The sequence below is a fragment of the Schistosoma mansoni genome, chromosome W (assembly GCF_000237925.1).
Source record: "Schistosoma mansoni strain Puerto Rico chromosome W, complete genome".
NCBI classification, from domain to species: Eukaryota; Metazoa; Platyhelminthes; class Trematoda; order Strigeidida; family Schistosomatidae; genus Schistosoma; species Schistosoma mansoni.
In genome coordinates this window covers 14,158,436-14,230,524 of record NC_031502.1, presented here as the reverse complement: position 1 = coordinate 14,230,524, position 72,089 = coordinate 14,158,436, and the positions used below count along the sequence as shown (strand labels likewise).

The 72,089-nt window shown below is 37.0% G+C and overlaps 4 protein-coding genes across 5 annotated transcripts; 3 read left to right on the top strand and 1 right to left on the bottom strand.

Moving 5' to 3' along the window:
- Positions 1-18,563: 18,563 nt before the first annotated feature.
- Positions 18,564-24,489, top strand: Smp_164430 (proteasome-associated protein ecm29-related; the record flags this gene model as incomplete). Its single annotated transcript, XM_018788649.1, has 7 exons — positions 18,564-18,597; positions 18,639-18,769; positions 18,803-19,041; positions 19,077-19,214; positions 19,250-19,376; positions 21,886-22,025; positions 24,399-24,489. 7 exons carry the CDS (start codon positions 18,564-18,566, stop codon positions 24,487-24,489), a joined length of 900 nt encoding a protein of 299 aa, XP_018654171.1.
- A 216-nt stretch (positions 24,490-24,705) lies between these two features.
- Positions 24,706-44,446, top strand: Smp_198490 (putative barh homeobox protein; the record flags this gene model as incomplete). Its single annotated transcript, XM_018788648.1, has 9 exons — positions 24,706-24,779; positions 25,597-25,722; positions 34,959-35,079; positions 36,322-36,375; positions 37,437-37,773; positions 38,586-38,677; positions 40,644-41,028; positions 41,398-41,885; positions 44,405-44,446. 9 exons carry the CDS (start codon positions 24,706-24,708, stop codon positions 44,444-44,446), a joined length of 1,719 nt encoding a protein of 572 aa, XP_018654170.1.
- A 671-nt stretch (positions 44,447-45,117) lies between these two features.
- Smp_006350.1 (hypothetical protein) lies at positions 45,118-63,466 on the top strand (the record flags this gene model as incomplete). Of its 2 annotated transcripts, XM_018788646.1 has the most annotated exons (15): positions 45,118-45,199; positions 45,326-45,440; positions 46,198-46,687; positions 51,659-52,060; positions 53,056-53,553; positions 53,793-54,078; positions 54,297-54,760; positions 56,540-56,758; positions 57,053-57,931; positions 59,297-59,392; positions 60,235-60,519; positions 61,133-61,229; positions 61,872-61,977; positions 62,064-62,245; positions 62,913-63,466. In XM_018788646.1, the coding sequence occupies 15 exons, from the start codon at positions 45,118-45,120 to the stop codon at positions 63,020-63,022; spliced, it is 4,311 nt and encodes a 1,436-aa protein (XP_018654168.1). In that variant the 3' UTR covers positions 63,023-63,466. The 2 variants fall into 2 exon arrangements, with proteins under 2 accessions (XP_018654168.1, XP_018654169.1); XM_018788647.1 differs by lacking the exons at positions 61,133-61,229; positions 61,872-61,977; positions 62,064-62,245; positions 62,913-63,466 and having other exon boundaries at positions 60,235-60,805.
- Positions 63,122-71,474, bottom strand: Smp_006340 (hypothetical protein). The gene is made up of 5 exons (XM_018788645.1): positions 71,436-71,474; positions 69,274-69,526; positions 68,963-69,237; positions 64,577-64,734; positions 63,122-63,320 (listed from the first exon to the last, which is right to left on the bottom strand). The coding sequence occupies exons 2-5, from the start codon at positions 69,351-69,353 to the stop codon at positions 63,285-63,287; spliced, it is 549 nt and encodes a 182-aa protein (XP_018654167.1). The 5' UTR covers positions 69,354-69,526; positions 71,436-71,474; the 3' UTR covers positions 63,122-63,284.
- Between the last annotated feature and the right edge of the window lie 615 nt (positions 71,475-72,089).

The following is a 72,089-nucleotide window of genomic DNA, read 5'->3' as shown; positions in this document are numbered from 1 at the left end:
CCGTCTGTCATATAAAACACTGTGTCCAAGCAGTTAGTTCATGTTATGCTGGGCCGCTTGAGCTTGTTCGACGAGAAGGCACGAAATTGGTGAAAAACTTTTCTGATATTATACGAAAATCGATGTTTAAATCTTCTCCATGGAACTCAAAGTACCGTAACATATGCAGTCCAATATCCTGAATATTAAATGGGCTTTATTGTGTTTATGTCGCCCTTTCTGCGACTAAACACTCAGTCGAACACGAAAAAGCTCCAAAACTGAGGTTTCGAAGACAAAGAGATCACTTTTATTTTCCTTCCGTTTATAACTGATCGTCTGAGGACATTCCAAGAAAGTCCAAAAACCGAGATTAAATTATTTACTTCTGAAGTTTCGTTTCTCGTACCGAGTAGTGAATTACTGGAATTCGCTACCAGGACAGATAATATCAGCGCCTTCTGTCGACATATTCGAAACGAGATCGGAACTCAACAGTGCTACAAAATCTAATGACCAATATAGATCGATAGACCTCTTATCATTATTACTGAAGATGGAAGGCTTAAAGGTTGGCATCCGGCTCATTGGCGAATACTTTGACGAAAAAAAACTAAACCTGACAGGAATGTTTGCTTCATGGGCCAAAACAGGCCAGTGAACATTTCATGCCTATTAATGGAAGCTGATCAATAATTTATCGAATAAATTTAGCGATCTTGTCTCCAGGAGTCAACATTCTTCCAAGTCGTTATGTCCAGTCTCAGGTTGGTTTACCTCTAAGATGAAGCTTCGCTGTATGCTGAAAGGAGGTGAAAATCAGCAATAAAACTTGTGTGACAGTAAGGCGATCTGATAACCAAAATTAAGAGCTGTCAGTGTGAGATTCCTAATCCATTACAAGATTATTTACCTAAATGAACTTAACAACCTGTAACGCCCCTTAATTGTGTAGCCGCTAGAATATCTTGGTTCCAATATTCAATCTCAACATCAAGTTGAAGTTCCGAATGTTGTAGCTGATCATCGAATAAACACAAGACGTCTTCACTTAACTACTAAAGAATAAAGCTGGTTGGCAATCGGACGCTTCCATCTTGTCAACACAGTGATTTAGAACAACATATATAAGCGAACAATATTGTTTAAGATTAGATCGTCATCAGGCTTTACTCTAATATACAGTAATATTTATATGCATATACGAAATTATTAAATCAATCAAGGCAGTTTATGAGTCAATGATAACAGTGGAATAGATTACATAATTAAAAATAATAATAAGTGAAAAGTACAAATTGGTGGTGTAATGACAGGTGTGCTAGTTGTGATAAGAATAATAAAAGGCTTGAATCAATGTTACATGATAGGAAAATAGGTCAATGATTAGAAAAATATAGACACTGAAACAACATTCGTAGAAATTATAAGATTACGTAATAAGAAGTGTTCAGATAATTGGACTGTGAGGCGAATATTAGAAAACATAATAAGTAAATAATTGGTAGGGGGGTGAAGAAAAATAAACGAAGAAAGAGTATGGTAGATAAAATTATTTATTAAGGTCAAGGGAGAGATAAGGGTGTTACAAATTTCTTATGAACACAAAGACTTAGGTTGTTGGATCGGATTTCTATAGCTTCTGCTGTGTGTAAGGGACGAGATCGAACCCCATAAGGAAAACTAGTAGGAATACGATAAATAACTTTAAATGACTGATTTCTGTCAACTTTATGATCACTATCGATTAAGTGGGAAAGAATCGAGCTCCGTATCGACTTGACCATACCTAACTCTTTAGTTCAGTTGTCTGGTAGTGCGCCCAATATAGCTTTCTCCACAGGAGCAGCTGAATTCATAGATACACATAGAAGTGGCATAACCAGGCAACTTATCCTTTAGTTGGGGAATCACCATAGATCGGGTCGAGTACGAAAGACAGAGGTCGGCTGCATTAAACGTTCTCTTAACCGCTTTAGTCAGTCTATCCCGTAGTACATCATCAGCTAAATCGCCGTCGAATTGCAGTTCCAGGAAGAGTGGTTTCTTTGAAGCTGTTGATATCTTCATTTTCTTATTTGTTACTTGCAAGTGTTTCTTCAGGAAACCTTGTGGATAACCCCTTTCAATCAACATATTATGTATGACCTCTAACTCATTGGTAATTGAATCGACTGAGCCAATCTTCCTAGCTCTATTTGCCAGACATTTGACTAAGTTTCTTTTATAGTAGAAATCAGTCATTTAAAGTTATTTATCGTATTCCTACTAGTTTTCCTTATGGGGTTCGATCTCGTCCCTTACACACAGCAGAAGCTATAGAAATCCGATCCAACAACCTAAGTCTTTGTGTTCATAAGAAATTTGTAACACCCTTATCTCTCCCTTGACCTTAATAAATAATTTTATCTACCATACTCTTTCTTCGTTTATTTTTCTTCACCCCCCTACCAATTATTTACTTATTATGTTTTCTAATATTCGCCTCACAGTCCAATTATCTGAACACTTCTTATTACGTAATCTTATAATTTCTACGAATGTTGTTTCAGTGTCTATATTTTTCTAATCATTGACCTATTTTCCTATCATGTAACATTGATTCAAGCCTTTTATTATTCTTATCACAACTAGCACACCTGTCATTACACCACCAATTTGTACTTTTCACTTATTATTATTTTTAATTATGTAATCTATTCCACTGTTATCATTGACTCATAAACTGCCTTGATTGATTTAATAATTTCGTATATGCATATAAATATTACTGTATATTAGAGTAAAGCCTGATGACGATCTAATCTTAAACAATATTGTTCGCTTATATATGTTGTTCTAAAACACCTCAGTGGACAAGTGTAAATATCCTCGTTTTCCAGTCAGATTGTAGTTAGCTCTTGACCAAAGAACGACTGAACAGAGTAGCCACAAGAAAAAGCAAAGAAGGTATCTACATTCAGTCAGGACTCTGTGTCGGACACCGCCGGAGCGAATAGATCTGTGTTTGTCCCAGCACCCCAGAATCTCCTTAATTTTGAAAGATCCAAACTTTGAAAAACATGAGTCAACATGAGGAAGTTACCTTGGTAAGAGTCATAACAGCTCGACAATAATTGGACTATTTCCCTAGTTAGTAGCTTAGTAACGCTATTATGGTAACTGTGTACTGTTGGAGAGTACGAGTCCAGGATATACAACGTTTTGCATGACTTCTTCATAAATTTAGAAAAAATGTATGATTGATTACCTTCCATAGACCTCATTAGACGAAATCGATACGTTTTTGCATCACGTTTGAAGCCCATATATGACGAGTCTAGTCAAGAATTCTGAATATATTCATAATAAACCCCTCTCCAACTATGAACAGTCAACTTGGCAATCTCATGTGTACTAACTGCTGACTTCGCTGAAATATATTGTTCTTTATAATTAGTTTTGTTCTCACTGCCGTCTGATACTAGAGTTCTGTACCCAAAAATTCTAGACCTCATATTCATCTGACTCTTCGTACCAAAGATATCTTTATCTATTATTCTCGAAACAACTCTGTGTATAGAGAATGTCATCAGTGAAACTTTCGAACTGGGTTATAGTTTCACTGAACTGATATCATTCATCGTTATATTTATAGTAAAATATAGAATTTTCAGTAAAACGTATTTTAATAAAGCATTTCCGTCGCACACACCGGGCCTTCGTCTTTGGGAGGAGTAAGGAATGGGGTTTAAGGGTTTGTGCAGTGGCCAACATTATGACCGTTGCTAGTGCATAGGCTAGGTTGTAGTTTATTTATGATTCGACGTTGGACAGTAGTCCCGTTATGGATGAGTCTAATCTTTTTAATTGTCGTAATATGTCTAAGTAATGATTGGCTATTAGGGAGGTGACTGGCTTCCGTGGTAGTACGAAATTTAAAGAGAATGGGATAGAAAGCTTTAGTTTGTGTTTTACGTAGTCTTCGCGTTACGCACCAAGATTACGACAATCCACACTTTTGTAGTAGAGTAGTTTCCACGAACTTTAATTTCGCACTATCAGATATAATATACAGTTTTCTTTTTCTAGGATTCTGACAGAGCTGGATTACATATTACATATTCATTTTGGGTATACGATCAAACCATGCTCTGTCATTTTTAAAACCATATATAATTATATTCGACGAAGAATTGCGCTTCATATTTGCATTCTATTCTTTATATCGTGTTTAAATGCTATAACCCACGTACTTTATATATTTACAGGATCTATTCAGACCTCTACCTAATATCAAGAAATATATATAATCATGTATGATAAAGCACTGTACTTACTATTTTATATACTATTGTAGCTGCTTGTGCATCAGGACACTCAAGCGCCCATTAGTATCGCCGTAGACGCATCCGACTCAGCAATCGGAGGAGTCTTACAACAATGGGTTAACAACTCATGGCAACCTTTAGGATTTTTCTCGAGACGGTTGCTAGACGCGGAATCTAGGTACAGCACATTCGGTAGGGAACTCCTAGCTATGTATTGTGCTGTACGGCATTTCCAACATTCCATCGAAGGAAGAGAATTCACGCTTTTTACCGATCACAAACCTCTTACCTTCTCTTTAAGTTCATCTCAAGACAAGTACTCACCGCGAGAGTCTCGACAACTCGACTACATTTCGCAGTTTACTTCAGACATACGACACATTTCTGGAGCAAACAATGTAGTCGCAGACGCCTTGTCTCGAATAAGTTCCTTGAACAGTTTCCAAGGAATCGACCTTCTTAAACTCGCTCAGCTTCAAAAAGAAGACATTGATCTTCAGCACGAGTTATCCTCGATAACTCTTAAACTAAGTATTAAGCAGATGGGAACAGGTAAGGAAACCTTACTTTGCGAAACATCTACAGGTAGGGATCGTCCAATCGTGCCAAAACATTATCGACGCAACGTCTTCAATACGTTGCACAATCTTTCTCACCCAGGTGCTCGTGCAACAGTCAAACTTATAGCCGAACGGTTTTGCTGGCCTGGTATGAATAAAGACGTGAGAGAGTGGGCACGCTCCTGTGTAAGCTGTCAGAAATCTAAGGTCATAAGACACAACAAATGTCCCTTAGGCTCTTTCAAAACCCCTGACGCCCGTTTCGACCACGTTCATCTAGATTTGGTAGGACCCTTACCCGACTCGAACGGATACTCATATCTCTTAACATGCGTAGACCGTTTCACTCGATGGCCAGAAGCAGTACCGATTAAGGACATTACTGCTGAAACAGTGGCCCGCGCTTTCGTCGAACGATGGGTAGCAAATTTCGGCTGCCCTTCCACAATCACTACAGACCGCGGACGCCAGTTCGAATCTGGACTTTTCCGTTGTCTGAACTCACTATTAGGAATCACTCGCTTCCGAACGACCGCCTACCAACCACAAGCAAACGGGTTGGTAGAACGTTTTCATCGACAACTAAAAGCTTCGCTATCAGCTACAAACGTTTCACAGTGGACAGACGCTCTTCCACTCGTCTTGCTAGGTATCCGCAATGCAGTGAAAGCTGACATTGGATACACTGCATCTCAACTCGTTTACGGGACGACACTCCGACTTCCAGGAGAATTCGTAGATCCTTTGGCTTCTTCAGTGAACATGGATCTAGACTCTTACACGAGTAGGCTTACAAACGCAATGCGTTCAGTTAAACCTGCTCACTTTTGACCTCAATCAACTGATGTTTTCGTTCAACCTGACTTACGACGTAGTATACACGTCTTCGTTCGTCGAGACTTACATCGATGACCTCTCGAATCAGCATACGAAGGACCCTTCAAAGTTCTTCAACGCGAACTCAAGTACCATGTAGTCGATAAGAACGGCACGAACGATAGCATCAGTATCGATCGCTTAAAAGCAGCGTACTTAGAAGGAAACCCTAGCTACGTCGAATTTCCTTCGGTACAATCGTACGACACGGCTCCTACACTCGTAGTACCCTACACGACAGCCGACACACAACTTGATACTTCGTCAACGTCGATAGATAAACCTAAAACAACGCGTTCTGGAAGAAGAGTAAGATTTCCAGAACATCTTAACGAATATTGCACGTAGGACACTAACTTAATCTCGAATTCCCTTCTCACTATTTTTTTACATAAAATGTAATTTTTTTATTTATTTAAAAAGAAACAAAAAACAAAACATTTTTATTTTTCGAGCGTATTTATTTTTTTATACATAAAAAACCCAAAAAAATTTTTTTCACGATCGCTTTTACGCTATTGCAAGTGTATTGGTTTATTTATTTTTTTCTGCTCATCTTGTGTCCTTACGCAAGTACGAGTGTATTTTCGACATGCACTCACACGTTCCATTTTTTCTCTTTTCCAGGACGGCTGGAAAAGAACGACCAAGTTTCACAAGGAACCGAAATTTTCGTTGTACTTTATTGCTATGTTGTACAGTATGGTCCCTTAGTGTAAGGAAAGACGACCAGACGCTGCTAGACGAAGCGAGCTATCAGAAGAGTGTTTACCAACGACAAACTCGTTGGGTTTAAACTTCTGGCTGGTCACGTCTTAGGGGCATCACTACCTCACTGGGGGGAGAGTGATCTGTAGCTGCAAATAATCCCCCAAAATCAATAGCTCATTAAGTGTTCGACATTGGATGCTGACCGCATTGTTTAAGTGGAATTTTTTTAACTGAAGGCTTTCGATCATGCATCCGTACCAGATCACGTTTCGACTCGGCGTGTGACACAGCTCCTACGTTTCAATAGCTAGCTAAGAACGAACGCCTCTCGATATACTGGTAACGCATCAAATATATCTTTCCTACCTCTTCTCGTCTGACTTCTGATTTCTATCGGGCGTAAGAAGGTTTAGAATATAGAAGGTACTACTGGCCGCTAGTTGTAAAACTAGAATACCAGTCGTATCCTCACTATCATTTAAATTGCATTTGAATACTATAACCCATTTAATTCTCGCAATCACATGTCCAATTCAGTGAGTTTGTCATAGTTTTTTGACAGTATTTTTTATCCAAAAGGCTGTTTCGTATATTTGGTCATAAAGCAACACGATAATCTCAGACGGTAATAATCTTTTAAACTTCTTATCTCTGCACCTCCCAACTTTTATTGGTGCAGGCTCTCAGTTTATATATGTACCACATACTGTACCCACTTTAATTGATTGATATTAGTTGTCGACATTTCTAAACTAGTTTATTATATAAGACTATCTTTCCGTGTAATATATATGTTAAAATTTACACAACGTGCTCCTTTATGTTCTATTTTGCCTTGACACATGTACTGCCATACATACTACATCTCCACTACTATCGTCCTGCCATTCTCATCTCTCGTTTTTGACACTTTCACTAGTCCTCACGATACATTCACTCTTGTGTTAAACATAGGTTTTGATTTCTAGACTTGTGCCCTCGTCATTGGTTTTTTCGCCCACTTCTATTACCAACGTTTTGTTCAGTCCAACAACACAATCTACCACTACCACTGACACGATTTCGGACAGTTTCAAGGAGACGAGCTACTCCGTCCAACCGGAAGCAGACAACCTTATACCAGTTGCCTCCATTCCAGACTTGCTGAAAACTCTGTTGGTAAACAATGATGATAATCACTACTGCAACCACATGGCTGATATAAAAGTCACAAATTAAAATGAAAATTCTAAATCTGCTTAAGTATCTCATCAACCCCAACCTCACAGAGACTCCAGATTAAATGAATGACACAAATATCTTCATAGATCGTGTTGCACTAAAGGTATTTGAAAGAATAAGACGATCTAGCATTACAATTGTGTTTAATATACCGGAAATATATGTCCTTGAAAATACTATACCTAGTCTGCTTAGAGCCAGCAATATGACACACTTACCATGTGTATGCACAAGATTTTAAAAAGTCTCCCTGATATGCACTCACAGATCTTGTTAAATTCAACTCATTTGTAGACGCCAGTGAGTTTTTAACTTTCTCGAATTTATTGAAACAAAAACAGATTTTCAAGGATATTGAGATTCTACCAGATAGATCACCATGCCAGAGAGAAGCAGGAAGAGATAGCTACAGACCACCAGCGTCAATCTTTCAGGCGCATCATAATCCTAAAGGTCGTAAAATCAAGCTCGATTCTGAAAGGACATCTAACTTTGCAAATATTTCACCACTGAAAAACTATCTTGAATCTCCTGAAGTTCAAAACCCAGAATAAATTAATCCCGATATAGGTGGTATCCATCCTCTTAAGAATGTCGACTTAGATTCAATTCTAAGTAGTTGTGCTGATGACGAATAGGATAACACAATCCAAATCTCTGTTGGTACAACAACCAGTTGAAGTAACTGTGCAGCGGATAATGGGCAAACTTGTCATAACAATTATATAACTGACCACACACTTAAGGCCGATATTGTTATATCCCCTGGTGAATTATGAATGGTAACTCTGAGGACTAGTTATGGACCAATATAATATGTACATTTCCTATTGTATAATTGTTGTATCATTCGCCTTATTTTGACCTTTGACCTATTATTATACGATGCTTGAGTTATCATCAGTCTATCGATTACTTTCCCTCTATTAACAGCCACATTTGGCCAATTATTGTACAAATGTTATTTTCCATTTTTTGGTACGATGGGGTCTGTTTGGTTTGTATATAAACCCAGTATGTTTGTGAATAATGATTCATATTGCCGAGGCTGTTATTGGTGTTCTGGACTTAACTGGCTGGGCTAGGCATATAGCAGGACTGACAAGTAATCAAGACCGCTCGTACGACTTTATGTATCATTGGGCGATCAATAAATTCACGTTCATATATTTTAAGAGAGCAGATACACACGCAACTACACGTATAACAGATATATTCGAACGTTGCAAACCATCGCAAGTATGTTTAACAACACACGATTCTCCGCAAATTACTTAGGAGCCAAAATTAGCCACAATCCTTGGGAATACACGTCTAGAACATGTGACCCATACGTCAGGTATAAATAGTAATCTGAATTGTAGATGGCCACTTGGTCGCACACATAGACCTGATAACCTTCTTGGTCTGGCTCCCAAATGTACACTATGCCTTTATCAGATGTTATATCCAATAGCAATGAGAAGACGTTTTGTAATTCCGCCAGCCTTTGTTAACTGCCCGCTCTCTGTCCAATAAAACTACTCATCTTAAAGCCCTTTTATTCCTTGTAAATCCAACCATTGTACCTATTACAGAGACGTGATGCAATTCATCTATATCCGATCACTCCTTGCAAGCAGATAACTACGTTTCCCTTAGAACAGATAGATTGTATGCATTAGGAGGCGGTACAATTATCTATGTCCATTCGGACATTCAGGTGTGCAAATTTGAGAATGAATCTCTTGATGACATAGACGACTCCACTTGAGTTACTGTAAACTGCGCATCTCAAAATTATCTATTGGTGAGATGCATATACAGACCACCTCATGCGGATACTAAGTTTGACAAATTACTAAAAAACATCTTTTCAAGTGCTTCGCACCGGCTGCATACGTTTATATTCATCCCAGGTGGTTTTGATCTGCCAAACATTACACAGGGTTGAACTCCGGTACCAGGTGGATATAACAAGTTAGTTAAAACACTAAAACTTTGTGCACGGGTCCAACAGGTCTGAAAACCGACTAGGAGGATTATTGTACTTTATTTATTGTTTGCAATCAACATAGACTGTGTCTCAGTGCATATCTGTCATAAGTTTTTTAGGAGTGGTCATCTAGTTGAACTGAGTATTATTCATTCTTTAAACGCCACAAAATTGAACTCTTAAGTTGCAATGATATGCCAGAGCAGACACTTTTATCAACAAACCTGGAAACGAAGTGAAACTCCTATTCGTTGTTTACCATAGGAAATTTATTTCATCACAAATAGCGTTGATATTGCGCTCTCTGATCTATACCAAGATCTTATATATTGCCTTGACAACACTGCTCTAATTATTAGCCATGTGGCTTATAACGCTAATAAGGGCCAAAATACTATTTAAACTTGTAAAAGAAAGCTGAGGAAATTAAAACACCACTTCCACGAGCATAATGACTTGTATGAACTTCAGAGTATATTTAACTTAATCGGTAGATATGCCTCATCTAAATGCAAGTATTTTATGAATCTAGAAAATAAAGTCCTAGGTAGAAAAATCCCAGAATTATCAATACTTTGGCGTTTCAAGCCCCGTGTGATGTCCAATTCTCTTGACACGAATAAATTCTTTATAGTTAACGGAAGCATTGTCGACGACCCTGATATTATTTGCGAAGAATTCAGCCAGCATTTCTCGCAATACTACAACACTGGAACTGAAAGCCCTATCAATACGTTTCAAATACTGATATCCAGACACCTATCGAAAACTGATTCCATACCCTCCAGCATCAAGCAGACCATAGCGGCCCTGAAAAAGTCTAATGATGTTGGATCTGACTGGATTCTATCGTCATTTGTGAAATATGGTAGTAGAGAATTACCATTATTTTGTTTCAAAACTTTCAACCCATCTATAGAATATGGGATTTATTCATCTGTATGAAAACATACCTTATCATCCCTGGGTTCAAAACGGGATCAGGAAGTGATTTTGTTAACTATAGGCCGATAATTTGCCATCCGTGCTATCAAGAACCATGGAAAAAACCATCCACAAACAGCCATCATCATTTTTACTTTGGGCTGGTCCTATTAGCTCATTCCAACACACGTTAATGACTAAACGCTCATACTTCAAATAGAACCTGGAACTTTTGATCAAATTACCCAGAGAACAGATGTTGGTCAGTCAGTGATAGTTCTGTATTTCGATTTTAGTAAGGCTTTCGACAGCGTCTCACACAAGCTTCTTCTGAAACTCTCTTCATTTGGCGTACAGAATCCCCTTTTATCTTGGCTCGAATCTTTTTTAGAAGAACGTATTCCGAACTTGTTAAACTATGATACTATTATTGTTATTCACAAACATCCTATGGATACATGAGTGCTGTGAAGAAACCATTTCGGGTTTCTTCAAAAATGCAATAATACACAATTTTCAATAATGTTAGCATTACATTTGCCATGTTTGAGAAAGGAAGGGAAAATAAAATATTAATAATAGAATAGTAATAATAAATCAGGTTCTGCGTAATTGGCAACAATTTTGAATTGATTTTGAAGGAATAAAGGAAGAAACTAAGGAGATGGAAATAAAGGGGACGCGGGTTACGTAAATATCTCAACGCAGAATAAGAATAAACAACTATGTATGTATAGCAAAACGAGTAATAAAAATAAAATAAAACAGAGTAAATTAAAGAGTAAATAACTTATTATTGCGGTAATATATGACGTTAGAATAAGTGTTTGTGCGTGCAGACATAGTTTGGGGTGATGCTATGAAAGTCTCAATTAAGTGCAAAAGATAATCAATATGTATGAGGTGTATATGCATAGTGAAGATAAAACGAGTCTAATAAGTTGAATTCAGCGTAGCACAAGTTATTGTCTTAATCCAAAATTTCGTAATCTTAAGAATAATATTTATTTAGAATGAAAAAAGGATAGCAAACATAAACCGCGTACATATGGGTCCTTTCGAAAAGATTTTGTTATGACTTTATAAAAAATAAGAGGACGTATGCTAATCCGATATTGATTTTTATGTCTGGCTTTTATCATGTGAATGACCAACAATCGGAATACGACTTTTCCGATCTTAACACTGTGAAAAATCTATGACGTTCGACCAGTATGAGCAGCCTAGCGTCCTTACTGGTCCTTCGTCCGCTTAGCCCTTCCAGTTGAGTCCAGAACACCAATGACAGCTACTGCTATGCGAATCATTTATTTCAAGCATACTCTGTTTATATACTAGACAGGCAGACGGCATCACACTATAAAATAGAAAATAATACTTGTGCAAGATAATAATTTATAGGTCAAAATGAAGCTTGTAATAGGATGAATATAGATATACACACTCCATTTACTCAATATTTAAAACATAAGAATGTATATAGAATAATAGTCCATTAATAGGTCCCAGAAGTTATCCATACTTACTTCTTCACTGGAATATAACAGATTTTCTTCCTATAATTCTAAGAGAAAACAATCCATTTCGCTCTGGAAGGATCCGAGACAAGGATACCACAGGCCTCAGCCAGCACGTAACCTTCTGTTCGTCCTGCAAGCTGAGAGACATCAATTAAAGCCTATAATGAACAGCTTTATTGTGACAGTCAGCAGTAAGCTTTTTATGAACCTCTAACAAACACATTTGGGCTGGGGATAGAATAATACGTTTAACATAACAAAGAAAGCGTTATATGAAGTGAACATCCCGTCCATATTAAGCGTCCTTGGGTTCAGTATTTCTTGCCATCTTCAAGTGTTTAATTGCCAGTGAAAGTCTTCTCACTCAGGGTATGTTTAGCTTCAAAGATTTTACAGTTAGAAACCAAGTCCAACGCAAATATGTCTCAGAAAAGATAGATGGTTGGAATGTTTATTATCTTGGACTATCGACTTCTCGCTGTGGATCTACTTGATAATGACACCTATGTCTTTTCCTGACAGAGCGTTGTTCCTGTGTTGTCAGAGTCTTTTCAAAACGTTGTCAGTAAACGCCAAACGTTTTTTTATATCGGTGGCTGTGTTTGCTGAAGAAAGCATTACTTAGTACCACTAGTCTACCTTAACGCCGCCAGGAGCCCTTCTGAGGTTACCGTGGTCCCAAGCCCGGATGAAGAAGGAGGGTCGGACATGGGGTTAGCGACCCCATCCCGTAGAAAACTAACTCGCTCAAAAACGCTAACCAGAAAATACTATTCAAACCACTTAAACTCTGCCCTAGGAGTTAGAAGGTCCTCATTTAGGAGAATTATGACGCCTCATGGTTGAAGCGGAGTTCTTTCGGAAGTCACGAGGCTGATGCCCCTTCTAACAACCACAGCAACAATTTTTGTAGGTACATGGAATGTTCGTACAATGTGGGAGACCAGAAAAGCCACCCAAGTTGCTGAAGAAATGGAAATGTACAACCTGAAGGTGCTTGGAATCAGTGGAACACATTGGACACAGGTTGGACAACAAAGACTAGCTTCAAGAGAGCTGCTGTCATACACCAGACATGAAGAATAAAATGCTTCACATACATCAGGCGTTGCACCGATTCTTTCTAAACAAGCATTATAAGCACTTACAGGATGGGAATCTCACGGGCCCGGGATTGACAAGGCCTCCTTCGAAACAAATAAAGAGGCCAGTACAACGAACGTCATCCAATACTATGCGCCTACCAACGATTACAATGAAGACGTTAAAAATCAATTCTATGATAAGCTGCAGTCAATCGTCGAGAACTGCCCAACAAAGGACCTGACCATTCTGATGGGAGACCTAAGGTTAGAATGGACAACACTAGATACGAAGACATCACGGGACGACTTGGACTGGGAGAAAAGAACGAAAAACGTGAGAGATTTGTAAACCTATATGCTTTCAATAAACTGGTCACAGACGGTACCATATTCCCATGTAAACGCGTACACAAAGTCACATAGACTTCATCATATCACACCATACAGAACCAGATTGGCCATACCTGCATCAATAAAATGTTCGGAAGGATGATGGAGGACGTGAGAACAAAGAGAGGGGCTGACATAACCTCAGATCATCACTTTCTGGTCACCAAGATGGAACTGAGAGTCAGAAAGCACTGAACAACGTAGAGCACAACATCACAAAAGATACTGAAAGAACCAACGAATTCAATATAGCCCTCAGCAGTAAGTTCCAGACCTTTCACCATCTACTCAATGGAGAGGGAACTACCATGGAGAACAACTGGAAAAGGATCAAGGAGGCAATCACTTGGACATGTTATGAGGTTCCGGGCCACAAGAAGCATAATCATACTGAATGGATCACTGTTGGTTCACTGGATAAGATTGAAGAAAGGAGGAACAAGAAGACAGCAATCAATATCAGCTGAACAAGAACAGAAAAAGCCAAGGCACAAGCTGAACACACAAAAGCAAGCAGGAAACAACTGGATCAACTAGCTCCACGAAACACATCGAAGCAGCACCCACTTTCCTCCTAACCAATATTGACTCGCCCACAATTGAAGAGATCAGCATGGCCATCATGCAAATCAAGGGCGGCAAAGCAGCGGGACCAGACAACATTCCAGCAGAGGCGATGAAAGCAGATGTAACAGTAACTGCAAAGATACTCCACATTCTCTTCAGTAATATTTGGGATTAACAACAAGCACCAACAGACTGGAAAGAGGGACACCTGATCAAGATACTAAAGAAAGGCGATCTCAGCAGGTGTGAGAATTACAGAGGTATCACTCTTCTCTCAATACCAGGAAAAGTCCTCAACAGGGTGTTGCCAACACAAAATGAAAGACTCAGACGCCCAACTTCGTGACCAACAGGCTGGATTCCTTAAGGATCGATCGTGTACCGACCAAATCGCAACACTATGGATCAATGTAGAACAATCAATTGACTCGAATTCATCACTCTACATCAATTTCATTGACTACGAGAAAGCATTTGATAGCGTAGACAGGTCAACACTATGGAGGCTTCTTTGACACTACGGAGTGCCTGAGAAGGTAGTCGATATCATACGGAATTCCTATGATGGATTAGACTGTAAAATCGTGCGTGGAGGACAACCGAAAGGCTCGTTCGAGGCAAAGACCGGTGTCAGGCAAGGCTGCTTACTCTCACCCTTTCTCATTCTCCCGGTGATGGACTGGACCATGAAGACGTCAACATCTGGGGGAAGCGCCGGATACAGTGGACAGCTAAGATGCAGCTGGATGATTTAGACATCGCGGATGATCTGGCTCTTTTATCACACACGCAACAACAAATGCAAGAGAAAACGACCAGTGTAGCAGCGGCCTCAGCAGCGGTAGGTCTCAACATACACAAAGAGAAAAGCGGGATTCTCCGACACAAAACAACATGCATCAATCGAATCAAGCTTGACGGAGATGCTTTGGAATATGTAAAAACCTTACATATCTAGGCAGCATCATTGATGAACACGGTGGGTCTGATGCAGGTCTGAAGGCGGGGATCGACTAATGGAATTAATCAAGGATGTATGCGAGGTCGTCCCTTGTTCCTCATCTGTATTGATGATATGTCTAGATTTATAATATTTGTAAGTCGATACATTTATTTTGGCGACCTAAAAGACATACCTAGGACACAAAATAATCCTGGTAACCTATCAGTCGTCAGAAAGACTAATATTCAGAGTGAACTATAGCAAGAACGTTATCATTCATTTTTGGAAACGTCATACAAAACGAACACTTTACATGCAAAACGTCGGAGTCCAGATGGTCAACTCGACATGTAACTTAAGTACTGATTACTTAAGAAGTAATAAATATATTATCTATACATCTAAATGACCAAGTGGCTTTCTAGTAAACAGTTTCGTTAATAAGGAGGCTGGGTCTTTGGTGGTACTGATTCTCAACTATACGATCCTTCAAGACGAACACACGATAACTGAAAAGATTCGTATTCAAAATTTAGCAGGAAGAGATTATCGTAAACGGTGACTTTGGAAATGTTTAACCAGTATCGCATTGTTACTGTGTCGCTTCATTCTTTTCACATTCTTTTGCACGAATTTTTTGCACTCTTCGGACGACACCGGCTATGTAATCTTTTTTAAAGTATTTTATCTTGACGTGTTTGCTTGGTGTACGACATATATCTGTACCTATTTCCTTCAGCCAACATTTTAGTCTCGTCAAAGATATCATTTTCGACACATCCAAATATCCACTATGAAGATCCTCAAGGACCTATTTACATAATGGAGATCGAAGAACAACACAATCATTTAGACCCAGGAATACCTTCAGGAGTGGTATATAACTAATACCGTTTGGATATTAGACGGGAAGGCCGCGTTTCAGACTAACATTTCAAAATTTTTGCATATCGCTGGGTTTGCATCCAAAAGATCAACGAGTTGCTTTTACGAGACCTGCTTGTTTAATTATCTCTCCAAATACGTAATATTTATCCCAGAAAGCAATCGATCACGATGTTGGATTTCTAACTTGTCTCCAAAATTGTACTATAAATTCTGCTTCTGTAGTTCAAGAATGAAGTCTCTAACTTTCTGGACATTATTTTGCACCATTTTATGAAATTCCGGTCTTCCTTTTCATTCAAAGCTAGCGCACCGCACATAACTAAGCAATACTTCCTTGATAGATGTTATGACAGTTAAACTGGTTCCCTCGAAAAGCCAGATACTTCGGCGGGTTATGCTCATCTAAGAAAATGTGAGGAAACTGGTCGCGGCTCTATTATCTCTAATATCTTTTCCAGTCATAAGAAGGGTCTCAGATAGCCCCACTCAGTCCTCAACGTCAACCCTAATTAAAATAGTGTCCAGACTTCCAAGAGTTGGTTCCATCACAAAACCAGTGTGATAATCAGTAGTCGAACTCTACATGCGTACTAGTAATACCTAGAATTGTATAATCAGTACTGTAGTATTCACCACGGATCAGTATTCAAGTCACATAGAACTTGAAAACATTCGAATGTAATGTTTTTGGGATTCAAATCGTCTGTAGTATAGTTTAAACGAAACTATCAGTTATTACTGATTATGCTTCGAAGGCATGCTTGAATTTATTTGAAATTATCGAGTCCAACCTTGGTATTAATACCCATAAACTATTTCAATATTTAAAATCCCTGTAGATGGCGTCGAGTCGCAATTGACTATGATCACTACTACAATAAGTTTACGTGCCAGATATCGACTTGGATCCCTCGGTAGGCCAAAAACCAGAAGGCTGTTAATGGTCCAAATAAGATATATTTGTTGACGATCACGTGGTATCGAAAGAATACCGAGACGTGCCAAAGATTAAAGGCGAAACGGCGGAGCGTAAGCGCGTTTGTGCAAGCGAAAATGGCAATCGAAGGAAAAGTGCTTTGGGTACAGTTAAACAAACAAGTACAGTGAAACAATCACTGGTACAAAGGGTAATAGTAATAATTGTTTCCATTATACCAATCGCGTTCTCGTCGCAAAAAGTAGGTCACTGCATCTCCCACAACTCTGTTTCACAGTGTGGACCAGAGAAACACAGAAAATAGGCTATGATAGTGACTGTGTTAGTATATTAGGAATCGAAAAACAAAAGTAGTGGAAGTATATGTGACCCATAAAAAGAAGGGCTACGACACGTTTTCAACAACTACATAAATGTACTGACGTACACAAAAGAAACGTACCAAAAAGTCGCACGATACATTCGGTATGTATGTACTGACTCCCACAACTGAACTTCATATTCAGTTTAAAGCCAGTTGTGTGGAGGCAACGTATTGTCGATTTTCATATGGACATCTCTGGTCATTTAATTTCCAAAGAGACCTATGAAGATACGACGGATATTCTAGTTTTACAACTAGCAACCAGTAGTACCTTCTATATTCGATCGTTCCCGGCCAAAGGAAATCAGAAGTCAGACGAGAAGAGGTAGGAGAGATATATTTGATACATTACCAATATATCGAGAGGCGTTCGTTATTAACTGACTCTGGAAACGTAGGAGCTGTGTCCCACGCCGAATTGCAACGTGATCTGGTACGGATGCATGACCGAAAGCCTTCAGTTAAACAAGTCCACTTAAACAATGTGGTCAGCATCCAATGTCGAACACTTAATGAGCTATTGATTTTGGGGGATTATTTACAGCTACACCTATATGCAGCAGCTTATTTGGGTGCTGTGAAATTCTGAATGAAATAAGAGTAATAAGTTGTTATTCTGAAGGTGCAAGTTCTATACTTAATACTTCCAACACAGAAACCAGTGGACATTTACTCTAGAAAAGGTCCATAGTACTCGCTAAAGAAAAAAGTTACCAAAGTCCATCAGTCCTGCGCGATGTGTTTTACATAATTTTAATTAGGTCGATTCCGCAATTACTTCATGTTGTTAAACCCTCAACCTTTGTCTTACAGAAGGATAGTAGGGTTTAAATCGTTTTGTACGGTATCGCACACAGTGTTTATCATGGCAAAGGATCGTCAGTATATTTCAGTGCTCTAACACACCTGAGCATATATCAATGTAGAGCAGAACCCGAATAAGGGAGTGTAAGAATATATAAGGAACATATAAGGAACTTCTAACGTTGGAGTACAAAAGTTAAGGAATTCCCCACTGGCGACATTTTGTGGATCTTTCGAAAGATGACTTGACGCTTCTCATAGTTCAGTAGTTACTAAGATAGACAAAACCATATTCTACTCCTCGATCACTGCTCCCTTTCCGAAGTTCAGAAAAGGATAGAACAAGAGATATAACTTTTAGTAACTGGGAACGCTCTCCTGCTGGGCAGAAATAGATTTCAAGGAATACTTGTGTTGTCAAAGTTTGGCGACTTTAACCTTGAAATATCGACATTATGGAGCCTAAAACGATTACGTCAAGGTCGGCTCTCGCTGCCAAGCCCTGTGTCATGGCTGCTACGAGGGATGGGATGTCAAAACCAGGTACTCATGATGTATGCTATATATGCATTTTCGAAATCCAGGGGATGATATTGACCGGTTGGCTCTACGAATAAGTCTTGCTGACATTGATGAACAGTTTGAAAAAATTCTTCAAAAATCTTTGGTTTTTATCCTGAAATATTTGTCAAAGTATGAAGATCATCGAAAGAAGGTGATAAAAGTAGCTTGCGCTTACTTTTTTTAGCTCATGGAACTTCTTGGAGATGTGACTCGAAGACTCAAATGCAGACCTAATATTCAGGTTCCTGTGCACGAATTATTGCTAAGTTACAATGATCCGTCAAACTCAGTGTTTTTGGTTAATTTCTCGCATATGTACATAAGACTAGGGTTTCCGCGTTTACCCCTACGACAGAAAATCAAACTCTTTCCAGTGTTATTTGCATCACTTTCTGATGATAAACCTATTTGTCAAAGAGATGGGTATGTTAACATCAAAATATTTTTGATTCCGCTAGTTTGCTACACTTAGTGCTACCTGTTGTCGATAGTCTTACCAATGAATTGGCTCCGCGTGACCCATGTTTCAATGAACTTTTATACCAAAGACGTTATATTTCAGACTTTTTCTCCTTAGTGATGCTTTTACCTTATAAGTTTGTTTACAAATTCATTCTAACCGATTTTAAAGTTTTCAAAAATTAGTCAGATCAAACAGAAGTGATCCAACTATACCCGACGGGTTCAACTCGTTCGATTTGGGTAGGATGTTACATGAACAATTTACCTGCATAACATCCTCTGAGGAACTGGAAAAGGTATGACTTTTAGCGCAAATTCTCAAACCCCACACAAACAGACCAAAACTAATGCGTGTATTTTCAGTCTTTTTTCACAATATTGAACCTTCCACCGCACTAGTTTGGCTACACATTGCCAGTATTTATCCGTATTTGAGATTTTGGCGATGTGTGCGTCGCTGACCCATAAGTCGAAAGTATTGTATACTGAAGTGTGTACATAAACTGACCACTTTTGGTTTTTTTTTCTAGAACACTAATTTAAATGATAAGTATTTGGACTTAATGATTGTCTATTCCAACGCTGTGTAAGGTAAATAGACAACTATAATTAAAACGTTTTGTATCCAGCTAGATAGAGGGGATTGTACTCGCATAGTTTGTTATCAAGGAATAAATAAAATTGGAGCTTTTCCAAACGAGTTCCTCAGGTTAATCAAAAAGGGATTTTGATCTATCAACCGTACCAAATGTGGCCATCAAAACCAATGTTACATGACCTAGATCAGGTTTTCCGTTTTAGACAACTATAGGAGAACTAAAACAGCATTTTATGTCTACACACCATTGTACATGTCAGCTTTAAACCAAATAACCGTTAACACATATTAGGTTGGTTTTAAAGTAAATCCGCTTGCGATGTTTTGGTCAAGAAACTAATTTAATTGTGTTCTAATATCTTGAATTGGCGCGATCGTCTCCCATATTCTTATAAAGGGCCTAGGCCATATGTGTAGTAGCTATCAAGGGATAAGTGTATTTCCAATTGCTTTTAAAATATTGTTTTTTCCATATTCCATAGGTTAATCAGAACCTGTGATAAATTTACTCAGAAGGAGCTGAGTGCTCCTCATTTCGGTCGTTGATGCATTAGTCGCATTTTTACCCTCTATCTAACGTTAGAACATTCCCACAAATTCCAGGTCAACAATCGTATTATTCGATATTAGTGCCCCCTCCGCTCACTGGATAGAACTGTCATCTTGGATTTTCTGTTAAAGAACGTTGTGCCTAGTTAGTTAATTAACGTCTTCAACGCCCCGTATATAGATTACGAGCAGAGTGATCGTGTACGACAACCTCACCTCAATGTTCGATTCGAGCAGTGGGGTTTAAAAGGGATGTCTAATCTCACCATTCATGTCCAATTTTGCAATCGATAACATCCTGGAAACAGCTCAGGAGAAATCAGGTAGTGATGCTGTAGTCCTGGTACCTAGAGGAAGACTTCACTCATGAGTGTGTTTATGATATTATCTTACTGCGGTTATGCTCATTATGTGCAAACTATTTAATTAGTGTTCTTAGTCACAGTATGTACTTTGCATCTCCTAAGTGCGAAGCACTTATGCAAGGCCTATAGGAGCCTGTGACCGCACTCGATATAACCGAAATGCTCGATCATTTAGAATGTGTGAGTGCTGGTATCGTGAACGTTGAGAAAGATCTACGTACGATGGTAGCTAGAGTGGCTTACTTCAATATGGATCATTTTTAGAATCATCATAATGTTAGTTTAGTTATAAGAGGTCGGGTTCACAAAGCGTTGATAGAAGTAGTTTTGCTCTATGTCTGAGGAACTTGGTCTTTCCGGGTTGGGGATGCTAGATGACTCTTTCTGTGTTTGAACATAGTTGTCTTCAAAGGATTGTTGACATTCAGTGGCAATACCATGTTAGTAATATTGAGGTTTTGTAATGTGTTTTCGGATAGTGAGGACAGTTCAGTCGGTGTCACCATCCTAAAACACCAACTTCGGCAGCTTGAACATATTTTATGTAAGTCATCCCAGATGCTTCCACACCGTGCATTATTTGCCGACGTTGCGACTCAGAATCATTTGCAATGGCATCGGTCCATTCACTCTTTGTCTTCCCTCAGATCCACTGTTTTCAAGTCACCTTATGGATTTTTTTCCCACTACTGCATATTTTTTTGAATCTTGTTTTTGATGTCTAATTCTTCACATTATCACTAATGCTGTAACTGACTCAACCACTCTGGAATTTGCCCTGACAGTTCCAACTTGCTGCTGTGATAAGGTGCGGCAACTTAAACCGATGTACAAATATATGTGGTTCTACGTTTCGTATGACTGACTAAATCAAACTTGATTTTACGACTGATGATACATTGATATTTTGTTTATTTTCAACTCAGTTAACACTAGACTTTTTGTGTATAAGGATTCCCTGTTATATTTTGCATCACAGCAACAATGTTGGTAAGTAAGATAACGGAAACCTGAAGGTAAAATAACAGGTGGTTACACGAGAAAAGCGGAATAGACACGCGATAATAAACATTTCTAGGTACCGAGTAACGAGATGGTCAATTTTTCATAACGCTTGACATAACTTAAACAGGCTCGCCTGGCAATAAATACCACTAGATCAACAGTTTCCCCTTTGGATACATAAACACCAGCAGGGATTTTATGACAGTTTGTTGGTAAATATTCTACTTTATGCTCCTTGGTTATGTAGATCCCTGACATGTTAATATAAATGTTTCTTCAAATTTGTAGTATAAAGTGGGTATCATGACATTTTACACCCGCCGCTTTTTCCCTGCGGAAGAGAGTATAATACCAGTTCTTTTTGGTTATGGAGACAGTCGCCATTCAGTAGTCTCCATTGCTGCTAAGGAACTTCGGACCCTAAGCGTGTAAGTGATTTTGGTGTTACTACTTCAAAATCCTAGTTTTTGTCTCTAAAGAAAACAGTAACGTTATTTAGTAGGGTACAAAAGACAAATTTAGCGTTGTTTATTTATTTATTATACGTATAATCATCCTTGTGATATTCATAATTCATTTTTTGTTGTGATATCACCCTTCCAAGCTTCATGGCGAAAAAGATATGCGCGGGTTCGCTTTATACTTATTTTAAGACCAAAGACTTGATGCAGCTAAGTAGTGAAAGACTGCCATAGGGTTAGACGAAGTATGTGTGCAAAAAATGTGACTGGGTGTCACATAGCACAAATCAAAATTTGATCTAGTTCCGCGTGTATATGTTAAACTTCCTTTGACTATGAGGACATTGATATTACATTTATGGTTAGAAACGAGATGTCAAGTTTGAATTTAGTTCGTAGAAATGAACACATGTTTACGTACGAATTTGTTTATTATACAACTCCATCCCAACCGTTGCTGCTACCTTGATGTGGTGGTTGGGCTTGTATATCGTGATGAACCAATCAGGCTACAATGGCTGAAACAATAGTTTTTCAAGGTCCTACCATGCCAGGCAGGTCAGTTGAAGAGCGGTAAGACTAAAAGCAGCAAACCCAAGATCCGAGGGCGAAATCGTACTGCTGACTGTACAGAGGTGTGGTGGAAGTAAGATGTTTCCTTCAGAAAACCAGCATATCAGCGATGCTGCCTTCCTACAAAAGAAGGGTGGCTTAAAAAAGGTCGAACCCAAAAACTCACACCTCGCCTACAGATTTCCGTCTCCGACTGTGAGGTTTCAACAATTACGGAGCTAACACAAAAAGATCGTGTATGACCGACCTCAAGCAGTTGTCCCTTGGGCACTGTGGTCACTCTCGAAGGTCACTAAGAATTACTCTAACCCAATTTCATTTTTAGGTTGGCAACTTCACTTATCTTGGAAGTCTGATCAGCCCCAATGTGTTGGTGTCGGACGAAATCTCAGCACGGATTCAAAAAGCTCGTTTGGCTTTTTCCAACTTACATCACCTATGGCGAAGACGAGATATCCGTCCATCAATTAAGGGATGAGTATACTGTGCAGCAGTTCGCTCTGTTCTATTTTACAGCTGCGAAACATGGCCATTAAGAGTAGAAGATACTCGTAGGTTACTAGTATTTGACCACAGATGCCTTAGAAATATTGCTCGCATCTGCTGGGATAACCGGGTAAGTAATAGTGAGGTTAGACGCAGGGTATTAGGGAATGATGGTAAATCAGTTGATGAGGTGATGAATCTTCATCGACTGAGATGGTTGGGCCACGTGTTACGTATGCCTGAACACCGATTACCACGACGCGAAATGCTGACTAGTGTAGGGGATGGTTGGAAGAGAGTTAGGGGCGGCCAAACCAAAACATGGCATCAGTGCTTGAAGTCACTAACTGGTAGTCTGAGCCATGTTGGTAGATGCAGACTACTTGTTTGGGGTCCACGTGACTATCGTAACCAATGGTTGGAGACTCTGTGTGATATAGCTCAGAATCGATCACAATGGCTTAGGTGTATACACGTTTTGTCTTTCCTTAAGTCGTGAGATTAAAATACTCTATACATTTATTTCTACGAACTAATACCTTCTTCCTGTATCATATCCGTACACAAAATTAATTTTATTACTATCTAAGTAACTGTTTCTGTGACTTCGTTGTTCATCTTGAAGTGCTAATAAGGTGTGGCAAGTTGTACCGATGCATATGTGTGCCTGGTCCTGCGTTGTAACTGACTGACCATACAACTTCATGTATGTCCAATTCGACAACATCCACAAAAATTTACTGCTAACTATCACTGACGCGTGTTTACACCAGATCCTTTGTTGACTATGACTAATAGGAACAATTTCAGCGTACTAATGAATAAAAGCCTTTCTAAACCTAATTATTTGAAATTTGATATGTTCGTGGTCTAAGCTAACATGTCGCAACTCTAGCTTCAATACGACGAACAAGACTATTGACATCCTCTCCCGGCTAACTAGAGTTGAAAGTTCAGTTGTTGTGCAGATGCATTTCTTATCAAGACCTAGAATTTAGAATACATTTGAGATAATCAGTCATATATCGGTTACAGTGATTGTAGTTAACGAACGGAACAATTGTCAGATAACACAAATCATAATGAAAAATACACTAAAACTCTATGAACAGAATTCACATTGAATAAAGTTTCGTAGCGAAAATCCAATTTAAATCGATGCCGACTTTAACCACCCTTAATTCCATATCCCCAGCATAATCATTAACTTTCTTATTTCTTTCGTCAGTAGATAAACCTTAAATTTGTAAATCTCACACTACTGTTTGTATTTCGAACTAGTCTTGTAGATTGGGAGGATGAATCTTTGTTAAATCGACTTCTAGCTTGGTATCTTGGTCGTCGTCGAGATTTCGATCCCAAAGTAAGTTAAAATAATATAGATATATAAATATTTTGGAACGGAGTGGCTCATGAATCGATTTCAAAGAGTACTTGTCAGAAGGATTACGAAACTGTTGGGCAGCAGTTAGAAATCAATAATTCTTAAAACGAGAACCTCAACAAATTGTTGGTGTACAAATATCGTATTGAAAGTCATTTCCAGTATCCTACAAAATAAATTTAGTCATCTACAACTAAAGAGAAAATGTATGTTTCGGAGAGTATCATAGAAAAAGTACTTTTGCTAGGTGCCCAGAATATAAGATACCTCGTAGGGATGTGATCAGATGGATATATTAGACCAGCAAAGTTGACAGCAACTAGACGACTCAGGGGGTCGGGCTAAACGAGAGTAACCAAAAATTCAAACCAATTATTTTGTTTCGAATTAGTTCTATACTAGTTATAGGAAATAGAAAACTAGTGGTCAAATAGAAAATAATTTGATTTAATCGCATATAAGATGTATATCGGTTTTTAACATTTTATATAATACTCCAGTTATATATACATGTGTATCTTGCTTAACAGATATCTACAGTTAACTTTTTAATTGTCACCACCTTTTAAGAAAGATAGTTCTATTTTAGTTACGGAAGGGACTCGATGGTCACAAGTTCGATAGTGGTGACCGTCATCTGAAGCTTTGTGTAGGTTATAACCTGTTTCTGGTCAGGACCAACTTTCCACAGTCATCGTCAGTATTCTACCTGTCCTCCTGTGTTGGCACCTCAAGTCTAAACTGAGAGTGGTCATATTGTGATCAGCTACCGAATGTGTACATGTGTGCAAGACTTCTATTCCTTTCAAAGTGCCTGTCAGGTTCTTGATTACGATCTGTTATCCCTACAACTTCATTGCTGTGGAGCATTTTTAGTACCCTATGTGATCAGACTTCATAAATAAACTGCCCACATGCAAATATGAAAAATTCTTTAAAGATGAACAGAGGATTTTTCACACTATCGAAAATACGCCAATATCAAAAGAATGTTCACAACTATTTGAATTACATATGGTTCCAAAAAATACGCATTACAACTTTCAAAAATGTATCAGGAATTAAAAAAAATACCTTCTCAATATTTTCATAGAGAAGACGTTCTAATTTAACTAAGTGTCCTCGAATAGAAAGACAGTTTTGTTTTTGTGCACTGTGTAAAGCAACTGCAAGCCTTCTCAAACAATGGGCTGCAGCAAGTTTCAGTTCAGCAGGATTCTCCTGAAATAAAATTATGAGAACATTTCAATAAACAAACTTGTAAATAAAAGACTTAGTTTACCGAACTCTTAAGAAACGAACTAGAAGGTTATTGAAACAATTAAATGCCTTGATATGGACGGGTAAGGGAAGAGCTTACACTCACTCTCGAAATCTTTCTGTGGGACCACTATTTGACAGCCTCAGTCTAGATCTTGTAAAAGATTAATTCCTCTATATTTGACCTCGATAAATAAATAATATCCCGTTTACTGAGTATTTAACGCTGGCTAAATCTCCTAGTAGAATTTTGGATGTACTGAGATTATTTAAAAGCCCGAACACCAGTTATAGAGATAGTTTGTTGTCAAAGATTGATAAAATCCGTAAGCTCACAGATAGATAACACACAGGGAAAACAAGTATGTGTGTATCGTTGAGTGTCAAAAACTCATATATATTAATGAGTGTTAATAGATTGTGGATAAATTATTTATTGTCTTTGCTTACAACCACTGAGAGAAGAGATGATTAGTGTGCAGACACGCACTCAATCAGACCCACACATGAATTTTCGTAGTGGATTAAATGTCTAAATTACAGAGAACACAAAAATAATACAATAGTTGGATGGGCTTGCTACAAGCTCTTTCCAACTGGCTTTACGTATGGACTGTGCTCTTACTAAAAACAGTACGGGACGTGGACGTCTGAAGTTTAAGCCATGTTATTGAATACAACGGCTCCATCTAGGGAATCTGGAAAACCTTGACCACAATACAAGGTTGTGCATGGACTCCAACATTCTGAAGGGACGAATGGCATACGAACCTATTCTGATCGCCTGCTAACATGAGACTCCATCTCGTAACGATGTTCCAATGTCAAGTGGCATCAGTTCACGAAGTCACTGGCTGTTAATCCGAGACAAATTAGAAGATGCAAAATATCTGGTTGAGATCTAAGAAATGATGATACATGCTTTTCCATTCTGTTTTCTTGAACTATGTTCTCAACGTTCAGTCTTTCTTAATTTCATCTTGTAATATTGTGGTTTGGTAACCTAGACCTAGGCTCTATGTTGATGATGGCGGATTGACTGAATATGGTGGGTAAGGTTGTTTATCATTCGTTTGTATTCGAACTGCATTAGTTGCACTTGCTATTAGTTAGTTTTTGAATATTGTAATTAACGTGGTATATCGGTTAATGTGATTGGTACGGAGTAACTCTTCATATCTCATCAATATTTGTCTTCGTTGAGTTGAGCCATACCAGGTTTACTCAAGTTTAACAATTTTTGAATGTAGTCAGTGTGTGGTCGTCTGCTAGTAAAACTTGTAATTGAAAAATGACTGAATTTTCTGCGTATGTTTTATTAGTTTTCGAATTCTACAGGTGTATTTCAAACATTTTTTAAAAAGTTTTTTTGGGAATTATACTGTTTACTTCGATTTTTTCTAGAGATTTCTCACATACATGTCCTTGTCGTGTACCAATCATTTGCTTTTTGTATCGCAAGTGTTTTAGATGTCTCTTTTAGTAACTTAAAAGGTTTCTGTTTGTTCTAATTTTAGGGACGCAATGAGCCTCGTCGTCCTCTTAGCCCTAATATGCGCATCAAACTTGGTCATTATCTTATGCGTTCGCGTATAACGTTTCCAGGCCCTTTAGCTTCTAGCTTAGTGGAAGCTGCTATGCTAGCTCTTGATCCGAGTTCATTAGCACAGTCAAATTTTCTTTCAAACTCTGGACAAAAGTGTGCGACCAACTGCATTCATGCTACGATTGAGAATGGTTCTACTTCAGATACTGATTCTGGAACTTACATACAAACGACCAGTAAAACCCAAACAGAAGAAACAATGCCCGCCAGTACACCCGGAAATCCTACCTGTTCTTCAACTTCAGTCATTCAACAGCGGCGCTTAACTGAGCATGGGCTTGACTTACTTTCTCATCTGATCAATAAGTAAGTTTAACTTTAGCTCTTCATATTTGCGCTGTTTGATTTTTTTCCGTGACTTATTTTCTAGTCTTTCAAAGTATCTGTTCTATTTCGAGATAGTTTACAGTTATTCTTTTTATTTATTATTTTATTTATTTAAACACATACATATTGGTACAAAAGGGCACCAGATACATATGCGCCACACAAAATAATGAAAGTAGGGAGAGAAGGGATGAAAAGATAAGGCGGACTGAAATGTACAACCAGAAGACTCTTTCAGTTAAGAAAGTTAGAACCACTCTTTATGTAGAAAGTAAAAGAAGGTTGCAGCAGGATCGCCACTGGCTTCTATTCTAAGCCATATCTGATAACGTCTCTAGCCACTGTGTTGCACCATCTCTCGGACCCCAGCCAGGGAGTCGTGACGGACCAACAGAAGCTAGCCCTTTGCAGCTTTCTTTCATGCCACGACACCATGTCATACACTGACCTCCTCTCCGCTTTTTCCAACCAGTCCCAGAAGATGCAACCAATGCTCATCTATACTTTTCGATGGGATGGTAGCTAGCCTAGAGGCTAGCTCCACTCGATACTTACTTGCAACAGAAGTTGCAGCCAGTTTACTAATATCGATCCGTTGGTGGTGGTCAATCCTTCGGCCACTGAAAAGGAAGGTGAGATTGGCGCAGACCAGGGTATGATCAGACTCCAGATAGGTACTCCAAAAGGAGCGGCAGTCTTGTACACAACCACGCCAGCGGTAGCTGATCGCGATGTGATCAATCTGAGTCCAGGCTTGAGATGCAGAGGGAGGACGCCAGGTGGCACACCGGCGATGACTGTGCCGGAAGTTAGTGCTAGCCAGAAACAGGTTGTGGTCTGTGCACAGTTGCAGCAAACGGTCCCCGTTATCTGTCCTGCGACCAACAAGTCCCCATCGGCCACCTAAACGACTCTCTTCTATGCCTAGACGCCCGACCTGCGCATTCAAGTCTCCGGCTAGTACTACAATATCTGTCGGACGCGCTTTCTGGAGAACAGTTAACTGATGGTAAAACTCATCCTTGATTGCATCCGGGCTGCAATCTGTTGGGGCATAGGCGGAGATGACGAAAAGACACCGTTTCTCACGCCGGTTTCTTCTCACTTTGATGGAACTTTCTAATCTAACAGCACAAAACCGACTGTTAATGGGGATCCAATCGATTAGTGCTGCCTCAGCTCTAGCGCTTAGTGCAACACCAACGCCTGCAAGACCGGACGAAGATGCCACAGAGTCCCCGGATAAGCGCACGTGAAACAAGCTTTTCAAAGCGACAGATGGAGAGCAGATTTGTAGTACTTCACTAGAGTCTTGAATACGGGTCTCGGACAGACAGCAAACATCAACATTAAGACTTTCTAAAGACATAGCCAGCCCCATCTGTTGTCCGATCTGCATTAGTGTGCGAACGTTGAAGGAAGCCAGCTTGAACGGCGTACGTGGTTTCAGAAAGACTGCTTCAGTATTCGTAGTCGGTGGAAGCATTCACTTTCAACCAGACAGTGACTGGAGATCGTTTAGATAGGACAGAGTTTCCACCATGGGCGAGCTACTGCATAAGTTGGAAAGGAAGGATACACAATTTGGGAATAAAGGGAGTGAAAAAGCGACGTAGTAAATAATAGTAATAATAATAATAATAATGGTAATAATAAAAATAGTGTAAATTGTCTTGCTTCTAATATGAGCGAGAATAGTATCGTCAATAGAATTCATCATTTCATTTATTTGTGTGTGGGCTGTGATACTGCCCGGGTGCCCAAACCGAAGCAGGTTGTTTTCTTAGGGGGCCACACCCCGAGCCTTTGACCTAAAGGTCTGATCCACAAGGCAGTGGAACATCGTGAGGAGATGCAGTCCCATGGTAGCCGGTGACCAACAGCAGGTTCATTCGCCATTCGTTCCTTCAGGATACTGGAGCCCATGTGCACCATTGGTTTGGAATCAGGGTTTTCCAACTCCCCTAGGTGGACCCTCCATGTCCACCAACCCGGTTAAAGCGCCGGACATTCGCTTTTCGTCCTCTCAATTTCGTAAACAACACCCCCGCCACGAGAAGGCAGTGAGTAGGACTTCCCTGGCAGAGGCTGTATATTCGCTGGCCATGTGAGAGCATTTCGAGAGGGAGAGTGGACTCTCCCCACTCTCGGCCGTACCAGGGCATTTGGGGACTCAGTGGCCGAGTGGATAACGCGATGGCGTTTGAAGCGAGGGTACTGGGTTCGAGTCCCATAGTGAACATCAACTCTGAGATGCAGGTACATCCAGCTGACGAGTCCCAAATAGGACGAAACAGTTATTCTAAGTTCCGAACAGCAGGAAGATATCCCGTTATTTGAAGGGCATGCATGTATATAAGAGTTCTCGACAGTCGATCTTCGAAACTCTTCAACAATAATATCAATTCCTCAGATTATTTATTAGGAAAGATAAGAAAAGCTTGAGATTCGAAGATATTCAAATTGTGATACAACAACTCTTTATGCAGCAAAAACTATGAACTTAAGACAGCAGAAATGACAAAGTAAAATTGAGCGTAATCAGTCAGATAAGAGCAAATTTCAGTGGTGTAATATCAGTTTAAAAAACGTTATCTAGGACTTCCTTACTCGTTTGAGCATCAATTTACGGAAACAAGTAACAAACATAGATAGTTTTAAGCTTTTCTGTCGTTATCAAAACTAAAAGTGAATCCTATTATAATTTCTAAAAATTTAATTTGAAGTCTAGTAAAACCCTTCATTTATTGATAGTATTTTGTATATGTAGATTGAATAATTTTAACTTAACAACCACCACGGTAAAAATCCATCTTAACCAATGTGGAATAAGTGGTAATCAAACCACTCTATGTAGTCACTGACTATTGGTCTGAGCTCCGATTTTCACCGCTACTTTTGATGTTTTTTAAAAAAATCCCTTTTCTTTTACTGTGTTGGCATGGAATATTACTTGAGCTAGTGCACACTAACGTGAAGTTATGAGTTACCGTTTATCTATTACTTGTTTTCCTTTACTCTGCCAGCCAATAGCTTCTATGGGTATAATCAGTCGTCAAATAACCTACTTGAATCCCCGTTTTTTTAAAGGCCTATGGTAATATTTTATGAGACCTAATCAGCAAGTTTAGTTTTCCACACTTGATTTTTTTCTTTAGAGATACCATTCATTGTACTCTTTAACCCATTACGAATCACATAATTTGATTCCCCCATTAGACTCATATGAGATACGAAAAAACGGGTTCAGCAAGATGGTTAGGATTTTTAAGCTTGGTATCTACATATCTCAAAAGTATGCGTCACATAGTAGTGGTCTTATATCTGAAATATATGATAAAAATACTATTCTCAATAGTAATGTTATTTCAAATTGAATCAAATCAGTATAAAAAGCACTTTTTTTCTGATAGTGTCACGACTCTAAATGGATCAGCATCTATCGCCGCTCTTCGATGTCTTATCAACTTTGCCTATGAACGTACGAGCGATGAGGTAAGTATCTTTTCCCTTTCTGTTTTATCACATTTATAAATTATATTCTGATAATTTCATGATTGACCATACTGTTTTTTACTTTAGTTAACATATGTACGGGCAAGGGCATTCGAAATACTTTCTCGCTTTCTAGCTCGTGACCCAAACTATTTGCTTAAAGACCCTAGTCAGCTACCTCGATTGTTTGACGTCTTATCTGAGGTGAGTCTTCATTGAACGAATTTTTTAAACATTTATTCTTCCTCCTATTTTTATTGATCTAGTTGTTTAGGCATATAAGTTCTAATACAGTAGGGGACCGAAAATGCCCCACGAAAGAAGTGATAATATTGTAAAGAGAAGGAAGGAATAGAATAACAACTAAATAAGTCAGAATATTTTAAAGAGAGCAAGAACGAATATTGGTGCAGAATAATATGAATTCATTTTATGTCGTTAGGTTCTCATCAGCTGCTTACAACCTATGATATTTTAAAATCAACGTTATTACAGATATTGACGTGCTTATAAATACGAGGGTGATTAGAGATGACTGTGTGTATCATGATGTAGCGAAGATTCCGATAGAGTTAATAAGGTTATAAAAAATTTGTTTTGGGTAAATAAAGTTTGGGAGGAAAAGTTCCAGAACATTGAAATAGTGATTAGGACTCATGGAGTTAACAAACAGATGATTATGTGATGAAGCAACTGGAAACAGATTAATGGTAATAAGGAAAGATATGAATTGAAGAAAAATGACGATGATCTAACTAAACTTCAGAAAGAGTCGAAATAATGAATGACGTCATAAATAAAAAAGGGTGTAATGTTACCAGGGCAAAGAAAGATGTATTACTGCCTTTTTTGGATACCTAGATCTGGTTTCCCACGTTCGATGCCTATGCTGAATACTTTAATCCATTTGACTTTAAAATTTCCGTAATGTATTCTTTGAATCGGACGTAGGCTCTCCTTTCTGTTCTACCAATATAACTATTTTGGCAGATACATGTAAATTCGTATGCGCAGTTGGTGGTAACATGAAAGGGATACCTATTGACCTTTGATTGTATTAATGAACATGTTGTTTTGAACTGGACAATCAGTTTAGCCTCAGGATAAGTCCTTGTCAATGCAGTTTTTAGTCTCATATTGATTGACCCTGTGACATCATCACCTTTAGATTTAAGTTGGATACAAATAGGTTTTTATTTACTATAGATTTATTGGGTCTTTTACCTTCACATTTTCTATATTTCTCAATAAATTTCAGTGGGTATCCGTTATTCTTTAAACACTTTTAACATTCCTTTTGTCCTCTTCTAGTGTAACGGCAGTACATATTTTTTCTGTTCTTTGAAACAGTGTTTTAACAAATGCCTTTTTGTAAGTGATTAGAGAAAAGCTATTGAAATTAAGATAGATCTCATTCCATTCGTCTTTCTTATAAACTGAACGTTGAACTGTGCCACCCTTCCTTCGTTTTATTTCGATATCGAGAAAATGGAACTTGTTTTCATTTTCATGTTCCAGAGCAAACTGGATATTTGGATGGGCTTCGTTGAAAAGTTGTAGCAGATTTGTTGCATGTTGTTAATTATTACATATGATGAAGATATCATCAACATACCTTGAATAATACATCATTTCATCAATCGCTCCTTTGAGCTTGGTTCTTTCGAGATTAGTCATGAAAATATCTGCTAGGGCAGGAACTAACGTTCAGTCGAAAGTGAGTGTAAGCTCTTCCCTTACCCGTCCATATCAAGGCATTTAATTGTTTCAATAACCTTCTAGTTCGTTTCTTAAGAGTTCGGTAAACTAAGTCTTTTATTTACAAGTTTGTTTATTGAAATGTTCTCATAATTTTATTTCAGGAGAATCCTGCTGAACTGAAACTTGCTGCAGCCCATTGTTTGAGAAGGCTTGCAGTTGCTTTACACAGTGCACAAAAACAAAACTGTCTTTCTATTCGAGGACACTTAGTTAAATTAGAACGTCTTCTCTATGAAAATATTGAGAAGGTATTTTTTTTAATTCCTGATACATTTTTGAAAGTTGTAATGCGTATTTTTTGGAACCATATGTAATTCAAATAGTTGTGAACATTCTTTTGATATTGGCGTATTTTCGATAGTGTGAAAAATCCTCTGTTCATCTTTAAAGAATTTTTCATATTTGCATGTGGGCAGTTTATTTATGAAGTCTGATCACATAGGGTACTAAAAATGCTCCACAGCAATGAAGTTGTAGGGATAACAGATCGTAATCAAGAACCTGACAGGCACTTTGAAAGGAATAGAAGTCTTGCACACATGTACACATTCGGTAGCTGATCACAATATGACCACTCTCAGTTTAGACTTGAGGTGCCAACACAGGAGGACAGGTAGAATACTGACGATGACTGTGGAAAGTTGGTCCTGACCAGAAACAGGTTATAACCTACACAAAGCTTCAGATGACGGTCACCACTATCGAACTTGTGACCATCGAGTCCCTTCCGTAACTAAAATAGAACTATCTTTCTTAAAAGGTGGTGACAATTAAAAAGTTAACTGTAGATATCTGTTAAGCAAGATACACATGTATATATAACTGGAGTATTATATAAAATGTTAAAAACCGATATACATCTTATATGCGATTAAATCAAATTATTTTCTATTTGACCACTAGTTTTCTATTTCCTATAACTAGTATAGAACTAATTCGAAACAAAATAATTGGTTTGAATTTTTGGTTACTCTCGTTTAGCCCGACCCCCTGAGTCGTCTAGTTGCTGTCAACTTTGCTGGTCTAATATATCCATCTGATCACATCCCTACAAGATATCTTATTCTCCAAGCATTGGGCGACAAGTACGTTGCTTTCTTTTGAGTTTTTATGGTTCCTAGTATTATATCTGTTCTGTCTCTTTGAGTTTTCTCATTTATATCACTTTTTTTAAAGGCAATAAGTTTGATGTTTGTTGTAAATTAATATTTTTATTAGTCGTCTTTCGCCCCATTAAGCTATTCTTTTTCTGCAATTGGTATCGTGGTTGTTTTTACTGTAAGCAGAAGACCTCCCTTGAGTCTGACTTAATTGGACTTTTTTCTGTTAATCAAGGAATTATCTCGAGCACTATATCTGATAAACTTTAGCAATTTTTATATGACGGAATAGATCCTAGTTCGATAATCGAAATGAATAATACAAGATTTCTGTCCTTATAACTTTATCTCACTGAGCCGTGAAATATCAAAATACAATACTAACCTTTGACTGCAAAGAACTATTTTAGAAAGATATCACTGTCTATACATTTTGACAAAAAATTATGAGAAAAAAGTAAATAAATGGTTCCTGCTGATTGTTTTAACTAAGTTATGTGTTTTTTCAGTAAAGTTGTTCTGTCTATAGTTCAGGATGTAAACAATTCTAGAGTAGACGGTTTACCTCTGACCAATGAACTGAAACGTTGAGTTCCACTTTGGTTGCTTACTATCAGATTTAAATTGACTTTAAATTTTTTCTCTTAGTTCTCTGACTCAATGAACAAGGGTTTTTTTCACGGATGATAGATATATGTGTTGCAGTTTTTCATTGGTATTTCAAAAGTATCTTGTGTTCTCATCCTTAAAATGTGTTTTTGACCTTTATATTGACAGTACATTTCTTCAACAGAATACTTAAAATCTCTGCTTGACTAGATTGTTTCAAACATTTATAGAGGTCAATGTAAATTCCTTTACCTATTCCAAAAGAAACTCTTGGTTTATATTTATTATTTTTATTTCAGGGATCCTCGCGTAAGAGCTGAAGCATGCGTGGCTTTTGAACAGTTTCTTGACCCCAATATTATTCATGACATCGTCTATGGGCGCGTTAAACTACCATCTTTCGTTGAATTTGTTAACCATGTGAGTTGTATACAAAATAACATGCAAATATGAGTTGTTTAGGAAACATTTTAACATCAGAACGCTGTTACTTGGAAGCCATTCATTGTTAAGGAGTATTTGGTTGACGTTATTTCTTTATGCATAAGTTTCTGTCACATGAAGCACAGTCCCATTGAGCCTAAAAGTAGGAGTCGACAATTATCTTGTGTTATGGTGTGATCCTAGTTCATAAAAGCTTTCTTGCTGGCTACTTAGCTCTTTACTGTCATGGTTGACACAGGTTCAACTATTATCAGTACTTTCCACACCCCATTTTCACTCAAACCTTTGTATCCAAGTGACATCATAAACACTTCCTTTCATTGTATCGTCAGGTCTTCTTGTCACTAAGATATCTAGAGGTGGTTGGTACCACAGTTTACTTCTTCCTCCTGAGAAGGTGACTGGTTGATGAATTTTGGTAAACGTTTCTTATAAGTTGTGAGATTCTGCTGGATCTACTCAACCCCTACATACAACTTTTGAGAAAAGAATTCCATTTCTATTAAAATGAATCCCCGTTACTTTAAATTACTTAATGTAGACTCAGCTCATAAACTTTCAGTACCTTTTGTACTAATATCTTTATTTAGTAATAAATACTCAGTTTACAAATTCTAATAATTGTAATAGATTCATATATAATTGATTGACTTAAATGTATTTTCAATTAATATACTTGTGTCATCATCAAAAGCCTCAATTAGTGAACTAGTTTCTTTACTTTAGTTAACGGAATAATTAAAAAGAGAATAGAAACACTCGCGTTCACTGTACGATAGTCAATATTACAAAACATAACTCACGAACGTATCAGATTCACCATAGTTGTTTTGAACTGTAAAAGTGTCACTCTTATAATGACAAAATTCTTATTTGCTTATCACATCTCGAAAGGGAGTTTAATTTGTTCTTCAAAATAGTACCCTAATCTACACTTTCTGATATGCTAGGCTCTAGCGAGAAGAAACTCTGTCGTATGCTTTATAACTGGTAATGGTAAGCTATCATTATATTCCTTCTCCGTAACCATAATATCGATATCCCACGGACTGCGTCTCTGAATGTAATCATGAGGCTTATGTGCTGTAATGGCATCTTATTTACAAGGTTTCCCTTACTACAGTTTATTCATACAGCTGTGTAAATTTGATGGATGAAGTCGTCCAAAAGTTTTCTCGATGAATTTATTTCCCCTACAATTTATATCTTTACTTTTAGGATACTCAACATTCTCGTAAAAATCCGTTTGTTGAGGTGGAACGTCTTATACCGGTAAATTTGGTATTTCTGAAATTTTTATTATATTAATCTGAAATTTCGTTAAGTAACACAACTATCCACAGTTCTTTATGATCAAAGATTCACAGTTGAGAGAAATACAAACTGGATTAACAGTGATTATCGATAATCTGTGAATAATTTATCACCAAGCTATTTTAATATATCTGGTTTACATCTGTTCAAGTGTTTCAGTTGTGATGACGACAAATAAATGAAGTTCAACCCAAAATTTATGGTATTTAACATTCGGTTAGGCATAGTTAGCTCAGGACCTAGTACAAATGTGTATCAGTCTAAGTTGCCACACCTCAGGTTAACAAGAAAGTCGAAGGCACGAAAAGCCTACAAGAGACAATTTTTTTGAGTAAAATGGAAGTCTAAACGTGAGAAATATGATTCTGATGTAAATAAGATCTGAAAATGAGACGTTGGAATTTGGGGGGAAATAAAGTGGTCTCAATAACTTAAAGATGGATCTTGCATCACCCAACTTATCCAACGTTAGATTGCGACACTTACAAAGATCAAAACTTAAAATCTATTTTTTTCACTTTCAACTTTTTTATAAATTGATTTGTTGTCGTGGTCTATTCACCGGTGTCGCTAAAATTTCGTTGTACAAATGCATTAGTCTTATAACCTTCAAAATATTCAGCATTTGCAGCAATACACTTTTCCCATTGCTTAAAATATTCGTGGAAAACGTCTGTTTTGTTTTTTTGGGGAACGAAAAGAGATGCAAGAACACACTTCTAGTGATTGGCAAGGGTGGTCTAGTGTAGTGATTGAACAACATGAAAGTTTGTAATATATAATAATTTTTTTTACCTCGGTTCACGAGTTAACGAATCAGGGCAGATAAATTACGATTTTTTTTAACTAAATAGATAGAGAGTCAAGTCTAAATTCTCTCACGATGATTAGTATTCACGTTCATCGTCATATGTTGTTTGCTGGGTTATGTGCATAGCTTAGAGCTCTGGGAGCTTAGTTCGTGTATTTACTGTGCAGAATATATATCACTAATCTTCATCATATATTAATACCTGTAGGTGGTTCAGTTTATTCGTTTATGCTTGTTGGCGACCCACGGTGGCTTAACACCTGCACAAGAGGCTGGGCTTACTTACGAAACGGAAGAAGAGGTCCGATATTTGATTAACCAAACTGTAAGATACTTTTTGTCTGCTGGAAACCTGACAACCGTCTCTCAAACCCCTCTTTCAGTCAACAACACAACAACTGTATCTACGACTTCAACGACTACCTCTGTTTCCACTGGTTCAAATGTTCCAGTTATCAATCCCGAACAAGCGAAACGCAGTATCGACACTTATTTTCGTCTTATCCAAGTGGTTATTTTCACGCGATCTCAGCACACCAAAGATTGTTAGTTTTTTTCATTTTCATCCCACCTAATTTTGTGAAAAATATCTGATTTTTTTCTGCAAACGAAATATCACGAATCATCTATACCCAAATATTAAGAAAGATTTCTAAACAGTCAATACTTCCTGTACACTAAAGATCGCTACATTATATGATTACCGTCTGTGAATTAAACCGAAATTTATCGTTGTTATGACAGGGTGCTAATAACTTCAAAACTATGCATAAATTTCATGCCTCCTAATGTTGCTAAGGTTTTGCGTCTGAATTTGGATTCTAGTAGTAGGAGAAATAGTGTTTGATGTATTCATCAACTCAGTATCAGAAAACATAGGAAATGAAACAATCATTCATATTTTGCATCAGAAAAGCAAAAAAATCAAAAACAAAACCACAAGACCTTACAAAAGAATTTTTTTAAGTGACAATATAATGCACGGCATATGTTATACGACTAGCGACGCCATGCCGTATCACACAAAGTCTCTGGCAACAGATAAATATTACTTTATTGCGCCCCTGATTTCAGATTCTAATGCTCTAGAAAAACCTCTCCTCAAGCCATTTCTGTACTGTAGTAGCTGTTTGCTACGTATTACAGTTAAGCACTAGGCTCTTCTTGTGATTTTCTCCTTGGTAATCGTCATTAAATCTTCATCTAAATTAATGAAATTCCTAAATCGGTGTTTTATGTATATATATATCCCAAACAATCAGTAGATAAGCAGCAACATCTGCTTGAAAGTTTTATCTCGGAGTAAATCGAAATCAGGTTATAAAACTTGTTTTTATTTTTATTTTTAATCTTACAGCTCCAGATTTCCCAAATTATTTAGAAGAAGTTTTAGTTGGCAATACTAAAGAATTGATTACTTGTAACAAGCAACTTTTTGATCGTATGAATGTGAGTTTTCTTAGTAGTATATATTGAATAAAAATAAGTATTCTTTTGTTACGAGCATACTGCAATTTATATCTTCTGGTCGACCCTACTTCAGGTATTTTTCTACTTGTTTAAAAACCAACTTTTTTGTTTTTAAGTATTTACTTTTTAAAAATGATTGACTCCAAAACTAAGTTTACTTACTCTCAGAGATCTTAAGCTTTTTTCAACTCGTCCAACATACCGAAAATATTCAAAATGTCTAATAAACCAGATTTTGACAGCTAGTAATGTCACTTTTTTAAGCTTACGGTGATTCCAAACAACGATAATTCGGATGAACAAAATTTTGCGTACTAGACTGACCGAATGACCAATACACAACAACAATCTCACACAATTTAAGAGAAAGAAGTCAAGATTTCTGAAAAAGGTCCTAATATCCAAAGAAGTGAAAATTTTTGTCGAACTCTTTTCATACAATAGCAGGTCTGAACCAGATACACAAAAAGTGCAAAGTAAGGATTAGAACAGCTAATCAGATAACATGAGGCTCAATGAGGTTATAAAATAAAAAAGGTTACTTAGGGCTTTCTTAAGTATCTAAGCTGCCGTTTTTCGAAACGTTAATAAAACAGATATTTTAGATTTAATAAATACTTTTGGTTTTTGAAATCAGTTCAGTGCATTTGAAATCTTCCGGTATTTCTTCTCTGACGTTGCGCTTAAATTTGACAATTTTTTTCACTTAATACTCTCTCTTCACTGCTTTGTACTTTTGTTGATAACATCGAAAATTTGAAAAAGTCAAGGAAAGTGTTTAGAGTTATGTTGAGTTCTTCTGGCTGATCTTTACTGAGTTTTCCGTGTTGTAGGTTCAAACAGCCCACTCATATTTGTCCTTTCACAGTTACCTCGAAAAAGTTTTCTACCCACTGACACATATTTCCCATGCTTGATTTCCATTACATCCCCAAACACTAATTCATTAGTCTCATATAAGCTATCTTCTGGTTGTCTTTGCTCCTGACTGCTCTCACTATGCAGTTTATTGTTCGACGCCTTTATCCCATTAATTCTTCTTGCTAGCGGTAAATAAACCGGATTAAGGCATGTTATGTGCATGATCGTGACAGCGCACACTGATTGGCTAATTTTAATCCAATCAGCTCTGGCAGATTATTGGATAAAAGTTTAGATGTTTCTTATGCATTTACTATAGATATATGAACGTTTTTCTAACGATTGATTGCTGTTCACATACCCTTGTTATTTTAAATACAATTTCGTTCCTGTTCAAGGTGTTCTGTTTTTTTGGGGTCTTGTCGAGTGTCATTGTATAAAAATACTAAGTAATAAGAGTAGCTGGGTCGTTTATTAGCAAAACAATTATAACACCTCTGCTAACGAATTCTGCTGTGGTGGTTACTCTTGTAAATGAATAGGATACGTTGAATTATCTCTGCTAGAGCATCTTCGCCTTTTTCTTTCAGCTCTGCTTTTTGAACTGTCCACATGTCATTGAATCTGTCCATCAGATTATGGATGACATAGTAGTGGGCGAATACCATTGTCAGTTATGTGTTAACAAGAATCAGTGAACAATTTCGACGTAAATTCGCAACCATCGTCAATAATGACTTTCTTTGGAGTTCTACGGTACTTCGAGTATACATCTAGCACTAGACATGTACTCCTGCCATAGAACTGCCAAAATCGAGGTGTATTGTGACCCATGAATGTTTTGAATCTGATTGATTCGCTCAACTTTCGGTGAATTCCTTGGTCTGCATTGATGCTCCTCACATTTTCACTATTTGTTTATTCTGTGAATGTGTTTTTGGTCATTATGCGTAACTTCGTTCAATTGATCTAATCTGAGTAAAACCTGGAGATTGAGTATAAAGTATAAAAACTAGTAATTTGAGTTCTTCCAGTCATATCTTATTTTACATTTTTCTAACTTTAACTACTCTTTTTTTTCTAGAATGTATTGTTGGCGACCCCTAGAGGAGCGAGTTGTCGTCACGCTTGCGCTTCTGTCTACAGTGTAGTTGTTATGGAAACTGAAGCCCCCACACAGGCTTTGCAAACGGCAAAAGGTATGCTTGCTGCCCTTCCCAGCCCGGGTTCTGTTATTGATGGCGAATCGTCCCATGCAGTTCAGGGCATGTTCATGGGTGCAGCTTATCTTCTGGAACGGTTATTCACAGCTTATGTCGTACCATTCAATTCCACTAGTGTCTCTTCTAAAACCAATAAACAATCTTCAACGGAGCAAACAAAAAAGGGAAAGAAAGAAAAACAACAAAATCACAGAAACCTCCAAACTGATATTATTCGAACCATAGAGGAACTGCTAAGTCTAATGGGTTAGTAATTTTTCAAATTATCAGTATTATTTTTATGCAAATCCCAATGATTAAACAGTTGGACTCAGTTTATATGCCAACAAATGCTTACTTTGTTATTGTATTAATAATATATAAACGTTATTTGCGTCAATTTTTAATTTTAATTTCTCAACGGAAATGTGTAAACTAAGGTAATAACATCCTTCTTTAACCAAGGATTATCCTGCCGATATTTTCATATGAACAACGAATAAAACTAATAACGATCATGTAAAATAATTATCCATAAGTGAATTTATGCTTTAGAAAATGTTACTTAGCCTTTAGTTCTTGATTATGTGTATCAACTTATACATATTGTCTTTACTAATTTTCATCGTTTCATAGATGCATTTTTGGTAAAGCCTAGTCAGCTTGTTGATAGTTTGAAAATAAATAACACAAAAAATACTGTGGAGAATGATGGATTTTGCTATGTTAATTCTAGTGTATCACAAGCTACAGTGGTTGCATTACTGGAGGCACTTGTTGTTATTGGTAGAGCTGGTTGTTTATCGCATCTTCCATCTGGGACATTACCCATTGAAGGTAATAACTCAACAACCTCATTGCTAAGTTCTAAAGCTTCATTTGTTCATCGAATTTTATCATATCTGCCAACCGTTTGTGAAGAACGTTCCTCATCGTCACTCAGATATCCAAGAGTTTCACAAGCTGCTCTTCGAACATTGGCAGCAGTTTGCATGGGTGAAGGCTATCAAACCACAAAAGATGAAACATCTAATTCTTCAGAATCTAAAACAATCGAAAACTCAAAACCCAAATGTCATCCCCACACGATTCCTATTATGAAAATTATGGTGGGTACAGCTGAAGTAAGTGGGAATTTGAGTTCTTGACTACCCATTATATTATATTAAAGATTCCGATTGTGTTGTTCTAATATCCATTATATGTTCACTCTGATACATTTCTTTAAAAATTTTCTTTGTGAAACTTCCCTACCCATGAATTTGATGTCTCATCTAAGGTCTGCTGATATAGCGCATGATCCCTATCTTAGACTCGTCCAAGCAAAAATTAGCAAATGGCTATGCTTATTTTCAAACCCAGGCAATCCTTGGGTTAGGAATAGCGTACTGGATAGGGATGACAAACCAATTGATAAGGCACTGAATCTTCATCAAATAAAGTGGTAAGGTTGTGTGTTACGTCTGCCCGACCACCGCCTACCTCGACGGGCAATGTTGTCTGGTGTGAGAGTGAGGTAGAATAAATCTGGGGTTGGTCAAACCATGACATGATACCAGTCCATAAAGTCATTGACCATCAGACTTAAACCATCTTGTTGGGGTCCGCATAATTGTCATCACCATTGGTGATGTCTTTGTGTTACATGGCACAGGTGCACCCGTTCTTTGTCTTCCCCTAAATTCTAAGTTTCAAAATTCTGAAAAATCTTTTTATTGCACTAATTTTTTGAGTCGTATCTTCGATGCCTAATCTTTTTCTATGACCACTAATACTTTTACTAACCCTACTACTCTGGGATTTGCCCTAACAATTTCATCTCACTGTGTTGATGGAGTATGGGAAGTTGAACCTATGTACACACATACTAGATTTTACGTTGCATTCGATTATCTGGTTTCCAGACTCTGTTCAACTCCCTCAATTTAACCCACACAGCATATAAGGTAAATATAAGCAATTAAAGTAAAAATCCTACATTATACGTCGGTAGGTAGTATAAGACTTATCGTGCCTACAAATACCTAATCAAATCACTTCTTGTTATGCTCTCAAGCAAGAGTATGTGTAATTTGTATCTTAGGACAAATAGTTACTATGAATACGGTAACAGGAAATAGCTATCATCATTCAAAAAAAGAACAGGAAACATTTAGTAGTCCTCAGTGAATGGATTTGATAAAGAAATTATTAGTCACAGAGTAAAAGTGCGTAAACTGCTCTGTGAATGACTTCTTTATTCAGTTTATTAGCCGAGGAGCACATCAATCATTTAGTTCAAAAATCTCTTAAAAAATACAACTTAACTGTGATTAGCGTTTTAACAGTTTTTAATTTTTAAACCAGTAATTTTTCACTACAGATGCTCATTATCCTGAAGTTCATTTTGTTTGTGTCGATAATTAGCCGCCATAAATGAATAAATAAATGATTTCTCGTAGTCTTCACAGTTTCGGAAAAAACGCGTAACCGATGTATACTTGTGTTCTCTCGGTAGTTTTATATCAATTCAATCGTTTAGATGACGATTTTTAACTATTACTCTTTTGTCTATATTTACTATTTAATGTCAGGTAATAGTTTCTCTTACTATCACAATCTCTTTTTCGCTAACAACAACTTTGATGCTAATACGTGGAGTATTCTACAACCAGTGTTCTCAGAAATTCTCCGGTTTGCGCATATGATTGTATCACATTGCGTATAAAGATTGAAATTTATGCTATGAACTATTTCGAAGCATTAGTGTCGTATTAAAGAAAAGAAAATACCATGTAAGAGGTGCTTTTTTCATACTAAAAGCTGATCTGCCTACTTCCTAAGAAATGGCTGTAAAACATGTATGTTTATTGCAGTGTAATCTATTCTCTGCTGTAATCTAACAAATTTCATGAAATCGTTTATTATTGTATCTCTAGGCGACCATACTCCTGATCCTAATTATTGATTTGGTATTCTGTCATTTCTATTTTAAGACCACTTAAAAATGTGATTATAAAGTACTTTACCGCTTTTTCATATTCGTGATTCCACCGACGATTAGGAAAGAGACCGTAGCTCTCCATATTTCATAGCTGGCTAAAGTTCTATTTCATCATAATTTCTGGTGAATATTCAAAAAATAAAACGTGATAATGTCCAAAGACTCCAATTAATGTTTCCAAAGTAAGGCCAGATTTCCTGATAATTCAAAACATCTACCTATTTCAAAAAAGGAACCATTTTATTTCATTCCACCAGTTGGAGTTTCTAAAGACAAAATTTTAATATCATTTTTCGGTCACTTCATATTTTAATCACAATTTGTATACCAGATAAGATATTTGTATCAGTATCCCTAACTCGTATTATTTTCTCATTGATCTGTCCAGATTAACGACCCAAGCCTTCATTTAGCTGTAGGGACTGCCCTAGCTGACTGTATTCTTGGACCTATATCACCGTATCGATTTCATTGGTATGAAAGGAATTATCCTCTTGTCATTCCAGCACATAGTTTAAATGCTGCTGTTAATGGACCGAATGCTCGATGGTTGGCAGAACAGCTTCGATCACTACTTACTCCCCTCCCAGGACAGGTCCAAACGCGACCAGTGACTATCGCTGCAACTTTATGGATTCTTAACTTAGTTCGGCGTTTGGGTCCACTTCCAAAATCACTACTTTCTTACCAGTTGCTAATTGATCTTTTGGACGAAAAAGATGGTAACGATAACTAATCCGATTCTATCCTTTTTTAAATCTATGGTTTTACGCTTACAAACTTTTTATAAAGTAGTGTTTGAGAATTTTTCTTCCACACATTAGGTTAGATAAACTATCCAACAACTCTGCGGTTCGTATCAGTCCGTGACGTAAACCTACTTCATATTGTTTTTTTTAGGTTTATTTTTTGTAATTATTAGAATCAGAAGTTGATGCACTTGCGAGGTGCTACAATTAGACGTCCGTTAACCCAGAGTTTTCTCTTTTCTTTATGCTTTAAACTTATTATAAGTTTTTACCTGTAGCACTAAACTTTTGTTCGCTCTTTAAATGAAAATTCTAATGTTCCTTATAACTTTCGCTTGTGCTTTACTTATTAAGTCTGATCAAGTAAGTATCCTATACGTAATAATAAATATTGAAAATTTAGGAAAAAAAATCTTGACTTTCAAGCGGTAATACTTTATGTGGGGGATCATCAGGTTTTGATTTATTAAGAAAATATTTGCCATCTATTGCGATAAAACTTAACTGTGTCTACATTATCACTCAGTAAAAATTATTTGTGGTTGTGCGGTTAAAGTCACGGTATATATGAATAACTATAGAAGTTCCCAATATCTCTGTGCTGTTGCCGTGTTAAGTATGTACATGGAAATAAAAAATAAAAGCCAATCATGGACAAAATCCGTTTGTTCCTCTGTAGACAAGGAATCACGTATTCTTGCACAAAGTAGTTTTTTTAAAGTCATAATAATGGTTATTTTCTAGATAACAAAAAAATAAGATACAAGAGTTTTTGTATCACATTCGCTTGGTTGTAGAGTTTCACTCACCTATCTATATGTTCTATTTATAGAGTCTGTACAGTGTGTTGTTGTTGCAACTTTGGGCTTAATTTATGATAGAAGTTCAGAAGACGAACGTTCAGAGCTTATTACAAGCTTGACACAAGCGATCGGTGATGATAAAAAGTAAGGTTTCCTTCAAACGAACAACATTACCTTCTTTACTTGAAATCATTTCATTGTTAAATTTGCTGTAAAACGAGCTAAAACTACTTTATTACCTATAAGATTATCATTTGTTTCAGCTTTTAAATGTGTACTCAATGTCTTTTGTGAAACACGAACAGCTATTCATTGATGCTAGATATTATTTGCTAATCGTAACCTTTTCGCTCTTTAAAATTATGTTTGTATGAATCTCCAGATAATTTTTTTGCTTGAACAATTGAATATAAAGAGAATTATAGTGTACTATCAAGTAATTCAAGTTGAATGTTTTAATAATTACTCTTCCTCATGCATTGGCATCACATAATGAGGATTGATTTATCTGTCTAACATTTTCAACCTTACGTAGTATTTATTGATTTGTTTCAGCCATTACGTATAGTCCTTAGCAGAATTTCTGCTTTCCTACTTTTCCATTTGACATCAGATCGTAGTACTGGAAAATATTTTTGTTAAGCAACAAATCGTAATCTATAGTTTAAACGTTTCTGTTAATCATTATTTTTTTACAGTGGACCACCAATTGTTACAGCATTTTATATTTGGTACTTGTATGAATATCGTTGTTAGTGAAAAAGTTATTACTGCATTCACAGTAGTTGTAATGTTACTTTTAGTTGGTTCAGCTGTCATCACATTTCTCATTTACACTGAGCAATCTTAATCGAGGACTGAAATAATCTTCGTTTTCTTGATATTTTTCTTATTATTACAGATCTAGTTCCCCAGTTTATCATGAACTGTGCACATTAGCCCAGCAAATTGGACGCCCAGATTTGGCTTTATCATTAATTGTGTTAGCCATCGCTCTCCCATCAACGTCACGTAACACCAATGCTTCTGGGAATCCTCAATCCGGAAATTGTTTTTCTAATATAGCATTCAACTTGGCATCAAGCGTTACTTATTCAAGTCTAGTTCGTCGACTCGGTAGATCTTTAGCTCCTGCTCTCCCACGTCTAGTACCTCGAGTATTTGTCCGTCGTTTTGATTTTGCTCGACCTAAACTTCGTCAGGCAATGGAGAATGTTTGGCTTGGCTTGGTTTTATATGCAACTAATTCGGCAACACCATTTATATCAACTAACACTTCATATCCTAATATATCGGGTTCGTCATCAACAATAACAAGTCCAACCAATCAAAATACTCAATTGTCTTCATCACCCGCACCGAATTCATTGCATTCTTTAGTTTCAGAAATGGTGAGTTTTACTTTTAATATATAGTGAGTATTTCCGACTCTTAATACATATTATGCTTTCTCATTTATTACTCTATCTAACAAGTCATACTGATCTATCTACACTTACTTACTTACGCCTGTTACCCCTCACACCAGTATTCTCCATCCAACCATGTCCTGCACAATCCTTTCCAGTTAACATTCATCCTTTTCATATCTGCTTCTATTTCCCGGCATAATGTGTTCTTTGACCTTCCTCTTTTCCACTTCCCTTCCGGATTCCAAGCCAGGGATTGCCTCGTAATGCAGTTTGGTGATTTCCTCAATGTATGTTTTATCCACTTCCAACGTATTGTCCTAATTTCCTCTTCAGCTGGAAGTTGGTTTGTCCTCTCCCATAAAACTCTATTGCTGTTAGTATCCCGCCAGTGAATGTTGAGTATTTTGCGTAGACAACTGTTTATAAATACTTGTACCTTCTTGACGATGGATGTAGTAGTCCTCCACGTTTCGGCTCCGTACAGTATGACTGTCTTGACGTTCTCATTAAAGATTCTTATTCTGAAATTAGTTGAGAGTTGTTTTGAGTCCCATATGTTCTTCAATTGTAAAAATGCTGTCCTTGCTTTTGCCAATCCTCGACTTTACATCTGCATCAGATCCTCCTTATTCATCAATGATGCTTCCCAGGTACGTGAATGTTTCAACATCTTCCAGAGTTTCGCCATCAAGTGTGATTGGGTCGGTGTTCTCCGTGTTGTATTTGCGAATCTTGCTTTTTCCTTTGTGTATGTTGAGGCCTATTGATGCAGAGGCTGCTGCTACATTCGCTGTCTTCGTCTGTATTTGTTCGTGTGTATGAGAGAGTAGGGCTAGGTCATCTGAGAAGTCCATATCGTCTAATTTATTTTGAGGTGTCCATTGTATTCCGTGTTTCCCCTCAGATGTCGAAGTCTTCATAATCCAGTCAATCACCAGAAGAAATAGGGAGAGTAAACAGTCTTGTCTGACTCCGGTTCTTTCTTGGAAATGCATCTGTCTGCTGTCCTCCATGCACGATTTTTCACTGTAGTCTGTCGTTTGAGTTCCGGATAATGTTGACAATCTTCTGAGGAACTCCATAGTGTCGAAGAAGTTTCCATAATGTTCTTCGGTCCACACTGTGAAACGCCTTCTCATAGTCGATGAAGTTGATATATAGTGACGAATTCCACTCAATTGAATGTTCCACGATGATCCGTAGTGTCGCAATTTGATCTGTGCATGACCGATCCTTACGGAATCCAGCCTGTTGATCTCGAAGTCGAGCGTCTACTGTGTCTTTCATCCGGTTGAGCAACCCTCTGTTGAAAGCTTTTCCTGGTACTGACAACAAACTGATGCCTCTATAGTTCTCATATTTGCTCAGATCTCCTTTCTTTGGTATCTTGATGAGGTATCCTTCTATCCAGTTTGTCTGTGGCACTTGTTCCTCCTCCCAAATCTTTTTGAATAGAAGGTGAAACATGTTTGCAGTTACTTCAATGTCTGACTTCAGTGCTTCGTCTGGTATGTTGTCAGGTCCTGCCGCTTTCCCATCCTTGATTTGTCTGATTGCCATCTTGACTTCTTCGATCGTTGGTGGAGTGACATCTATAGGAAGGTCTGTGTGTGCTGCTTCGATGTCCGGTGGATTCAATGGAGCTGGTCTATTCAACAGTTCCTCGAAGTATTTTGCCCATCTTTTCCTATGTTCTTGAATCTCCGTGATTGTCTTTCCTTGTTTTTCCTTGATTGGTCTCTCCGATCCGCTATATCTACCTGCTAGTTTCTTCGTTCTATCATATAGTTGTTTCATATTCCCTTCCGTTGCAGCTTTTTCCGCCATCGTCGCTAGTTCTCCTATGTATTTCTGCTTGTCGGCTTTAATGCTTTTCTTCACTTGTTTGTTTGCTTCTGTGTACTCCACCTGCGCCTTGACTCTCTCTACTCGTGTTCGACTGTTGTTGATTGCTGTCTTCTTGTTCTTACTCTCTTCAATCTTGTCCAGGGTTCCCATTGAGATCCATTCGTTATGATGATGCTTCTTGCGACCCAGAACCTCGTGGTACGTTGACGTTAATGTTTCTTAGATCCCTTTCCAGTTGTCCTCCATCTTAGTTTCTTGTTCTTGCAGTAGATCCTGTAAAGCTTGGAACATGTTGTTGAGGGTTATCTTGAATTCGTTGAGCTTGTCAGTTTCTCGAAGAAAGGCTGTATGGAACCCTAGTAATGCTGTTTCTCCAGTTGTCCAGTGATTCTTTAGCTTTAGTTTCATCTTGGCAAATATCAGGTGGTGATCTGAAGCTATGTTAGCTCCTCTCCTGATTCTTACGTCTTCCATTGACCTGAATTTTTCGCTGATGCAAATGTGATTGATCTGGTTCTGTGTAGTATGATCCGGTGAGACCCATGCAACATTGTGTATATGTTTGTGGAGGAAAATTGTGCTGCCTATAACTATTTTGTTACATGTACATAAATTTGCAAACCTATCACCATTCTCGTTATCTTCTCCCAGTTCATGTCGTCTCATGATATCTTCGTATCTTGTGTTATCCACTCCAATTTTAGCATTTAGATCTCCCATCAGGATGGTGAGGTCCTTTCTTGAGCACTTAGCTATGATTGATTGAAGCCTCGAGTAGAACTGATCTTTATCGTCGTCGTTGCTATCATTTGTGGGTATATAGCATTGGGTAACATTAACTGTGATCCCCTCCTTCTTTGTTTTGAAAGATTATTTGATTGTCTTAGTTCCATGAGATTCCCATCTGATAAGTGCTTAACCTGTTTCTTTGGACAACATCAGGGGAACTTCCTGAGTGTGTGGAGCATTTTCCTCTTCGTGATCGGAGTACAGCAGCATCTCTCCCGTATCTAGCATTTGCTGTCCAGCTTCTGTCCAATGAGTTTCGCTGATTCCGAGTACTGCTAGTTTGTATCTCCTCATTTCCATAGCTATTTGTTTGATCTTCCCGGTCTCCCACATTTCTCAGACGTTCCATGTACTATAAGAATTGTTGCTCTGGTTGTTAGAAGGGGCATCGGCCTCGTGACTACCGAAGAATTTCGGCTTTCATCATGAGGCGTCATAATTCTTCCTTCAACTTGGAGGGCGGAGTTTAAATGGTTTGAATTATTTTTTTCTGGTTAGCGCTTTTTAGCGAGTTAGTTTTCTACGGGATGGGGTCGCTAACCCCCATGCCCAACCCTCCTTTTGTGGGCCTGGGACCGGCAGTAACTCTAGAAGAGCTACAAGCGGAGTTGATCTATCTATACCTTAGTATTTAAAGCTGAATCTAAACTTGTCATTTGTTAGTTGGAAGTTATGAATGTAGAGTTCTCAACTATAGTCAGTTCCTTGGAAGCAAATCTACTACTAGAAAAATGAAGCGATAGCCAACCACGTCTTTCTGATTGTTTACAGAACAATTATCATTTTGTAAAGACATCTCTTCTACAGCGCAAATTGAAATCCGGATTTCTATGTGGTTCACTTTTCGTTATTAATGAAGGTTTGCAGAATGTAATACCACTAGCTTCTGTATCGGAGATAGCTTCCATATCACCTAGAACAGACTCATTATAATTAACAATGGTTGTCAAAGCAGATTCATCTGGATCTTTAAACGTATTCTATCAATATGGTGGGTATGTTTACCTATATCATGAGTAACCAATAACCACACCTGCTATTATTTTTGTCCATAATTTCTGTAGATTGTCTTAGGTCGTACTCTGTAGATTAAGCGGTTCATTTTCGAACTAAGATTTTGTCCTTTGATAAATTTGGTCTATAGAAGGCTTCGCTTTTCTATCTTACTGAGAGTTTATTTACTTTTCTAGTTCACCGAAGTTTCTGGGGAATGGATATTGACTGCAGTTTTTTAATATCTGACAAAAAATCAGTGGACAGATCTTCACACTTTAAACTTTCAGTAATCAAGGTTTTATGAGATTTGACTTCAGTAGTCAACTAAGGTTGTACTTTAAACATTCTTGTAATATTTTACTCAAGTTTATTTAGTCAACTTTCACTGACTAGAAATTCACAAACCATAAGCGAAGAATTTGCATTTCTGAGCTACAAATTACAACTGTCATGGATAGGAAGTTTATATTCAGTCATATTTGATATGGAAAACTTGTGAAGTTTTGTTACGGCATTGGGATCTATTGACTTCAAATTCATAACTGAAACAGTCAGTTTGATACTACCAGTGTTAAAAAAAATCATATGACCGACGAATAGGTGTATATAACCGTTTTTCAGTGTGATATGAGTTATTCAATGTTGTACATAAAGAAAGCATTTTTTCTTCACTAGTATAATCATTATTAATTAAATTTAAATCACGAAATTTATCATATCATGCAGTGAAATGCGTACTACTGTCTTATAGTCCTGATTTGGCCAACTTCGCTGCATAAGGAATATTTACCAAATTTAGTCAAATCCAAGGATGGAACTCAGCACCTGTTGAATAAGCTACATAAGTTTTTTTCACTTAAATTATTATCATATGGTTTGATAATCTGTTTCATTTAAAACATGAAAGTACACTTTCAATATTAAACATTTATCTTAAGCAACGAATTTTTCTAAATAATTTTTCTCCATAAGCGTCTTTACTTCAAGCAACTTGAGTTTATTTTTATTCAACTTAGTTCATTTTTTCGCGGCTGTAAAGACTGGCAATCAGTATTTTTAATTTATACCAGTTTTCTCATCCAATTAGGGCAATCAAATTAGCTTAATTTATTTCTAATCATCCAGTTTCTTTGAATGTACTTCAATGATCAAGTAAGGGTTAGAACACTTGAGTTTGAGCTACACCTTTAGTGTCAAAGTTAGTTGTAGTACTCGGTTGCCGGTTCTAAAATAAACAGAGTTATATTCACGGTTGAAACTTGATGAATAAATTAATAATTATCTGTCAACCATTGACTTACCAATTTATCTTATCAGGTTGAAGCACATTTTAATGCAATCGTATGTGAGATCAAAACCCAACTAGGATTTAACACATTGAGCTTTCATGCAACACAAATGGGTGGCAATTCTCCTCAATCAACCACAAACGTTTCTAACGGTTCGGGAACATTATCAACAAATAAATCTGCCTCAAACACTATTTCCCAATGTAATGGTACGGGTACACAAAACATGCGTTTAAGAGATGCCTGTTGCTTGGCTATAAGTAGTTTAGCCACACATCCTTCCGCTGATAAGCGTCTTGCTGGGCATTTACCCGCTCTCTTGTCTGGACTCCTTAATCTATGTGATGAATCTGAATCAAGTGACATGTTTGAAAATGATAATTCAGGCGTCACAACTCCGGCTGAAGAAGCTGCTATCACTGTACAGAAAGTAAGTTTAAACTTCGTTGAAAAAAATTGGTGTTTTTCTTGTCCCCATTATTTTAACTCAATTTTTATTTAAGCTGATGCCTGTTTTTTATGACTCATTCTTGTATTATTTGAAATATGTTAATGACTCTGATGTTCCAAGCAAGTAAAAACGGCTCACAAGCTGTTGCACGAACATATGACAAACAAGAATTACTAATGTGATGTAGTCTAGTGTAAGTAGTCGATTCATCTGTCCAAGTTACTTCCCCATATTTCCTTATCTTAATTAGTCCAATTATGTATATGTGCATGGATTTTTTAAATTACTTATTGACCTTTTTGAACAGATTTTTGTACACTCTTAATTTTCCCACTCTGTTTGCTTCGTTGACAATCGTTAGAAGTGTCGAGAGTAACTGGACTAGACTTCAGGGCACAGCAAACTCCTGCTGTTACTATTCTTGACACGCTACTTCATTATACTACTTTATTCATATGTTCAGAAAGTATTGCGTTCACTCTCGTTAGGTTTACAACATTTATCAGTTTCATTTGGTATTTATTACACTCTTCATAGTAATATCAATCATAAATTTGCTTGAATGACAAATGTTAAAACTTCCATTTGTAATTATTTCGCCTGGAAATGCTATTTAAAATGTCATAAAAATAATGGTATAATTAGTGACTGAAAATGCTTTCGGCACAACAAAAATTTCAATGTTAAATCTCTAGCTCGAATAAAACTGATAGTTGATTGATTTGTGTCGGTTGTTTGAATCTTCACATTGATACTTAGGACTGCAATTGATCAGTCTCTTTCTGGCATATGTACATCCTGTGCGGATCCCCTCGATATTGTCTTAAGTCACAAGCATTGTAAGCAGAAATGTAGGCAATTGTTCGTTCACTGATGTTAGTACATTATATTTTAATTTCTCCACCATTTTGTTCTAATAAGATAATATATTTTTGTATTATTATTAATATTACATTCCTGAAATCTTTTTTTAGCTTGTCATACGTGTTCTGGAAAATCCATGCTCTCGTGAAGCAGCAACCGGACTGTTGCCTGGTTTACTTCCAGTGATTATTGAGCGTGCACCATGGTCACTGAGTGCAGAAACAGCTTCAAATAAGAGTGGCCGTCAACCTTCTAATGAAATACGACGACTAGCACTTGAACTTCTTTTAGCAGCTGCTCGTACTGCACGTCCATCTGCACTACGTCCTGCTCTTCCACAGCTCGTATTATCCGGATTACAAGCAATGTCTTCGATTCACCCATCGATTGTTGCTAATTTAATGCGACAACCTATTCACCATCTACATATTTATTCACAAGCTGCTCCAAATTCATTGAATTCTACCTCAGGATTACCATCAGCTTCGAACATTTCACTAACCGTTGGTGCTTCTCAGTGTAATAACCCTACTCAACAAACTGTATTACCTTCATTAAACCCGGCTTCAGCTTGCAAGGAAGTTCAAATGGCAGAAGTTCTGAGATTAGTAAGTCTTTTTTGTCGCTGTTTGTAGACTATCCTCATTTATCCGGCATACCATATACATATAGAGTGCTAAATTGAGACACAGAAGTGTGTAACAAAAAGTGGCTTTTAAAATGCTAACCAGTCTAATTTTTTCTTTATCTCTTCAGAGAAATTATTATTAAAAGTATTTGTACTTCATGATTTATTATGCATCAAAGTTATCCTAGAGTTATACTGTTATTTTTATACTATTTTTAGTGTGTTCGGCTGCTTGATGATATTTGCCTATCACGCCTCATTGTACCATTTACTGAACTCTTAAAGGCTGGTGGTGGTTCTTCTTCTGCAACTATAGGTGCTAGCAGCGCTAGTGGAGGTAGTCGCGGGACTTCAGCTAGTGGTTCAGCCTCCATTGCGACTGCTGCTTGTGTTTTCATAATTCATCTAGCTGCAGCGAATACAAACGCTTTGGCTGTCTCTCCTAAAACATCTACATGCATAAGGTGTGCAGCTTCTAGATCACAAGTTGTGGCCAGTGGTCTAGGTAAGTTCAACACTAAGATTTAGTTTCAGTCTTAGGTTTTAAGTAGGATTTCTTTTATGTATTTCTTTATTAGAGTTTACATCTGCTTGAATACATTAATTTCGAAAATTTTTCAAGATTTTAATGTTATTTTCATATATCCATAATTTTTATTTCCTTGAACCTAATAACACCTTATGTTGTTTGCTTTACATACTTTCAATTTAATTTTTCTAAAGATAATTCAAACAGTTCTCCTAGTCACAAAACATATAATTCACCATCTGGTTCATCACACTCATCACCTTCTTCCTTGTATGGATTGTCTCCCCCAACTCCTCCTTGCGGTTCTGCTTATGAGGTTAGCGCACACTCTTTAAGCTCCGGGGCAATTGATTCACCAACCCTTGGGAACCGATCTCGTACAATGCTTCAGAGTCAAAAGCACAATTCAGTTGCTAACGGGTCGTCCAATATACCCGATGGGACTAGTTATTCTAATTCGTGCTCTGGTAACCAAATAAATTCTGTTTGTTGCAACTCTACTGGTGATTGTTTCGCCTCCCTCGCTCCTCATACGGGAAAGCTTTTGGCAGCACTCTTGTCTGCTCTTCCTGGTGCTTGTCGCCATCCAAACTCGGCTGGGAAAGTTATTCAAGAGGAAATGGCCAAAACTTTAGCCAGTCTTTTGCGATTTGCCAAAGTAAATTATTTTTTGTTTAAACATTTGTTGGTTATATGAGTTAACAAATTAACACTGAAAATACTAATCCTAAATCAACGTATCAGCTTTTATTCCTGCGGTCCTAATATCAAACAACAATAGTTCTTAGTCTCCGACAAATATAAGTGTTCTACCAGTCAACGAAATGCCAAAATGTAATCAATATGCCCCTAGCCGGGACAAAGTGGGCTTAACCCACATCAGTCATTCTTTCACGTGTTTTGCATAATTTGCGGAGTATCGTAGAGATTCCATTTCGCATTGCGGTTTCTCACATTGTTGGAGCATCTCAATCTAACGGCACATGAACCACTGGCGACACTGTCTCCGATGAAACTCTATCGATTTCACACGGTAACGGGATAAGCGTACTTCAAATAAACTTCTAACCGACAGGTTGAAGACAAATTTGTAGTATTACATTTTTTCAAAATATTAGCCTAATATGTACAGCATGCTCCAATATTAAGACTTTCCTAAAACTTATTTAAACTTGCCTCTTATTTAACTGAGATCAAGATATGGAAAGAGTGAAGTTTAGGTTGCACCTGAAGCTTTGAGAAAGCTACACCAAATTTCGTATTCGACGACACCAATCATAAGTCGACCACTTAGGGTCTTGAGACAGTTTAGACAGGGCAGAACTTTCAAGAAAAATGATATGTGGCGTGAGTTTAAGAATTAAGTTGGTGGCGAAAGATTTGTAGCTCATGTAGATGAATGATTTTTGTGAAGTTTGTGCTGCTGATGTTCTTCAGATGAATAACGAAAGCTCTAGTCAGTCATTCAGTCAGCTACAACGTAGGACCAGGCAAATATATGCATCGGTCCAAGTTGCCATACCTCATTAGCACAACAAGATGAACACTGAATTCATAGTAGTTAACTTTTGCCTTTCTCGTCCCTCAGTTCAATTCTAATGGGTCTTCTTAGCGTTCCTTGGGGCGTAAGCAAATGCGTGGTCGTAATACAGCATGATCAGAGACTAAACATGTACTCCAGTACGAGCGACAGCCTTCTATAGAGCCTCTCCAACGATGACTGATGGCAATATGGTCTATTTGAGTCCGTCGTCGGTTTGGTGCAAGTGGTCGCCATTTTAGACGGTGTCTCTCCTTATGCTTGAAATTAGTGTTTGCTAAATATAAACGATTGTCTGAGCATAGTTGCAACAGACGATCACCATTATCTGTTCTCTGAACAAGAATAAAAACTACCCACCTAAATGTCTTTCTGTTTGGTTTAAGCTACATACTTGGGTATTAAAGTCACCTGCAACAAGTAGTATGTCTGAGCGTTTAGCTTTTTGAAAAAGTTCAGACAGCTTTCTGTAAAAGTCATCTTTCACTTCATCCGGGCTGCAGTCGGTGGTAACGTACGGTGCCATTTAGTCGAACAGCACATAGGTGACTGTTAACGCGGGTCCACTCTGATAATGCATGTTCTGCTCTCGTACTCAGTGCCATGCCTACACCTGCAAGTCCACGAGAACTAGCCATCGGGTTGCCAGATACACGGAGGATGTATCTTGTCGGCTCTCCGTTTTGGCGAGGTGATGTCAAGTGAATGACCACACTAAGTCCAAAGCGATTAAAATAGTAGTTGTCTAAAGCGTTATATGTGCAGCTACACTAATCCTTTTGCATTGTAGTTACATCATATAAATTTTCTTACAATTTATATCAAGATTTCCTGTATAGATAAAGTTATAAAATGATTGCTTAAAAATTATTTCTCTATTGTTTTATATTTTCACAGGAGACTAGTGTTACAAAACTTTTCAACCGTGTGCGTTCGTGGTACTTACAACCAGAACAAGCTACGGCCGGTTCAGATGGTGGTGTACAAGGTGGCAGTAACATTTCAATAAGCCATTGGGCATGTGTTCGTGTGCTACATGCTGTTGCTCATCATTGTCCTGATCTCCTATACGCTCATGCTTGTATTACTTTACCACTGATTTTCTTAAGCAAACAGGTAGCTTATTTTCTGTTGATTATTTATCCGGTAAAATACGATATTGTCTGTTATAACCGTAATTGATATGTGCTAAAGATTTTAACTCTACATAAAACATACTGCATTGCGTTTTTTGTACTAGACTGGCATTGAAGTATGAATACTTGGAGGAGTAAACTTTTTTATGACTGAATATAGACGGATAACTGGTACGAGTAACAAATACTTTTTGAAGCATAATTACAGTTTTCTCTAAACCCTTCATTATCATATAACAATCTTCGTCTTTTTTCCACCACCTCTCGACAATAGGTTGAAAGCGAGGTTGAAAATTTAGTTCCTTCCAGAACAAGTAGTGCTATTTTTCACTCGAAAAATCGTAATATTGATATCAATTCTCTTTCTGCTTCTCATCGCGAAACAAATACAAGTATTTCTCCATATATTAAAGAAAGCATGTCAACGAAATTGAATCCCAGTGATCTAGAGATTTACCAACAGTTGTGGCGGGAGTGTTGGGATGAGTTAATTTCTCGCATTCCCTCGGCTCCATGTTCACCTCAATCTGTTTTGTTTTGGCCTAATGCAGTAACATTGGGTTTGAAATCTATTCTTCCATTGGCTACAGGCTTAGCAAATAGTTTCTTACGGCGACCACTTTTGGATCATTGTACTCAACTGTTATATGACGCTCTTCTTGAGTCTCCTAACTGGTCGGTACATAATCAGGCTTCATTTGCTATACTTCAACTAGCTACTCGAATGCTTGGTCAACCATTTTCTACATCTCCCATTACAAGCGTTAACAAAAACATTAGATGTTATGGTCGCACACGCACAAGAACTATTCACGAAACTTCTCCAGCTACTGTCATAAATGCAGGTTCAGTCAAGACTGTCCAAGATTCACTGAAATCTGGAGATAAACAATGTCATGATCTAAATAAATGCACTTCGTTAGAAGTTAGTGGTAACGAAGTTGAAATTCAAGAAATTTTCGAACGAAAAATCTTTGATTTAGAGGGGAATGAGATCATGAATGACAATGATGACGATGGGTTTTCAGACGATGTTGAAGATGAAGTTGATGATATTTTGGTCGAAAATGAGGAATCTGCAGTTCATGCTTGGCTCATTTTAGTTCAGCTAACTGCTACTGCCCTCAATAAATGTCAACCGTGGCCTGGAAAGGTAAATATTTAATTTGCGTCAGATATTTTCTGATAGATTGAGTGTAGTCTTTTTTTGATAAATGCTCATACTGAAATCATTACTCATCCACTTTAAATTTATGTAATTTTTTCTCGAATAGAAAGATCCAAGAGTGGTTTCTACACATTCATTTTTTATTGGCAATGCTAATAAATGTAGCAATTAAATGTTTTGCCTAATTACTTAAACTCGATGAAATACCTCTTCCCAAATCAGATATCGTTTGTTGGATTACTACTCGTTCTTCCTTCTAATTATACAAAATGGAGGACCGAATGTAATTAATCTAGTCATAAAACCTAACCATTGTAGAATATGATGGAGGTATTTTTCAATAATATTTTTGTTATTTCAGTCTGAAAGTCATCTTCTGTGTCAAACGGGATTATTTAAATCTATTTACAACTAACTTGATTATTTCACTTTGCATATTTATCCCCCATATTTCTGTTTTCAGTGTAACGTAAGCGCTCTATCTGGCGGAGTAGATATCGGTAGTGAAGATGTTTATAATAATTCGAAATCACCATCCATTCTAAATTAATTTCATTGTACTCCTATATTTACAGTTGAAAAGTCGATTACCACTGTAGGAAAAGCAAGGTGTTTCCATTTTAAACAATGTTGAAACCACTCTATGCCTTTGAATAGAAATTGTTGGGCTCTGTTAAGAATTTGATTCGTTATTGATTAACCATAGTTTCGATAAAAATTTTACATTAAATTTTGATTAATAATATTTAAGCACAATTTAGAGAAGAAAATCATTTTGTGTATATTGCCTACCGAAGCCGTGTAAATTATTGAGATTTCCTGAAGATATATGGATCACGTGATAAAAATACTCGAAGATTTCAAGTAACACAAGATAGTAGGATGGTCTGAACGTTCTCGGAAAATTGTAAATTGAGAATAATTTACAGATTAAAAATACGATAGTTGTCCGACTGATAGATTCACGTCCATGTTTTTCGTTTCTTCCTTATATCTGTCATTTGGATAACTATCTCATATTTTTGATGTGTAAATTATTTCCAAATTACTATTTTTCGACAACGTTTAACTATCTTGTGTTACTTAAAATCTCCAAACATTGTATGAGTAATGTTTTTCTACTTTTGTATTAAACCATCGTTTGATTGTAAGATTTCAGTTAATAACACCTCCGAAAAGAAAATTTTGTTTACTTAACTGTCTTTAGCAACTAAACTTTAACTGTGCTTGTAACTGTTTAATACTATGCTGGTTTTATAATTCTGATTTTTTGTATAAATGTGGGAATGTTTATTTGTTGAATTTCGGTGGAATTCATATTTGAACAAAATATGTATCTAATTTCTGTAGGTTTACCTACTCCGAGCAGCAAGATTATTAGGTGAATTTGCTCTAGAACAACAGAATGTTATCGAAGAACCAGCGAATCAAGACGTTATTCATCAAGTAAGCTTAATGCTCTTTACTGTTTGATTATTAGAAACTTCCCAGGAATTTTATTTCAGAATTTAAGATAGTTATTTTGTTCCTTAACCAAAATATTGCTCAAATACATTTCATGATGCCCAACAAGATTTAGAGAGTCCCATTTAACCGTTATTACAATCGTTATCAACCTCAATATCGTTTGTTTGGGGTTGTGTATATTCGTATATATAATGATCATGTGTGTAAAGCTGGTTACTAGTAGTCTGGCAATTTATACTTTGGTTGTACGTATGATTTCCCATATGATTCACAAATATATCTCTGTTTGCAGTTCAATATAGACTGCATTTGATCGGTTAAGTGCGCTAATCGACTAAACATTTTGTTGAACTGTATCAACTAGATGATCAAAGGTTAGCAGCAGAAAATCATATTTGTTAAATGTTCTTGGTGATATCAAAATCTGCGTTCCTTTAGCAGTAGAAAATCTTCGCTGTAACCTAAAATGGTCTTTACCATATTTGTGTAATTTAAAACTTGTGAAATCGAAAGGGCCAATATTAGTATAACTAAACCACCATAGTTGTAATAAGTTCCAAGTACATGTAGAATACTAAACGCTGTAAACAAAATGACCTGAATATTGATAAACCATGAAAGAAATATGGTGATTGAATTTTAAAAACAGCGAAATCTGTTGCTTTCCGTTTTGTGTGAATTGCTTGCTCGCAAAAAACAGTTAGTTTCCTACAGTGAAATACCCGTCGTTCTCAACAACAAGCAAACTGTACAAACTGTCTTGAGTCCTTTTTACTATCCTCGATCTATTTTCTTACGTATACCACTCTTTTGATTTTTAGATGTGGTGTGCCCTTTTGCGCGAAACTCAATCAAGACGAGCTGAAGGTATCAAAAGCGGTTACCAGGCCGAAGCTTTCTTGACACTTGCATCGTTCGCCGAAGCATGTGGCATTGATGCAATCGCCGATAATCATCCCTACTCAACTGTTGATGGCAATCTCGAAGAAAGTTTTTCAACGGAATCGCATAGTGAATCTGTCGATCGTCTCACCAAGTTATTTGTGCTGATTATTCCACAGTGGTTAAAACGTGGGAAAAATCCTACACAAAATAAAAGTTTAGAAGTTCGTTACGGATTTCAAACCTATTCAATCTCAACATAATCTTTCTTAAAAGACTTTCAGCTTTTTATTTAGTCATTTTACACTGATAAGTTTGCCATATATGTATTTATAGCTGTTGAGTTGTATTCCTCTAAAGTTTCAAGGCTTTTGTGAGGTTATTCAACGAGTGCTATTTATTCAGTTTTATTGTCTTCGTAATTGCTACATACACTTTAAAAGTAAGTGTCATACTTTCTCGTCTCAAGATTCCATGAACTTACACAACCTGCGTATGTCCAATACTCATCAAAAGGGAATTGAAATAAAAATCAGTAAACTTAATTTTATGGTTATAATAATAAAACATCAGTTTTGTGGTCATGTGTAATTTTTAATCAGTATTTCCCAGTTTTCAAGTCTCAAGGGCCTATCACCTAGGTTCTCCTCAATAGAAAGATAGACATATTGTAGAGCGATTCTGCCAGTTTTTTTGTTATAAGTCTCATATGGATAGATGTCCCGTTACCTGTACATAGGTTTATGTTTATTTTATCTTTATTTACTCTAATAGTCAAGCATATTGTTAAGCATCTTCATCATTGAAATTAACAGAATAAACTTTTTTTTCTTAAAGAATTTGAAACTAAGCACCAAACTCAATGAGTTCGAACTCGAACAGGCTGTCAGAGCTGTCGGGATTATGTGGCCGCTTAACGTTACGAAAGAACATTGTAAGTCACTCAAAGTCTATATGTAATTAAAAACTTTCTTCAAACGTTACTGATGTACAGCAAGCCGAATCGATTGGTTGGGAATAAGACGTTCTATTTTGCCAGATACCCGTCGTGTTAATAAAATAATAAGTGGAAACCCACGCGTAATAACGAGTATGAAACGATCTATCCAAATTGAACAACTCTTTCCCTCCCCTTACCTTTATGTGGTCAAAGTAACAACTTGGGATTTTGTTGTCAGTTTGGTCGAAGACTGAACGATGTCATAAATGTTTTATTTTTCGTAAGTGTCAAAAGAGAATTGATTTGCTGGGTATGCCTATGAAATTTCGAATTTCAGCTTCCTAATGTGTATTACCACAAAGAGATCAACATTACTTTTGTAACAAGATGTTGATCTTTTTCCAGTCTAACATTATGTGTTAAGCTTAAGCAGTTTAACATTGAGATCTTGCGTCTTGAATAATTCTCCGGATGGTTTTTCATTTTTAGAGCGATCCAATATGTTATATTATTCACACACTACTTTTAAATCTATTAGTTTTTTTCTCACATCAGCTGTAACTATAATTAAATCACTAGGTGTTTCTACCGGACGAATCATTCCAATTTTTCCTCGTTAATTGTATATATTTTCAGTGCATCGTTTCGCTGAAACAATAATCCTATTAAACAGTGTCATGACCCAGACTGGAAAACATGTTCAAATCTCTTGCTTGGCTAGTGCATTAGCAATACTTGCGAAGTAAGCATTTTTATTGTTTACTAAGCCATTACAATCTATTTTTTAAATGCAATTAAACAATTGTCCTTTTTATAATTTAATAATAGGCTGAGTCCAGAACAAAGTGCGCATATAGTTGATTGTGCCGGCAAATCAGCATCTAGGTGTTTCTCAGAATTGGGATTAAAAGACTTCCTTGGCAAACTAAAAAAGTCAGCTGAAAACCAAAAATCCCAGTTACTCAGAGAACATGCTCTGAGGACAGTCGCGGGAATTCTAAGACATCCAAGTAAGCAATGTTTTTGACACAGTTATTCTGAGTTTCTCAGTCATGAGCATTCAAATCATGTTTCAAGACTTTTGATATAACATTATTTTAGTAAGTGGCCAATTACGTTTCCATTGCTTTTAGGACAAAGATAAAAACATTTTAAGGTTACGGTTGGAAATTTTCTAGAATTAATATCGATAAGTGAATAATTCATTCATCGGGTATCTAAGTATTAGTCACAACAAGTCTGAGGGCCAATGCTTCTGCTCGGCTGCTCGAACCTCAAGTATGGGACCTACAGACTCTCATCCTAAAAAAATCCCCCAGTTTACATTGTTATCAGTTGGCTTAGAAAGCTGTTATCTGAGGGTCATATCACAACGTTGATATATTCATGAGATAATGTGCTTTAATAACAAATGCATTAAGCTGCAACCCCGTTTGGTTTGGCATAAAATTTGTAGTGCATATATGTGTAATGACTTTATTGAGTGACAAATTGTTACGAAGGTATTTTTCAAATGAATACCGATACTTTTTGTGAATGAACGCACCATGACTAAGTAAATCAAATTTCTTACTCGTATCTTAAAGTCAGACATATATTAATTCATCTTTTTAAAACAAATTACTAGCACCACAGAAGTCCTTTAAGTGCATATTTCGCCGTTTTTTTGTTTTTTAGGTTTCATGAACCTTTGCAAAGATTCAATTCGTCAGCTCTTACAATCATTTTCGAATGATGGCGTTCAAGCTTTGCGTGATTGGGCTTCTGAACTCATGAACTCACTTTGATGGGCATTACGGATGTATTTATTTTGTACGTGGTAATATTTTGAGTCAATGACACATCTTGTGTTTGAGTCAGTTTTAAATCTAACCATTTAATATACTTCTCGAAGCTTCGTCTACTGTTGTAATGGCTAACTTAATTGAATTCCATAAGAGATGCTTCGTTTACTTTCTGATTCTTGTAAAACAAAAACAATTGTTATAAACTGAACATTTTATTTTTCGAACAACGGTTACTAATCTTTTAATGTGTTTGGTCCTATATTCAAACGACAAAACCTCCAACCGACCACTCAGCTGCCTATTAAAGAAAAAAGACTTTCATTAAATATACACTACAAATGTACTTTAACATGCATGAACAAAGTAATAGGCCTACACTTCGTATGTATGTACACCCAACAAAAATTGTACACTTTTGAGCTAAATACATAATTACTACAGTGGAATTTCACAAACCCATTCCTTCAATTGCGTATTATAATTAGAACAGTAAGAAGATTAGAATAATGTACTATGGGCATATAAGCATATAATTAACATACTAGCATATGTTTAAGTACTTAGTCATCTTAACTTCCTAATTGCTTTCAACGATCAGCCCCAGGTACGACCTACTGTTGGTCAAACGCTTTAATACTTGACGTAGAAAACCTTGGATGAGTATTGTGGAAACTTAGATAACAATCTGTTTACAATGAGCTTTCTTTATGTTACATCAATCCTTGCAGCGTTTGCCCTACACAAAACAAAGGCCGAAAGCAGCACAAAGAATATGGCTGGAAAAATTCTTTTTACTTTAATACCATTTCTACAGTCAAATTATTAGAGAAGTTCAATCGTAATTTCAATAAGGGATATGCAGAAATGAGTAAAATTAAAAGGCTGCTGACATATTGACCTAGTAATCTGACTACAGTCGAAAACCCTTCACTGTGGTATTAGCAAGTAACATATAAAATCAAAAATACAGTGGTGAAATTTTCAGAATGGAGCCTGGTGTCCTCAGGTGTTGATAAATATTCACCTTTTTCTTTTCACTCCTTAAGTTAGGTACTATAAATAGTGACTTCGATTCCGAGGTTTTCAAACGTTAGCCACAAGGCTAAAAATATACACGCATCTTTAATGGCTGAGTCGGTGTGAATACATAAAGGCTGGATTAGGAAGAATATCATGTTTATTAACCGAGGGCCCACATCCCTTTTACGACGGTGTAGGCACCGAGCACAAATAATAATACTAGTTCCAGTGACTAACTAACACGTAAACTGCCCTGTGAATAATCATAAACGTATCGTACTCCAGAGACTAGTTATAATTTAATGCAACTTAGCTGACAAATACAAATTTGTGTACTGAGTTTTCAACAGAACCATTTTAATGAGGGCTAGTAAACCTACTAAACTCTCCAAACGAAAGATTCAGGAGCGTTCTCTCACAACTTGTTGTTTAAAAGTCCAAAGTACTAATCTATCACTCATAAATGATGATTTGAATATAACTTAAACAATCTTTGAATAAAGTACGTACTTACAGTAAATACTATTTACTTACTTGACGTGGTTCTATAAATGAAAGCCAATCAGATGCGTAAGTCGGTAGTAAACCCATAGTGTGGCACTTGTACATGGCTAGTGCTAATATAACTAGGTTGCCAAGTACATACACAAAGCATTGTATTGTAGCTTGACTTCCCTCTATAAGGTTAAATGCTGGACAGGAAAAATCAAGAAAATCTCAAGTTTACAACGGTTGATAAACCTTAGTAAGGACAAACATACATACAGTAGATCCAAGGTAATTGACTACGTTCCTGTGTGAAAGCTATCACGTATATTTGGTGGACTAAAAAGCTACTTCCAAATTTACCCCACTGGGTAGGAATCTGTCTAGCATTATGATTATAGTTTTCGTAAATTTTATCTCACAATTTGATCTTTATTGGATGAAACAGCTGTACAGTGCTCTGGGGCTTTTAATGGTAGTTTAACTAATATCAGTTTGTGATTTAAGATCGATGAAAAATATCAAATGTGCGCAGAATAACAGCGACTTCGTTTTTCATCTTTATTGACTGATTTTTTCGATCTACAACTTAATCTCCGGTAATTATATATTTTATTAATACTTAACCTTAAAGTTAATCAGTAAGCATTAGTGAATGACTGATCTATCACGAGTATAAATGCATATGTTAGAGTACTGAGAATCTGCTGATGTATTTTATTTCCATCTAATTATGTGGAGTGTTGCATATAGAGACTATATATCTAAATCCCTGAACAGACATACCAGATTCTAGGTTAATAGTGATACTTTAATACCACCAGAACTCTGATGTGAGCGTTTGTAAATAAAGGGTAGCTGGTATCACCGATTGTAGGTAAAACACTGAATCGCGTTTCACGTCACTTAATGGTAGTTTCACCAGTTTCCTCGCATAACGAAGACTTAAGTGACCTATATCTCAGTGTCTGATTACCAACACGCCCCAAGCTACTTACAGGCCTTCACAATTACAATGAATTCGCTATCTCTTCAAATGTAAATGCTTAGAGAAAAATTGTCTACAAATTGATGGAACCTATACGATGTGATGTCATGACCAAACGAAAGCATGCAATTGCCAGCCACTCTAAAATGCCATTGGTATTTCGCTCTTATTGTTTCAACAGATTATACGAATAGGATATGGTAAAGCCCACTTCTTAAAAAAAATATCCATTAGGAAAGTTTACAGCCTATTTTATGGGAGCGCTCGTATTTTTTGTGCAGAATAATATATGTTTCGGAGCCTTAGTTTTTGTCCTGGATAGTATCTACATTGACTTCTTTTGAAATGCATCAAATAGCAGTTAGTGATGTACAGGACAAAAATGCAAGTTCCGTGATAGAACTGTTTTAGCTTGGATAACTCAATAACATCCACCTCGGCAAAAATTTTAAATATATTTCTGCACTCAGAACATATTTACATGCTGTTTAAAAATGTCAGTCGAATTGAAAACACAGAAACATGGATGAAGAATACTATTTTCAACAAATTCTCATCAGCCTCTACAGTTATACATAAAAATCAATGTTTTAAAGAATAGATTAAATTTAAGGTAAATACGTCGTTGTAACAAATTAATTCGAGATTGCTAGTAAATCAAAATAACCTTGTTCATGTAGAAATGACCAGCGTGTGATGTCAACTTGAATCAGTTTATGGATCGAGTGAAATTATGAGTTCAACAATTAGAATGAATATAAATAACATTGGGTGATATTAACAGTAGTATAATTACAAATGTTTCGTTCCAAATTCCGTAATGTACAGAGTTATATGAATTGTAATATAGAAGACATTACAATCGACACATCCTAATTTGTAGATACAATTCTATGTTGATATACAGGGGATTTTTCTCCTTTATGCGAGATAAAACGTTTCGAAGGGTGTTCGTTGTTTCGTATCGTGCTTTGATTCTGTGTTGTTTTAAGACTCTTTGGAGTTCTTCTGTTATACCATGAAGGTATAGTAAAACTACAGTACCAATCCATAGTATTTCATTCGGGTTATTGTTTAGCAGTAACACGTCTTGTTTTTCTGCACTATTAATAATCTTCATAAGAAAATTATCAAATTGTAAGATGTTAATTACATGTTTTCGTTCATTTTGTCTATATTTTTCAAATGTAATAATCTTGTTTGCTCTTCTAAAGAGATTTTTGCACTAAATGGATGTGCTGAATTGAAGTCGATATAATTATTTGAATGAGTTGGTTTCCAGTAAATGGTTAGATTTAGAGCTCCACTTAGATTTTTTAACTCAGCAATCTAAAAATGGCAGTTCATCGTGTTCATTTTCATTCCCGTACGTAAATTTGATGTGAAATGAAATTGTATTTATCAGTTTGGAAAAAGTCTTAGGTGAGTCTTTTTTATGACAAGTATCATCTACATATCTGAGCCAAATTCGTGGCTTAATGTCACTGGCGAAAATATTTTATTTTATATGTGACATACACAAGTTGGCTACAATCGGGGACACGGGAATTCCATTGCTAATCCGTTCTTTTGCTTGTATGATGTCCCGTTAAAAGTAAATAAGGCTGGATTTAAGCACAGTTTTAGGGATTTCGTGATTAGACTAATGCTTAAAGGACATCTGTCGGGTATTTTCGTTCCTTCGTAAACCACCAATAAAGTTTAAGTATCGATCAATAAGAATACTGATGTATAATCATGCCATTGTTTCATTCTTTTCGATAATTAATTCAGATACTTTTGATTTGAAGTTATGGGAATCTTTAATTGTATTACATACCTCCCATGTTGGGAGATATTTGCGAGTGGGAAAAAACGAAATCCTAAAATATCTAATGATGCATCTATCTCTACAGGAGTTGAATTGATATGCAAAAAGTGGTGAAAGGTTTTACTCTTAAACAGAAAGTAAGTAAACACCGGATTTCCGCTTACAGTTTGGATTTCTTTTTTCATGATTAACTTTCGGTTTACTCATTTACTTTTGGGGTATTACGCAAGGCATTTGTTCCTTATCCAACTGATCCCAGTGAGCATATAGCCCTTACACTATAAAAAAAATTGTCCTTACCATTCTTGCACACTGAAGGGGAACAAAACTAAAAAAGTCTGTATGTTGAGTTATCCAATAACTTTTCTTGTTTAGGTTCCTTCCAACTGATCAATCAGCTCTCTTCGTAGGTAGAACATCTAAAAACCTGTTCTGCCTTCATTTTCTTCTCTGCATATCAATTTACTAAGTCATTCAGTCACAACGTAGAGCTTGGTACGTATGTACATCAGCCCCCATATCCCATTAGCACAGAGAGATGCACTGTCAGGTCAAATCCCAGAATAAGAGGAGCAGTAACAGTATCGGTGGTAATAGAAGAGATTAGACACCAAGGATACGATTCGAGAAAATATAAATTAATGAAATAAATAATTGTGAAGAATTTAGGATCTCAATATTTGAGGGGAGACAAAGAACGGTGAGTTCCGTTAAATCGATTCAAGTTGACATCACACGCTGGTCATTTCTACACGAACAAGGTTATTTTGATTTACTAGCAATCTCGAATTAATTTGTTACAACGACGTATTTACCTTAAATTTAATCTATTCTTTAAAACATTGATTTTTATGTATAACTGTAGAGGCTGATGAGAGGTTATTGAGAAGGACATTCTTTCTTCCATATATTTACATTCAAAAATAATAGCGTTCTGTTGGTGGAACAGTAGTTTATTGGTCGAACCACTCAAATTTCAGCCAGTAGGTTCTAAGTTCGGATTTCGCTTCATTACAGCTAACGATCAGGACGTATCACGCCCCCTGAAATAGTTTTTTTTTAAAGTGATGTACAAACCTGTATTTGCCAAGTGAATAGCGTTATCATCCGAATATAGGTCACAAGGAATCACTCTGAATATGTCACCAGGATTAGGAAATTCGACAAAACAAAGTAACCTCAATAATGCTATTCTTTTATTAAGTACAACAATGTTTATTCGGATTTGAGAAACGCTATTACGTAACCTGTATCGATACTCGCTGGTTGAATAATAGAGTAGGATGGGTTTTGAACTTGTTACCAATTGGCTGAAATCCAAGTGTATTGACCACTACGCTACCAGAACATTCTATAGCTTGAGAACATTTTTTATATACATACTCAGAATATAGTTAGGATGTGCATCCAAATAAAAGTGTTCCGCTTGTTACGGTCCAAGGCGGTATTTTTAGGGACTAGATATGATCACAGTTATTTTAGCGATAGTCCCTTCAAGTAATGGAAGATATGCATCGCTATGGTTTGAAATTTTATAAAACAAACAGTATCACAAGTTCTTTCTCTGCTACTCATCAAATAAACTACTAAGATTGTACCAAAAATATGATTAAGAAACTGTGAAAAAAAACCTTACTGGCTTGTGCAGACAAAAGAGCTTGTAACGGACGTAGAAATAACATAATTACAGACATCAAGGGAAATATCGATATTGAACTGCCTGAAATCCACATGATGAACAGATTCATTGGAACTTGCCGGAAGGGTCCCAATGCAATGTTCCAACTTCGCTGACGCATTAGATGGGGGTCTGAGTCACGGACGGCAGTAGCTGGGAAAGAACGATCAACATATCCTGGAGGATGCTTCAGTTCGGGAGTATTGATTTGGTTTGGAGTAGTAATACGTGCTCTGAATATGAAATTATTCGTTAATATACATACATACTTCGAGTTAAAATCCAAAGCCCACTTTTTAGACAAAAAGCTGAAAACACTGCTTTCATTAAACGAAATACACGGCGTCATTGCCAACGCTATTTTAAACAGGCAGATTGTTGGTGATATTCTCTGCAGAATGTTTGTTATGGTTGTGAACGATCTTCAAGCACAACTGAATTCCTTTTTATTACTTACGTATTGATAGAATCCGGTATTTTGGATAAAAGACTTTTTGTGGACCTCAAATCGGTTAGTTTGAGCTTTATCCGAAAAATATAAAAGGAAAAAATGATTCCTTAAGATGAAGTAAAATCTGAAGCAAATGATTGACGGTTTTGCCATTTGATAGATTACACATTCAAAGGATCATAGTAGTATATAAAATATCTGTTGCTAATTGGATTCTGTAGGTGTCAAGGTAATATGTGATGACATTGTTTCGAAAGCACCAGCTTGAAACGTTCTTGGATTTAATATATGTGATTATCACGATGCCTAGAATCAATTTTTTATTAGCTTGTCAGTGAACCTAAATGTTCATTAAAGTATGATCATACGTCCTGACATTGTAACCCAAATTAATTTAACCATCTGAGCGCATTATGCAGATTATCACGTCCCATCTCTCCCCCCTATTACCCAGACTGAAACTTGCCCGAAATGACTATTTTGTACAGCATTAACTTTACACTTCTCACCCAGAATAATCACATTATTTGGGCCATAATTGGTGGAGGTGAGTTGTTCGTCTGAACTTAAACGGTCAGGACTCGACTTCCGCATAGGCCTATCAAACGATGACTACATAGAAATGTCTCATACAATCAGGGGGTAGAAAGACGCACTGCAATACTTGGTATTGTAGAAAAGCGAATGTCCGGCGCCTTAACCGAGTTGGTGGACACACAGAGTACCTGGGAGAGTTGAAAAACCCTGATTCCAAACCAATGGTGCACATGGGCTCCAGTATCCTGAGAGAACAAATAGCGTATGGACCAATCGTTGGTCACCGGCTACCACGGGACTGTATCTCCTGACGTTGCTCTACTGCCTTGTGAATTAGACCTTTAGGTCAAAGGCTCCAGGTGTGTTTCCACAAGAAAACCACCTGCTTCGGTCCGGGCACACAGGCAATATCCCGGCCCCCACACAAATCGAGTGGTTTATGTGGCGCATACCTATTTGTTGCCTCCTTGTACAAATGTTTGTGTGTAAATAAATAAATTGTAGAGAAATAAGAGAGGATAGGGTAATACAGTAACGAAATAGATGTGACTAATGCATATACAGCGAAACATAAGTACAAACCCAGTAAGTGATTTGAAACTGGAAGTGGTGAAATTTTCAGAATGGAGCCTGGTGTCCTCAGGTGTTGATAAATATTCACCTTTTTCTTTTCACTCCTTAAGTTAGGTACTATAAATAGTGACTTCGATTCCGAGGTTTTCAAACGTTAGCCACAAGGCTAAAAATATACACGCATCTTTAATGGCTGAGTCGGTGTGAATACATAAAGGCTGGATTAGGAAGAATATCATGTTTATTAACCGAGGGCCCACATCCCTTTTACGACGGTGTAGGCACCGAGCACAAATAATAATACTAGTTCCAGTGACTAACTAACACGTAAACTGCCCTGTGAATAATCATAAACGTATCGTACTCCAGAGACTAGTTATAATTTAATGCAACTTAGCTGACAAATACAAATTTGTGTACTGAGTTTTCAACAGAACCATTTTAATGAGGGCTAGTAAACCTACTAAATTATCCGAATGAAAATTTCAGAGTGATTCGCCTGTATATGATGGTAAAAGTGTGAATTTTGTAGTTTTATTTGAAGTAACGGAAAAACGAAGACTGGCGGCCAATATCTTTGGGTTGACTCATTAAACGTGAGTTCATAATAATTTAAAACAAGCTGACAAAAAAATTAAACGGTAGCTAATATTTCTGTAGTGGGAACTGGAAGTAGTGGTTAACTAACACGTAGCTAACTTAGATGAGCAAGATATATTCAAGTTTTACTGGCTTGATGGGTAATTAAAGTAATAAATGATCAAGTCTTGAATTGCGAGTCAGTGAAGTAGATATCATGTTATGAAATCTAATCAGAAGTCTGCCAACCTCATAAAGTAATATACTTGATAGTTGATACAAACCACGTACACCAAGCCTGCAACGCTAATTTTTGAACATAACGCTTATACTGAAATCCAGTATTTAATAAATCTTTGAAACGAAACTATAGGATCTCCCCCTCCAAATGCTGTGGTCCTGGTTATAGAATACTTTAGTCACGCCTTATACGAGAAGTCGGAAATTCCTGTCTCTTTGACCATGAATAATCTCGTAAACTTTCAAAATATATCTACCCCTTAGTGAAAAAGGACGAGCTGCTCGGATTATTTATCCTGAGTCATGTCTCAAGTTCTTGAGCATGAAGCTCCTTGGTTTTCGAAAACTTCGAATGTTTGCTACAAAATGCCAGCCCTGTATTATCTGATGGATTAGAGTATGCAATCGTTCTGAATTCACGACTTACAATTACACGCATATCTTATAGTTCTGAACCTTCTGCAGTTGTGTGTAACTCATATAAACTGGTTCGCTACTCTTTGTCCTATGTAAATTATTGCGCTTACGTATGAAACAGATATGACAATGGCAGAACAAAGATACTTCCTACTTGCTAAGGTATACTACCGTAGTATTATAATAGGACCGGTTATCGAAATTTCTGTACCACTAGACTAGGTAGATATTCCGTTGATGCTCTATATACATACTAGATCATGCTACATCAGGTGAAAAATTTACAGC

Coding starts and splice junctions, on each gene's coding strand:
- Smp_006340 (XM_018788645.1), bottom strand. CDS start 69,353: ATGACGCCGTGTATTTCGTTTAATGAAAGCAGTGTTTTCAGCTTTTTG. Junction 69,238..69,273: donor GCTTTGGATTTTAACTCGAA/GTATGTATGTAT, acceptor TTTCATATTCAG/AGCACGTATTACTACTCCAA. Junction 63,321..64,576: donor CATTTATAGAACCACGTCAA/GTAAGTAAATAG, acceptor TTTCTTTAATAG/GCAGCTGAGTGGTCGGTTGG.